Source organism: Panicum virgatum, chromosome 4K, assembly GCF_016808335.1.
Source record: "Panicum virgatum strain AP13 chromosome 4K, P.virgatum_v5, whole genome shotgun sequence".
Taxonomy (NCBI): domain Eukaryota; kingdom Viridiplantae; phylum Streptophyta; class Magnoliopsida; order Poales; family Poaceae; genus Panicum; species Panicum virgatum.
In genome coordinates this window covers 35,106,068-35,172,272 of record NC_053139.1, presented here as the reverse complement: position 1 = coordinate 35,172,272, position 66,205 = coordinate 35,106,068, and the positions used below count along the sequence as shown (strand labels likewise).

The window sequence follows — 66,205 nt, the reverse complement described above, 5'->3', positions numbered from 1 at the left end:
TTCGGACGCAACCTCTACTCGACGTCTTCAACAACGAAGTCCGGATCTTCCTCTGAAGAAAACCACAAATATATATCGGGTGAGTACAAAAGTACTCAACAAGTCCAACCCCATCCACTGTAACACCCTAATTTAAATTCCAGCATTTATCAATAAATTTAATTGGCTTTATTTAATTTTCTAAGGTTTATTGTGTTAGACTTGCATTCAATCTAAATTTTTGTTCCTTAAATGATTAAAATTCATCATAGTTTAATTTTTGTGTTGCATTCATGCTGGTGCATAGCTTTTATTTGGTTGAGTGTGGTTTGAATTCAAATTGTTATTTGAATTCAACCTTTGTTTGACTTAGATTTGAAATGAGAGAGTAAATAGAATTAGAAAAGGAAAAAAACCCAAAGGAAACCCAAACCCACAACCAAACCCAACCCAACAGCAACCCAACCCGGCCCTTTCCTTCTCCCGCATGGGTCCAGCCCGAGCCGGCCCAGCCCGCAGTGCCACTTCCCCGGCCCAAAACCCAGCTTGGCCCAAGCGCCACGGTTTTTCCCATCTCAGCGTGACCCACTCCTCCCTCTCCCCGCGTGGCCGCGGCCCAACGCGCACCGAGCCGCTGCAAACCGGCCCCACCAGCCAGCACCCGCGGCCTGCCTCCGCCCGCTCGCCTCGCGCCGCAGAGTGCTCGTCCCCTTTCGCTGACAGCCATGGCCCGCACGTCAGACCTTCCTTCTTCCTCGCGCCGCGGCCTCTGCTCCCTGGGCCTCCGCCGCTCCGCGCTCTCCCCTGCTGCTGGCCCCGCTCCACCCCACGCCCCAGCCTCGCAGATCCCACGCCAGCCCAGTCCACACCCCTCCTTCTAGAAGCCAGCCCGGGATCAGATAGGGCTCGATCCCGAGTCCTCTGCGCAATCCCCGCGCCGCGATTACCGCGTGACCCGCACGCCGAGACTGACCCGCCCCTTCTTAAGTACCGCGACGTGCCCGCTGGATCCTATCTACGCCGCAGCCACCGCCCTAACCACGAGTTCAGCCGCGCCAGCGCCGGGATTTCGCCTAGCATCCGCCGCAGGTGAACTCCGCCGCTGCCGAAATTTCTCGCCGCCGCTGGTGCTCTGGCCGCCCTGAACCCCTCTACCCCTTTGCAGTGCCCGCGCGGACCTCCTCGACGCTCCCGCAGACCCGGAGACTCTCTGCGGCGGTTCATCCTCGAGCTCCGTCCGCGACCGCCGCCGACCTCGCCGACGACCCCATGCTGCGCATCATCTCCGGCCTGATTTAATCCTCGGTGAGGACCCCCTCTGCCCCATCTCCCTTACAGACCTGCTAGCGTAGCCGTAGTGCACCCCAGCCCGTACAACCCCGCTCGCCGGCGAGCTAGCGCCGCCCCACGCCGTGGCGAGCCCCAACAGAACCTCCCCGAGCCCCGCCGTAAGCCCAGGTGCATTACGCACGCGGCGCACTCCACCCTCGGCCAAACCCCGGCCCAAACCGAGTCCGGCGGCCCCCAGTTCACTTTCTCCGGCCGGGCGCCGCCGCGGAGCCTAACTCCGGCGACTCAGCGCCGCCGCCCCCACGCCCGATGGCCCTCGGCCATCCGATCTAAAATAAACGCCCCCGATTAGAACCCGATGCGAACAGATCTGGACCACCAGATCGAGATCCAGCGGCCAAGAATCGTGCATACCGGTTCGGCCGGAACTTTTGCTAAAGAGCCCCTTAGTTTTCCGAGATTCAACCCGCAGTCCAGACTTTTTCAAATTAATTCCAGTTGGGTCCCTGTTTTTAACACATAGCCCCCTGAGTTCTTTAGAAATAGCGCCCGCAGACCAGCCTTTGAGTTTTTACACGCTAGCCCTTAGATCTAACCGTTATTTACGTTTTAGTCCTGGGTTTTAGCAGAAAACCCCCTGGAACCTTAGTTTTCTTACAGATAAGCCCCTAGAACTTGTTTTTAGCCTAGAAAATGCGTTTTAGCTCCGATTTTAGCGTTCTTTTTATCCACGCGATCGTTGTAACACGTAGAATAGTTCTAGAGTAGTTTTGTGTGCTGTTTTTATGTATTGATGTACTGTTTCTTAGTTTTTGTTAGTATTTGCTTGTATGCTTATTTTTGTGCATTGTTTTGGCCATGTGTTCGTGAGTAGACGTTGATCCATCTGAGGAGCCCCAGTACCAGTACCCGGAGCAGCCGTCTTCGGAGCAGTTTGAGCAGCAGCCAGAGCAGTACGAGGAAGGCAAGTGTAACATGAACGACCTATCACTTTAATTACATTTTCCATACTGCATTTAATACTGTATGCCTATAAGGATTTCCTAGCCACTTTATATCCTTTATATATTACCTTTGGGTTGCATTTTGGTTAGTTGTGCTAGGTTGCTGCGCTATAACATACTCTGGTCCTTTTTAATTAATTTGATTAATGGTTTACTTGAACTTAATTCTGAGAGTCGCCCTCTGTGCTTCGTGCTTGAGTGGCTCACGTCTCGTTAAAATATGGTTTTTGTAGAAACATGGTTTAGGGGGCCAGCACGGTGCTTAGTGCTTGGTTGGCCACTCTCCATAAGGACCGGTTCATTGAGCGACAACCTGGGACAACAGCGCTACCACAAGGCTAGAATGGGATAGACTTGGCGTAATAATTAGATCTTTTTGGTTTGGAGTAACTTACCTGCGGGGCAGGGGCGGTAAGCTTCTATGGCCCTCGTGCTGAGTGGCCTCGTCTGTGCTTCGTGTCTTGACGCCCACTAGACCTGCTCCATAGTCGCTGATCCACCCTCGCGGTTACTCCCTACCAACGAGTTTCTTTGTAAAGGCCTCGTAGTGAGTCGCTAGTCATCTCACCTAAGGAAGTGTGATGAACCTCTAGCGTAGCTCACGACTTGTGGGTAAAGATGTGCAACCTCTGCAGAGTGTAAAACTGGTATACTAGCCGTGCTCACGGTTATGAGCGGCCCAGATCCTCCTTTTGATTAGTGAAGTTATCTCCTTCCGACGAGGGAGGTGCTTCTCGGGGTTACCTTGGTGGTTTGGTTTTGGTATGGTTCTCAGTAGTTTCTGAATTAATTCTGATTAATTACTATGTAACTGGGTTAATGGTAAATCATCAACTCGTAGTAAATAGTTTTAATAAAATTTTGTCAAGATTAAAAGCTAATGCAGTTGAGTCAGCCAACCTTAGAGCCTCATAGTTTGTGTTATACTTGCTGAGTACAAGTTGTGTACTCACCCTTGCCTCTTCTCGATTTTTTTCCTCTTGGCTACGCTACTGCTGCTCAGTTCTTGCCGACACGAGGGAGTTCGTCCAACGCTACCAGGACTACGAGGACTTCTAGGTGTTCGTCTCCCAGTCGACGTCCCTGTGGCGCCCTGTTTCAGCTTCGGAGAGCTTTATCGTATTTTGTACTTCGCTTCCGCTGTATCAGACATTTTTGTCATTAATGTAATAAATAACATTCGTATTCGCTTTATTATGTCTTTTTACGTGATATGTGCTATGATATACTGTTCATTCTGTTGTATATACGTGTGACTTGATCCTGGCACGTATATGATTGCTCGGTTTATGTCCTTTTATAAACCGGGTGTTACATCCACGGAGGGGGTAACACAGATATGCACAGGATAAACCAAGGATAAGGCTGAGGTTTATTTGCAGTAAAGCTAGATTTTACACATGCAAGGGTTTATTTTTGAAAAGAGTTTTTCCCAAAGAAATTCTTTAGTAACCGAGTAATCAGTGGGGTTGATCCTACACAAATGATCCAAATTTTAAATGCTACCGGACTCCTCATCTGCAGTAGCTCATGGCACATCTGCCGGACACCTTCCAAAAACAACTCACACCATGGAACCATCCATCCTAGAAGCTAGTTATGTGACCAAACCGTAACTCGCCCAGTACCATGGGCACGGCTATTCGAATAGGTTTTAACTCTGCAAAGGTGTACAACTTTACCCACAAGTGGGGTACCACAGCACGATCACCTTAGTGTCGGTGCAGATCCCAACAAAGCCATTACCCACCTTAGCTAGACCTGACTAGCCAACACGGACTCCACCAAGGGGCCATTGACCTATCACTGAGGTTTAACCGGGGCATAAGTCACTATGACCTTATCCCTTCTCCTTGATCACCCGTTGCTCTCAGCTCTCCTGATGGCTATCAGACTAACTAGTGGGGTTTATGCTAAGCCGTTGCCACACACAACGGTCGAGTGGTTTGCACGATAGTTGAGTTAGGCAAGATGACACATCAACTCGGTCCTTAATTGCGACAAGATGGATATCTCCCAACCTTCTTGCTCAACCACATCGGTACGAGCCTCCAACATATGACAATCCACACAGGGAATGCCATTCATCCATCCCATCTTAACATTTTATTCTTTATAACCCAATTTCCCTTTTCTCAATACTCACGCATTTTCCCTTTTATAAAGCATGTTGTAACCATTTTTGAGTGTAATAAAATGAGTACCGGGTCCCAAGCGGCGCTTTAGCAGCGATTAACATCCGTAAAGAATAAATCATATATAGACGTTAATCTAGGTGGTCAAGTAATGGTTATAACAAATCAAGGCGTGGCTATCCAACCATGTTTCAGAAGTAAAAATATATGCAATTTTATAAAACAGGCCAATAGGTTGTGTTTATCAAACTGGGTCGAAATATGCAATCAAAGGATGAGATTGAACTTGCCGTTCACAAAGCCTTCCGGGAAGTCCTAATCGAAGTACTGCCCTTCGGGTTCGGGCTCGCGGTGCTGGTCCTCGCACACCTGCTCACGGTACTGCTCGTCGACGGGTTCTGCCTCGGTCACTCCGTGATCTACGGCGCATACAAACAAACACACAATAAAGGAAAAGAAATAAAGGTTTTATCGTTGAGCTCGAATCGGAAGAAATTAAGATATGGAGATAGGAGTAATATTTTTGGGTGTTTTCTATTGGCATGGCCAAAAATATATTAGAAATGGCGTGGCAAAGTTTCGGGGTGATTGGAAGATTTTTGGCGCATGAAATGATCGGTTAACAAGGCGTTTAGGGGCTAATTAATGATCCAGGGGCCTATTTGTAAATACTTTTGGGAGGGGAGGGCTTGATTAGAATTTCTGGGAATACCTAGGTTACTCTGAAAAGGGTCAGGGGTATATTTGAAATTATTTTTGTATGGTGGACGGGCTAATTCTTGAAATGGAATCAGGGAGGGGCTTCTTTGTAAATTCCCTAGGAGAGAAAAGGACTTAGTTGGAATTTCAGAAAATATCCGAAATATTTTGAAAAGGGGCAGGGGCTTATCCATAATTATTTTGTGTAGTGGAAGGGTTCATTTTCTAAATGGAGAGAACATGGGGGTTTATTTGGAAAAGGGATTAAAGAGAGGTGGGGGCTCTTAATGAAATAGAAAGGAAGGGCAGGGGGCTCAGGGCAAGATTGCCCTTCTTCCTCCTCCCGTTGCCTGAAACAGAGGAGAGGGAGGGGCGCCGGTGCCGGCGCCGATTCCGGCGGCTCCAGGGCACGGTGGCGGCCAGGGGTAGGGGCAAAACAGAGAGGGGAGCAAGGAGAATCGATTCCCCCACTCACCATGAGCTGGGGTGGCGCAAAGCAGCCTAGCCATGGCGGCCAGCGGCGGCGGGCGGAGGCGCTTGCGGCGGCGGCGATGCATGGCCGGGGAGGGGGCTAGGGGCGGCGGTGGATGTTGTGGTGGTGTTGGTGGTGGAGCGCGACGTGGGGGGTTATTTATAGGCCGGCGAGGGCGGGAAGGAGGGGGCGCGGTGGAGGCCGGTGAGCTCCGAGGACGGCTAGTAATGGCAGTGGGTGCGGCGGTGGCGCTGAGGTGACGTCGTGCAGAGTGGTCGGTGGCACGTAGCGGAGAGGGGCTGCATGCGGGAGGTCCGGCGGAGGGGGGCGGCCAATGGTGAGGCGCCGCGCGACGGCCGGCTCTGCTCGGCCGTGGCTCGCAGGGGCGGGCGCGAGCGCCGAGGCGGGCAAGGGGGCACGGCGCGCGTAGAGGAGGGGCCGAGGTGGGCAGCGCAAGTGGAGGCCGCAAGTGCGGGGGTGGTGGCCGGGCGCTCGGCGTCGAGCTCTGCTCGGCGTCGTGCTGCGCGTGCGAGGAAAGGAGAGAAGGAGAAGGGAAAATAAAAGAAAAAGAGAAAAGGAGAAAAAGGAAAAAGGGAAAAAATAAAAAGGGGAAAAAGAGAGAGGGAAAAAGAAAAGGAGGGGACGCGTCGGCGGAATTCGCGGCGACAGTCGCGAGCGCGTGCTGCGGCGTTCGGCCGGTCGGCGACTGCACGCGGAACGAGAGAAAAGAAACATAGAGACGGGACTTTAACTGGTACTGATGTCGGGATGGCGGGATTCGCGGCGGCGACCGCGGGGTTGGTTGAGCAGGCAGCACAGCACGCGGGTCGAGGAAAAGAAGGAGAAAGGATGGCGATTAATTTTGGATGTCGGACGGCGAAACATCGGGAAGTGTTTTGGGAGATTAGGAGCTCGGACGGTAAAAGATTTAGGAACGATTTGAGCTCAACGACGAAAAAGTTTAGAAAATTATTTTTAGCGAGTGATTTCTTTGGATGAATTTTTCGGGATGTTACAAACCTGCCCCACTTAAAATGAATCTTGTCCTCGAGATTCGACTGAGTTCTGAACAGATGGGGGATATTCTTTCTTTAACGCATCTTCGCGTTCCCACGTAGCTTCTCCTACTAGGTGTCTGCTCCATTGCACTCTGCAAATTCGTACTTCTGAGTTCCTTGTTCTTTTTGTGACAGTGTCCAGAATTTTGACAGGTACTTCTTGATACCAAAGATCCTTTTGCAGGTCAATTGTTTCCACTGGTACTACTTCTTCTTCAGGTACCCTCAAGCACTTTCTGAGCTGAGACACATGAAATACTGGATGTATATCTAACATTTCTTCAGTCAACTGAATACGGTATGCTACTACTCCAACTCTTTTCACTACTTGGTATGGTCCAATATACCGAGGGGCTAATTTTCCTTGGACTTGAAACCTTCAAGTTCCTCGAATCGGAGAGACCTTAAGGTATACAAAATCTCCAACCTCAAAACATAATTCTCTTCTTCGCTTGTCTGCATAACTCTTCTGCCGTGATTGAGCTGCTTTTAGCTTCTCTTTAATCTCGGCCACACAGTCTTCTGCCTCCTTTATGAGAGCTGGTCCAGTTAAAGTACGTTCTCCTACTTCTGACCACATCAAAGGGGTTCTACACTTTCTTCCATAAAGAGCCTCAAAAGGTGACATGCCTAAGCTTGCTTGACAACTGTTGTTATATGAGAACTCTGCATAGGGTAAACTTTGTTCCCAGTCCTTGCCATAGGTAAGAACGCAAGCTCTTAACATATCTTCCATAATCAGATTTACTCTTTCTGTCTGACCATCGATCTGGGGGTGATAAGCCGAACTAAAATCCATCTTCGTACCCATGGCTTTATGCAAGCTTCTCCAAAACTTAGAGGTAAATTGGGTTCCTCTATCCGAAACAATTTTGCTTGGCACTCCATGTAATTTCACTATGTGGTCTATATAGAGTTGGGCCAATTTTCTCCACCATAATTGGTCCGTACAGGTAAGTAGTGTGCGACCTTGGTAAGTTGATCCACTATCACCCATATAGAGTCATTTCCTTTTTGGGTCCTGGGTAAACCAACCACAAAATCCATGCCAATCTCATCCCATTTCCAAACCAGAATGGGTAATGGTTGCAATAACCCAGCCGGCCTCTAATGCTCGGCTTTGACCCTTTGGCAAATATCACAATGTGCGACAAACTGGGCGATGTCTGCCTTCATTCCATTCCACCAATATTTTTGCCTCAAATCTATATACATCTTGGTAGCTCCGGGGTGGATGGAATATGCTGAGTTATGGGCTTCGTCCATGAAAATATTCCGGAATTTCCATTCCTTAGGCACACAAATCCTGTTCTTATACCATAAGGTTCCTTTGTCATCCACTCTAAAGTCTGGGGCCTTATTTTCTCCGGTGTGCTTACAGATTTTCATCAAGTCTTGGTCCGAACTTTGGGCCTTCCTAATTTCTTCTTCTAAGGTAGGCTGAATACTCAACTTGCGATGAGATCCTTGAGGAATGATGTGCACATTTAATTGTGCAATGGGCATTCTTGGGCTTAAGTTGCTTGTGAGGTTTCCGGCTTAAGGCATCGGCTACCACATTAGCTTCGCCGGGGTGGTAATGGATTTCCAGGTTATAATCCTTAACCAATTCCAGCCACCTTCTCTGCCTTAAATTCAAATCTGGCTGGGTGAAAATGTACTTCAGACTCTTATGGTCAGTGTAGATCTCACACTTATTCCCGATCAGATAATGTCTTCAGATTTTGAGGGCATGCACTACGGCTGCAAACTCCAAATCATGGGTTGGGTAATTCTGCTCATGAGGCTTGAGCTGACGGAAAGCATATGCAACTACTTTCCCATCCTGCATAAGAACACACTCTAATCCTTGTCGGGATGCATTACAATAGATGACAAAGTCCCGATGAATATCCGGTAGGGTTAATACTGGGGCGGTTGTCAATCTTTTCTTCAATTCATGGAAACTTCTTTCACATGACTCTGTCCAAGTGAATTTTTTATCCTTCCTGAGTAGCTCTGTCATGGCTCTAGCTATCTTGGAAAATCCTTCAATAAACTCCGGTAATAACCGGCTAATCCATGAAAACTTCTGATTTCACTAACATTGGTCGGCTACTGCCAGTTGGAAACTGCTTCAACTTTCTCGGGGTCGACTGCTACTCCTTCTGCAGTCAAAATATGACCAAGGAAAGCCACTTTGTCTAGCCAAAATTCACATTTGCTGAATTTAGTATAGAGATTGTGTGCTCTCAACTTTTCCAAAACAACTCGTAGGTGTTGTTCATGCTCTTGGGCACTTTTGGAGTAAATAAGTATGTCGTCAATAAATATTACGACAAACTTATCTAACTCATCCATAAACACCTTGTTCATGAGGTTCATGAAATAAGCAGGTGCATTGGTGAGTCCAAAAGACATCACCGTAAACTCAAACTGCCCATAACGGGTGACAAAGGCTGTCTTCGGGATGTCGCTTTCTCCAATCTTAAGCTGATGATATCCTGATCTTAGATCAATCTTAGAGAAATACTTGGCATCTTTTAGTTGATCAAAGCGATCATCAATCCTGGGGAGAGGATACTTATTCTTAATGGTGACCTCATTTTAGTGCATGATAATCCACACACATCCTCATACTTCCATCCTTTTTCTTGACAAACAAGACTGGGGCTCCCCACGGGGATGAACTAGGTCTGATGAAACCACTTTGTTGCAATTCTCCTAACTATTTCTTCATATCTACTAATTCTGAGGCTGCCATCCTATAGGGTCTCTTGGCAATAGGAGGGGTTCCGGGGATAAAGTCAATAACAAATTCTACGTCTCTGTCAGGTGGCATTCCAGGGAGCTCTTCTGGAAAAATATCTGGGTATTCATCCACTACCGGGACTTCTTCTAGGATCTTAGCTTCCATGCTAAAAACCATCGGGTCTGGTCCACTTCCCCGAGTACGGCAGATCACTTGCATTCCATCTGGGTTTGTCAGGTGTACTACCTTTTCAGCACATTCTATATGACCATCATGCTGGCTTAACCAATCCATTCCAAGGATTACGTCTATCTCCTTAGACTTGAGTACTACTAGGTCTGCTAAGAATTCTACCCCACTTAAAATGATCCTTACCCGAGTATAGCCTAGTCGATAATGTATGCCAGCCCCAGGCGTATGGGTTAATAGGGGTAACTTTAGTAGTATTGCAGGTATATTGTGCTTCTCCACAAAGCTTGATGATATGAATGAATGTGATGCTCCAGAATCAAACAGTACTGTTGCAAGGGCTGTATTGATGAGCTGCTGAGCTACTAAGAGAACCTTATCTCGGTCTTCACAACCAAATGGCTCAAGTTTCCTTTGAATGACACGCAACCAATCATCTGCGTCCAAAGGGTTGGCAGAACCGCCAAAGTGGGTGGCTTGGTCCGCAGAAAATCTATCAGCTTTTCATTCATGCCCTGTCCACGGGGTCTTGGGCGGTTGATGGCATTAGCCAAAACTTTCAACACACGGGTCTAGTTATTTATCATTTGTGCCAGATCAATGAAGGGCGGGGGTGGTGGTTGCTGTGTCCTCACTTGACTTTCCCTTCTACCTTCATTTTGGTTAACTTCCTGGTCTTGCTGAGCAGGGGGTTGTCCTTGCATTTCGGGCTGCTTTCCCACACTCGGGTTTGTCGGGGCTCGGCTTCGGGAGGTCCGGTGGTATGTGTGGGCGGCATCCGTAGATTGAGTGGACCTTTATGAGACTTCGATTTGGATTTAAATGATGTTTAAGTTTTCTACTTTGCATTTTCGAAAAAGCAGAATCCTCCTTCTGCCGACAAGCACACAAACTAACAAACAACAAGCACAAACAATTTCATTACTGCAAGGGGGGTACAATACTGGGGCAAGGCCAAAACACGTACTACACGCCCGGGTTCATACTCTTCAACAGAGGGGGTACAAATCTAAACTTCGGACCACACTGCTTCATCCCCAGACGGTCAACCGACACTTATGCAGACTCATTGGCTTGAGTGGGTTCTCCCCTTGGATGAGAACTCACATCCTCTAGGGGAATGAGCAGTCCTTGCTCGCCGTTCTCTAGGTCTCCATTTTCCAGGGGTTGCTCAGCAGCTTCTCCTTCAACAGCGGCAGTAGGCCCTTCAGGGTTCTCGGGTGGGGCTTGTGGGGTCCCAAAAAGTGGTCCCCATCTCATGATGGGCATCCCAAGTAGGACATGGGTTTCTAAAAATGCCGGGACTGGCGTTCCACTTCTGGTCCATTTGTCAGGATCACCGCGGTGTCCGACCCTAGAGGCGGAGGGGTGAATAGGGTCGCTAATTCGCTTTCTAATCCTAGGGCTCAATCTACTTGCATAAGATAAACCAAACACGTCCTACACATGCTAGTTATGACTAAGGTTTATCTATGCTACTCTCTACTTACCCCCAAAAGACTTGCAACCTATAGCCAATCCTAATCAAACTAACTAGGAAAGTAAAGGCACACAAGATAGAGTAAATACGGAAACGTAATATGGTAAGTAAAGAGGTAAGGGAGAGAATATGCAAACTCCCGTGAAGACACCAAGACACACGATTTAACGTGGTTCGGTTAGGACACCAAGTCCCTCCCTACGTCCACGGCCACTTGTCCAACAAGAACAAGTGTGATGCCGAGTCTCTTCGCTTGATCACCGTCTTGTGTTCGCCACCAAGGCTTCCGGCAAGCAAAGGCTAAGTGACCCCAAGTCACCAAGACAAGGCCACCGCCACCGTCTCTCTCGAAGCGTCACCAACGGCACCGTCTTCACTATCGGAGCTTCTCACCAAGAGTGGTCTCCTTCCCCGCACAAAGTGTCGTTGCCTCTCCACACCAAGTCGGAGGGTCACACGATGAGTACACAAGATGCTTGCCGCAGCAAGGCTTTCACTCAAGCTAGTTCTCTCAAGAACTAAGCCTAATCAAGCACTAAGCACTCTCACAAATGTGCTTAAGCCTATATGATATAAAATGAAGCTCTAAGGTGGTTGGAGAGGATCTTCAACTCTTTTATGCTTCCTTAGTCTCCAGCACTCACAAATGAGGCGTGGGGTGGCATATATATAGCCCAGCCCCTCAAACTAGCCGTTTGGAAAAGGCTGACGAAATTCCTTAACGCCGGTTGATCCGACGCTCAGTTTTTGTCATCACCGGTTCAACCGGTGCATGCTTTTTCCTAGTAACTAGCCGTTACTACTCCAATGGCTACTTGATCAATTGCACCGACGCTCTTGAAAAGCACCGTCGGTTTAGCCGGTGTATGTAAGCTCAGAAACCCCCCAAAAACGGAGTCTCTGGACAACTGCACCGACGCTTGTCTTCAGGCATCGTCGGTTCAACCAACGCCAAACCCTAGCCTCTGCTTCTGGGTCCATTGCACCGACGCCATCATTTTTCCCATCGTCGGTTCATCCGGTGCACTCTGTTGACTGAGTCTTCTCTGAGCTCATTGCACCGGTGTATGTAATTTGCCTCACGTCGGTTTAACCGGTGAGTGCAAATTACCTCTGTCTTGGTCCTTTCGACCTAATTTCTTCGGGGTTTTGTATCTTTTCATCCCTTGGACCTATAAGCCTGATAATGATCATCTTAACACATATATTAGTTCAAGTGTTGTGTGTGTCATCAATCGCCAAAACATTATATTGAAATATGGCATGAGAGGCCATTTTCGCTACAATCTCCCCCTTTTTGGTGATTGATGACAACACAACCAAATTAAGCAAGATGAATTGCAAGAATATGAAATTGATACCAATTTGAAAAGTTAGAAACTACTTAGCTTGCTCGGATGACATTTCAATGCTCATTTTAAAAGCTACCAGCATTTGATTAGTCCATAGGACGAAATACTTCTGGCTTGATAGCAATTGTGAAACAATGGCTTGTAGCCAATGTAAGACAATTGTGTGGTTTGATCCATATGAGCAATGAAAAAAATTTTGTACCTTAGTCCATGGGATCATCAAATTGCACTTCTCCCCCATATTGACTAAGTACCTCCCCCTATCACCATGCATCCTTTTGCATTGCATTTTCCATTCCTCCCCCTTGCTAATGGCATCATTTACTCCAAACTATTTGCTTGCTTTTAGGGTACATTTCTCCCATTTTGTCATCAAACACCTAAAAGCTTCATAACCACTAGCGATAAGGAGCATTAGTAGCAAAAGAAATTGACTAGTGATAGAGTGTTATACCCACTAAATTTGGCATATCTCCCTTTGTTTGAACAAGCTCCCCCTTTTTCAAAGCTTGTGGCACTCCTCATCTTAACCAATTGTAATGCCAATTGTGACTCGTAGGGGTAGTGTTCAAAAGAATATTGACCTCATGGAGATAGCTCTAGGTGACTACAACAAATAGCACTTGTAATGCATATTAGTCACACAAATGTAAGTTATAGAGTTAGCTCCCCCTAAATGTGTGCATTAGTATTTGAATAACTTTAAACAAATGTATGCACTTGTAATTCACATAATGGGGATTTTAACTTTATAACTTGCTAATCATGGCACCATAAGCAAGCAATTGATATCAAAAGCATTTCTACCACAAATATGAGAGATATCAAATTGCAAGATATGCTATGAAGGACATATGCCATGTGAGAGAAACAATTAAGCTCATGTAGGTTGCACAAAGATATGATAAAGCATAGACAACCTACCATATGAAATTTCTAGGAAAGCATATCAAATGAAAGATACCAATAGTAAAGATAAGATCATGCATTCCTAGAGAGGCATTGAGCTACAATGATGCATGAAGGATATCAAATGAAATTGAGATTATCCTTTTACCTTGCTCATTACCTCATATGTAGGGGAGGGGAATTTGGGTCACCAATCTTTAATCCATAACTTGGCTTTAATTCAACTTTGCATGATGCATCCCTACTCATGCATCTCAAACCTTGCCAAGCCTCCAAATTCCCCGTTACCGCTCTCATCTTCTAAGTCTTTGGAACCCAAACCCTTTGGGAGCCATCCATGGTATGAATAATATCCTTGGGCACCCAAATAGGCCGGTTCCATCCATATGTTCTCCACCCTGTGGCATGAGCAACCACCTTGCCATTTTCCTTCTTCTTGAGAATGTAGCGGTCGCTCTTTGGCTTGAATTTGTGGGTGGGCTTGGTGTACACCAATGAGGCCTTCAAGTATGGAGATGTGTTTTTCTTGATCTCCTTAGCCTTCTTGTGGCCCTTCTTGCTCTTGTTCAAGTTCTTGGTCTTGCCGTTTTATTTGCCCTTTGCTTGGCCCTCTTTTTCCTTGCATTGGTAGGACTTGTGGCCTTCTTTGTGACACTTGAAGCAAGTCACGGTTTCTCCCTTCTCAAGCTTCTTCACGCCCGCGGAGGTGTTATCTTGAGAAGGTTGGGCTTGCTCTTGAGTGTACTTTCCTTTGAGCCGCCTCAAGTCCGCCATTAACCTTTCTACCTCTTGTTTGAGCTCATCATTTTCCTTAGCAATGAGATCATCACATGTTTCTACAATCACATCCTCATTGCAAGGGGTTAGATCACAAGAGGTAGACGCATCTACCTTGATAATAGGAATTGCACAAGGAATATTGCAAGGGAAAGATTCATCCGATGATGATCTACTTTTAGATTCAAGACTCTCATATTTCTTTTTAAGCTCTTCATGCTCATTGTCTAACAAATTGAATTTGTTTAGCAAGTTCTCATATCTTGAGACAAATGAAGCATGAAGTTTTTCTTTAGCCTTGAGAGCTTTGATTTCTTTATTTTGTTTAGTGAGATGTTCTTGTTGATTATGAAGAAGTGTCATCATCTCACTAATTTTATCAGTTTTAACATCGGATTCATCATTGGAGGAGGAGTCATCACTTACGTCGTTATTACCTTGTACCATGAGACACATGGGAGGTGGTGATGATCTCCGAGGGCGATGGTTGGTGGAGCTCTTGGAATTTTTCTTGTGACTTGAGCTTTCACCACTTTTCTTGGGCTTGTAGATGGCGGAGAGAGCTTGAGATCTTGATTTGTTCTTTTTCTTCGCCATCTTCCCCATCCCAACCGCACTCCCTCTAATGAGAGTTTTGTACCCAAGCTCATAGAGCTCATGTACATGCTCGGCAATCTTGCGGTGGTGGTATAGCATGGCCCTTGGATATTCTTCATCACTTGAACTTGATTCATCATCACTATCTTCCTCATCCTCTTCTTCTTGTTCACTTGAGCTTGATGAGTCTTGTCGCCTTGGTTGGTGCTTGCATGAGTGCTTGGCGGCGAGACTCTTGAGGCTTGAAGAAGAGGTGGACTCTTGCTCCTTCTTCTTTGTCATCCTCATACTATATTCATGGGCAATGATTTGATTGATGACTTGGTTTGGTGTAAACTTGACCAAGTCTTCTTTTTGCAAGAGTGAGTTGATGATGTCGTAGTCGGGCTTGCGAAGGCTTCGGAGGATCTTCCGGTAAATCTCCCAATCCTCAACTTGATTGAGACCTAAGGCATTAATTTCATTGACAATAATATTTAATCGTGAGTACATGTCATGAGCATTTTCATTTGGAAGTTGTTTAAAGCTACTAAGCTCCTTGCCGAGAATATGATATTTTTGATTGGCAACATCCTTTGTGCCCTCATGATTCTCGACAATTTGTTTCCATAGCTTATGAGCATTTTCATTAGCAAAAACACGATTAAACACACTATCACATAGAGAAGACAATAGAATTGATTTTGCAATGGCATCATATTGTCTCTCGGTCTTAGTCTCATTTTTCTTCCCTAATTCGGTGACACGGCAAACATCAAGCCCACGGGCTTGGAGATGTGCTTGCATAAGCACTTTCCATCGAGGAAAACCCGTGCCATCGAAAAACGGAGCCCTATCGGTACTCATCCCTTCCCCGGACATGATACTCACTCGACGGTGAAGTCGACGGGTCTCCTACGAGCTTTCTCACAAATTTACCAATGGAATTAGCTAATCCTCATAAGAGGTGTGAGACCAAGCTCTGATACCAATTGTAAGGATCACCGGGGTGTTCGACCCTAGAGGGGGAGGGGGTGAATAGGGTCGCTAATTCGCTTTCTAATCCTAGGGCTCAATCTACTTGCATAAGATAAACCTAACACGTCCTACACATGCTAGTTATGACTAAGGTTTATCTATGCTACTCTCTACTTACCCCAAAAGACTTGCAACCTATAGACAATCCTAATCAAACTAACTAGGAAAGTAGAGGCACGCAAGATAGAGTAAATGCGGAAACATAATATGGTAAGTAAAGAGGTAAGGGAGAGAATATGCAAACTTCCATGAAGACACCAAGACACACGATTTAACGTGGTTCGGTTAGGACACCAAGTCCCTCCCTACGTCCACGGCCACTTGTCCAACAAGAACAAGTGTGATGCCGAGTCTCTTCACTTGATCACCGTCTTGTGTTCGCCACCAAGGCTTCTGGCAAGCAAAGGCTAAGTGACCCCAAGTCACCAAGACAAGGCCATCGCCACCATCTCTCTCGAAGCGTCACCAACGGCACCGTCTTCACTATCGGAGCTTCTCACCAAGAGGGGTCTCCTTCCCCGCACAAAGTGTTGTTGCCTCTCCACACCAAGTCGGAGGGTCACACGACGAGTACACAAGATGCTTGCCGCAGCAAGGCTTTCACTCAAGCTAGTTCTCTCAAGAACTAAGCCTAATCAAGCACTAAGCACTCTCACAAGTGTGCTTAAGCCTATATGATATACAATGAAGCTCTAAGGTGGTTGGAGAGGATCTTCAACTCTTTTATGCTTCCTTAGTCTCCAGCACTCACAAATGAGGCGTGGGGTGGTATATATATATAGCCCAACCCCTCAAACTAGCCGTTTGGAAAAGGCTGACGAAATTCCTTAATGCCGGTTGATCCGACGCTCAGTTTTTGTCATCACCGGTTCAACCGGTGAATGCTTTTTCCCACTAACTAGCCGTTACTGCTCCAACGGCTACTTGATCAATTGCACTTACGCTCTTGAAAAGCACCGTCGCTGGACAACTGCACCGACGCTTGTCTTCAGGCATCGTCGGTTCAACCGACGCCAAACCCTAGCCTCAGCTTCTGGGTCCATTGCACCGACGCCATCAATTTTCCCATCGTCGGTTCATCCAGTGCAATCTGCTGACTGAGTCTTCTCTGAGCTCATTGCACCGGTGTATGTAATTTGCCTCACGTCGGTTTAATCGGTGAGTGCAAATTACCTCTGTCTTGGTCCTTTCGACCTGATTTCTTCGGGGTTTTGTATCTTTTCATCCCTTGGACCTATAAGCCTAATAATGATCATCTTAACACATATATTAGTCCAAGTGTTGTGTGTGTCATCAATCGCCAAAATATTATATTGAAATATGGCATGAGAGGCCATTTTCGCAACACCATTCTTGTATACGCAGATCCCGGACCTGCCTGAGGCTCTCTTGAGCAACCGCTTCACTACTGACCGTGGCTGCGGCTCTTGCCTCAGCTTGAGCCACTCGGATTTGATGCATCCTTATCGCGAGCTCTGCTTGCTCGGCCCGATGGGTCTGCCCCCTCAGGATGCTGGCTTGCTCGTCAAAGAGCTGATCCAAGGAGGCTAGGTAAGTAGCTACTTGGTACAGGGGGTCCTCTTCATGGCGGCTCCATTCCAGGCTTCTCATGCGAGCCTCCCAAACTGGGGTTCTAATGGCCGGAGGAAGATCGTCGTTGGTGTGGGGGCGAGATGTTCCTCGAAAATCCGGCACAGATAACGGAGCGCCTTCCTGACGACCAAGGGATAGGTGTCTCGGTACCTAAACCCGGTGGTGGTCACTCGCCATGGCAGGATGTCGGGGTAGCGGTTACTTTTGGCGATGACCAGGATCACCCTGCAGCGAAGGGTACCATGGTGCTCGTACTCCCTGCTATAGTACCTTGGGCGTTCTGAAACACCAAGGCTCTCCAGGGTAATTATCAAAAGGCTGGGGAGGCCAGGTGCAGCTTGGCAAATGCCCTGGGTCCATCCTTCCTCAGCCATCTGAAAATAAAGGTAGGGTGAACAAACTTTGCATAAATACTTGAGTACAAAGGGGGTAGATGGTCTTTATTATTATAATAGGGTGGGGTACATTTTCCATGGATACACGATTATTAGGATAGAGACTCTAGCCTAGATGTGCTACTCTTCTATCATGGGGACTCTTCCTCATGCCAGATCCTCGGGCGACAAGGATTCCCTCCAAGATCGGGAACTCCTCATGCTCAGAGGCACGCATCCTCCTTTGGGTAAGTCCAACAAGGCGGGCTTCCTTTATTTCCTTGGAGTGTCGTACTTCAGAATTCCTTGTCCTTCTCGCCATAATCTCTGCTTCCTCAGCTCTGCGGACCTGCTGCTTCATCTTCGCATGCTGCTCGTCACAATACTTATCCAAGGCGAAGAGATAGGCTGCTATGTTGAGCACAGTGGGGTTATCCTCATGTTGGCCACGTTCTTTCAAACTCCTTACCCGGGCCAGCCAAACCGGGTGGTCCTCCTTGGCAGGTGGATAAAATCTCATTGGCGTGTGGCCTATGTGCTTCTAGATGCCGTTGGGTATCCAGTGTCCATACCCAAATCCATACCCATTATATTTGGGTAGAGTATGGGTTTACCCATCTAAACTTGGGTATGGGTAGGTATATGTGGATATTATCCATTTTATCCATGCCCGTAAGTTTATACGCAGTAAGCGTAGCTGCCATCGCAGCGAGTGCTGTTCTCCGCGGCATTAATGTCGCCGCCGGCTGCCATCGTCATATGACCGACGGAAGGTGGAGCACGCCATGCATCTGCCATCACAGTACCAGTTTTCATGCACCTTTCCTCGTCTGGTGACCGCGGCGCCGCCGCCGATCGAAGTTCATGAACGGTGGCGGCGGCCTTCGCGGACATGGCGGCGCTGGAGTTCACGATTGGAAGGTCCCAGTGCTCAGCGCTCAAGTGTTCATGGATGGTGGCACAGGAGTTCGCGAATGGAGGTCCCCGTGCTCAGCTCAGGTGTTCATGGACGGCGGCGGCGCCGACATTCGTGGACGCGGCGGCGCTAGAGTTCGCGGAATGGAGGTCTCTGTGCTCAGCACTCTGGTTCGTTCTCAACGAACTCAAGACCTTTGCGCGGGGTCTAGAGCCAGACACCCTAACGACCTTGTCGCGGAAGTCGAGTCTCAGCTGCTCGCACTACTGCACAAGCCTTTGCGCTTCCAGCAACGAGTCGACGCGAGCTAGGGGAAGCAGAAGCTAGTTGCATGATCAGCTGCATTTAGATAGCCATACGTGCGAATGCTGCTCTGGATATTGATTATCTATGCCCATTGGGTAATTGCCCATTCATTTGGGGATGGGTAAATTGGGGATGGATAATATGTGGGCATGGGTGCGGGTAACCCGTTGCTTCCCCAACGGCATCGTTATATGTGCTCCTCATAAACTTGGCATAGGTGGCGCAGAGCCTTTCGGGCTACCTTTTGGTAAGTGTCTTGGTGACGAAATCCAACGGTCGTCATGCTCCATGGCTGAATGCTAGGGTAACAGCTGCTCCTCCCGATGCAGATGGTTATCTCACACCGGGGGGTTCCACGATCCTCGTACTCCATGATGTTGTACTCCGGACACTCATAAATGCCAAGACGGTTCATGCAAGCAAACAACAGTCTTGGAAAACCAGGCTCTTCTAGGCAGTGGCTATTGATCCATCCTTCTTCGGCCATCTGGAAAGAACCAGGGGCAAATCAGCTTTTGCTTAAAGGGCAGAGGCAGAAAGAAGGCTTGTAAATTCTATATTTTGGTCAAAAGGGCTTTTCCAATCCTAATCGTCACGTCCTACAGCCAACTACGGCTCTGATACCACCTGAAGCATTCCCTCATAAGAGGTGACTTAAATGTGATACAAATATCAGTCCCAGGAGGCTGATACACATTTATTACATCAGATGGTATATCACCGTACAAACCTCCGAGGAGGCGGACACTCGATACAAACGATAATCAGTAATAAAACAGCTACGGTGATACACCAAAGCACAACCCACATGAGATCCAGCCCGGGCTCAGAATAACGCGCTAGCAGAAGCATCTTGTAGAGGGCCAACACCACAGGCAAAGTTGGGGTTCGGACGCAACCTCTACTCGACGTCTTCAACAACGAAGTCCGGATCTTCCTCTGAAGAAAACCACAAATATATATCGGGTGAGTACAAAAGTACTCAACAAGTCCAACCCCATCCACGGAGGGGGTAACACAGATATGCACAGGATAAACCAAGGATAAGGCTGAGGTTTATTTGCAGTAAAGCTAGATTTTACACATGCAAGGGTTTATTTTTGAAAAGAGTTTTTCCCAAAGCAATTCTTTAGTAACCGAGTAATCAGTGGGGTTGATCCTACACAAAGGATCCAAATTTTAAATGCTACCGGACTCCACATCCGCATTAGCTCACGGCACATCTGCCGGACACCTTCCAAAAACAACTCACACCATGGAACCATCCATCCTAGAAGCTTGTTATGTGACCAAACCGTAACTCGCCCAGTACCGTGGGCACGACTATTCAAATAGGTTTTAACTCTGCAGAGGTGTACAACTTTACCCACAAGTGGTGTACCACAGCACGATCACCTTAGTGTCGGTGCAGATCCCAACAAAGCCATTACCCACCTTAGCTAGACCTGACTAGCCAACACGGACTCCACCAAGGGGGCATTGACCTATCACTGAGGTTTAACCGGGGCATAAGTCACTATGACCTTATCCCTTCTCCTTGATCACCTGTTACTCTCAGCTCTCCTAATGGCTATCAGACTAACTAGTGGGGTTTATGCTAAGCCGTTGCCACACACAACGGTCGAGTGGTTTGCACGATAGTTGAGTTAGGCAAGATGACACATCAACTTGGTACTTAATTGCGACAAGATGGATATCCCCCAACCTTCTTGCTCAACCACATCGGTACGAGCCTTCAACATATGACAATCCACACAGGGAATGCCATTCATCCATCCCATCTTAACATTTTATTCTTTATAAATCAATTTCCCTTTTCTCAATACTCACGCATTTTCCCTTTTATAAAGCATGTTGTAATCATTTTTGAGTGTAATAAAACGAGTACCGGGTCCTAAGCGGCGCTTTAGCAGTGATTAACATCCATAAAGAATAAATCATATATAGATGTTAATCTAGGTGGTCAAGGAATGGTTATAACAAATCAAGGGGTGGCTATCCAACCATGTTTCAACAGTAAAAATATATGCAATTTTATAAAACAGGCCAATAGGTTGTGTTTATAAAACTGGGTCGAAATATGCAATCAAAGGATGAGATTGAACTTGCCGTTCACAAAGCCTTCCGGGAAGTCCTGATCGAAGTACTGCCCTTCGGGTTCGGGCTCGCGGTGCTGGTCCTCGCACACCTGCTCGCGGTACTGCTCGTCGACGGGTTCTACCTCGGTCACTCCGTGATCTACGGCGCATACAAACAAACACACAATAAAGGAAAAAGAAATAAAGGTTTTATCGTTGAGCTCGAATCGGAAGAAATTAAGATATGGAGATAGGAGTAATATTTTTGGGTGGTTTTCTATTGGCATGGACGAAAATATATTAGAAACGGCATGGCAAAGTTTCGGGGTGATTGGAAGATTTTTGGCGCATGAAATGATAGGTTAACAGGACGTTTAGGGGCTAATTAAGGATCTAGGGGCCTATTTGTAAATACTTTTGGGAGGGGAGGGCTTGATTAGAATTTCTGGGAATACCTAGGTTACTCTGAAAAGGGTCAGGGGTATATTTGAAATTATTTTTGTATGGTGGACGGGCTAATTCTTGAAATGGAATCAGGGAGGGGCTTCTTTGTAAATTTCCTGGGAGAGAAAAGGACTTACCTCCAGGACACGGCGGCGGCCGGGGGTAGGGACAAAACGGAGAGGGGAGCAAGGAGAATCGATTCCCCCACTCACCATGAGCTGGGGTGGCGCGAAGCAGCCTGGCCACGGCGGCCAGTGGCGGCGGGCGGAGGCGCTTGCGGCGGCGGCGATGCAGGGCCGGGGAGGGGGCTACGGGCGGCGGTGGAGGTTGTGGTGGTGGTGGTGTGCGACGTGGGGGGTTATTTATAGGCCGGCGAGGGCGGGAAGGAGGGGGGCGTGGTGGAGGCCGGTGAGCTCCGAGGACGGCCAGTAATGGCAGTGGGGGCGGCGGTGGCGCTGAGGCGACATCGTGCAGAGTGGTCGGTGGTGCGTAGTGGGGAGGGGCGGCCTGGGGGAGGTACAGCGCAGGGGGGCGGCCAATGGCGAGGCGCTGTGCGGCGGCCGGCTCTGCTCCGCCGTGGCTCGCAGGGGCGGGCGCGAGCGCCGAGGCGGGCAAGGGGGCACGGCGCGCACAGAGGAGGGGCCGAGGTGGGCAGCGCAAGTGGAGGCCGCAAGTGGGGGGGTGGCGGCCGGGCGCTCGGCGTCGTGCTGCGCGTGCGAGGAAAGGAGAGAAGGAGAAGGAAAAATAAAAGAAAAAGAGAAAAGGAGAAAAAGGAAAAAGGGAAAAAATAAAAAGGGGACAAAAAGAGAGAGGGAAAAAGAAAAGGAGGGGACGCGTCGGCGGAATTCGCGGCGACGGTCGCCAGCGCGTGCTGCGGCGTTCGGCCGATCGGCGACTGCACGCGGAACGAGAGAAAAGAAACAGAGAGACGGGACGCTAACTGGTACTGATGTCGGGATGGCGGGATTCGCGGCGGCGACCACGGGGTTGGTCGAGCAGGCGGCACGGCACGCGGGTCGAGGAAAAGAAGGAGAAAGGATGGCGATTAATTTTGGATGTCAGACGGCGAAACATCGGGAAGTGTTTTGGGAGATTAGGAGCTCGGACGGTAAAAGATTTAGAAAAGATTTGAGCTCAACGACGAAAAAGTTTTGAAAATTATTTTTAGCGAGTGATTTCTTTGGATGAATTTTTCGAGATGTTACATCAGCATACATTTATGGGCATAGGAAATCTTGGAGGTATAAGGATTCGTCATCCATTATATACCTCAGATTATCCAAAGTGGATTTTATAGCCCGTATGCTGATTCTATGGAGGAATATTCCAAGCATTAAGGGGAGACTTATACCACACAAAGAATGCCAGGAATCAGGAGTGAATGTCACATCTTGATATTCTTCCTCAATTATTTCCATGTACAAGAAAAATCTGGACTACTAGTTCAGAACTATATTTGCAATCTCTTGCAAATAATCTACCAAATATATTTACGAACGGTGTTATCTATTTCTCAGTCTTATTGTGTGCCAGAAAGAGTGGAGGTACCATTTTCAAAACCACTCAGCTCCCAATCAGAGGGGGAGAAGTATGGTCACAAGAAAGATAGAGGATTGGCACCTTATGGATATTCACTATCCAAAGCCTATGGATGTTTACCATCCAAAAGACCAGCACCGTGTACACATATTTCAGACGCTGAGTCATTGGAACGCCCTAACTCTATCATTATGGGAAGTGAGATGGAGTTCAAGGGTTAGTATTTTCACAAGCAATATTGGTTATACCAAACCAATCATACAAAGTCTACAAAGTCGACATTTCTCCAACTTAAATTGCCTTACACCTACTGGATCCAGACCAAAAGTCCTAGGCAATAGCGTTTCAATGCTCACTTCGGGTCAAATCAAAGGTGGCAATTAAGGAGAATCACTTTTGCTAAAACAATGATTGAGTAATGTTTTACTCTCATAATGCTTTCTTTATAGAAGCATGGTGGTGATATAGCAAGAGTGTGTAGCATATGGTTTCACATAGAAGCCTAACTAACATACTCTCAGTATGTGTGAAAATTATGTTCCTACAACCAATCACCGGCAGATATTTGAAATTTGAAGGATTCAGATACATAATTCAAATAGCTTTGTGTTACGAATCAAAATCGCAACACACATTGTGTACAAGCCAAGTCAATGCATGACTTGATATAGTTAGTGTTTGTGGTACACTGATTGGTTGAGTCCTTTCCTCAGAAAGTTTACTCCCAACAAAGATGGTTGCATAGGTGTGTTCGTATTGAAAATTCTAAATGGAGTTTGTATCATCTCCGATCACATCATTAATCAGGCAATCATTTATGACAGATTATGAGATGAAGATTTGGACAAAACCAAGTCACGCTTAAGTCTACAACTTAAGCATGCACAATATATAGTCTACCACCAATATCTAATGATATTGGATGATCGTATCCATCAACTCTCATGATTGTTTATTCCCAAAACAGGTATTCTGACCCTTGGATTAAACCCTAGTACCGATAAAGAGATCATGTATTATGCAAGTTGCAACAAGTCTGATATTGCATTTGCAGATACTTGCAAGCCCAAACAGCACTACTCCAGTAACGTCTTATCGACGGGAGTCAGGGATATCAATGGATATCTATATGGTACTAAAGGCTTTTAACTTGTCATTGGATGAGTTAAACATGATCATAGAGGGATATGAAGATACTGCTCAACTAATCCCCATTAATGCATATCATAGACTGATATTTTTGTGGTAGAATTCTCATAGGAGTTGTCATAGACTCTAATGAATATTCCCACGTACCATTCCGAAATCGAACATGTGCATGTAAGATTTCATCGAATGGTTAATTGTGATTTCATCATATCACTAACCTTATCTATCAAGATAAGATCACTTGTATTGCTTGGATGCAAACAGGTTATGTGAAAGTAATATCACACTATTACTCACAAAATGGTTTACCCTCATGTATTGTGATACATTCGAGGAACAAACCTCTTGCAAATTAAATACGTGATTACTTCACAAAGTCTACCACAGTTCACACTTGCAAAGTGTTCATCGAATTGGTATATGATGACTTTGTAATTTGCATGATTCAGGGGGAGTCTCCTCGTGATTATTATAACCTATCAAAGTACCATATTGCACTCTTTTCTTTTTATGAGTTTTTTCCCTCAGGGTTTCTCATATAAAGTTTTTAATGAGACAATATCAATACAAGAATATATATGTCGTATCTCTTATTTTTTCCCCACATGGGTTTTAAAGGAAGATACACATATTTGCTCTCTAAAATCTCATGGGTTTGTGATCGAGCAATGGCCATATATGCCATATCATTTTCTCCTTAATTTTTCCCACTGGACTTTGAAGAAGTTTTGATGGCATATATATATATATTTCCTCATATTTTTCCCACAGGATTTTTTTGGAGGAATTAATAATTTAATCGATCTCAAAGCTCGGACTCGATCAAGGGGGATTGTTAAGAATGAAAAGGATGTGATCTCATCCGTTCGTTCATACACACACAAGGCAATAACTAAACTCTGCTTTGTAACCTATAAATAGACCCTATGATCAATGGAAAAAGCCTGCCGATTCACTCTACATCTTGTGTCTCTGTATTCCATTTACATTCATACATCAAGTTACAACAGGAAGAAAGAAAAACAGAAGCACGGGAGGAAGGGGGAAGGGACTCCGTCCCTATTTCCAGCGCCCCTCCCCTCTTCTTTTTCTCCAAGTCTCTACTAAAGACTAAAATACCCCTACATTAATGTTTCCAAAAAAATACCCCTACATTAATAACTAGGCCTATTACACATTCGGGGGCATTTTCGTCCAACTTTTTCTCGGAGCATCAGATGGACCCGGCGACTTCACGACTTTGCTTCGCCTCGACGCAAGCTTCGTGATCCGTTCTTGCGAACAAGAGGTGAGAGGAGAAGCTCGAGAGCGGCCAGCGGCACGGATGAGCGGATCCGGCGAGGTGAGGCTCCGTGGCGGCGCAGGTGAACGGCTCCGGCGAGGCTCCCCGCAACATCCTCTCCTTCCTCTTCCCCGGGCGTTCCTCTTGGCCTGATGTTGCTGGTTCCCAACTTCCCAGCTCAGGGCCATCGCAAGCAGAGGCACATCACAGGCGATGGCGCGAGCTTGCGGTGCTAGTAGCCTACAGGGAGGCGCGGCCCAGTGGGGCGAGCAGCGGCGGCGTAAGCTTGCAGGACGGTGGCAGGCTGCGCAGGGCTGGTGGCCGCGCGAGCAGCAGCCGGGCAAGCATGCAGGACAGAGGCGACGTGAGCCTTCGGATAAAACAATGATAATGAAACAAAAGCACTCAAATAAATTTATTGTTAAGTAAAAAGCTAGTTAGTACGAAAATAAGCTAGTTACCCTTGCTATTTGCACGGGCTAGCTGGCTAGTTGAACAGTTAATGAATGGATGCTCCAACAGTTCGGATGCTGAAGGTCTGTCTTCTGGATTGGGTTTTACACACTGGCTTATAAAATCATGAGCATCCTTTGAAAGACTATATGGAATTGCTGGCGCTTCCCCCTTACCAATCCTGTATAGAGCTTGTGTCTGCATACCAAATAGCAAGAAGAATAGCAGTAATCATACATCGAGAATAGAGAAAAATACATATGCACGTCCATACATAACTTAAAAACAGCAAATCAGATTTGCAGAAGTTAGGACAAAATGCTCACTCACCCATTCGATGTCAGGATAGGGAATTTGGCGTGTCAACATCTCTAGGACGGTACAACCAAGACTCCATATGTCAGCTGCAGGTCCATATGACTTTTTTGGATTGACAACCTGAAAATTTAGATTTTAGTGCTTCCATCTAGGACGATCTTACAGTGTTGGCCCAAATCGTATATGCTGTGATTCAATAACAATGGTTGTCAGCCCATTAAGTTTGCATGAAACAATGCCTAAGTCTAAATCAATGATTCAATGACTATATTAGATCAGCTACTATACTCTATTAACAACCAACTTGATTAGACTTAACTGGATGTTTGATATAGATCTATTATGGTACCACTGAGGTAGGGGCGTAGCGGGGCTACTCCCTTGTACTTCAGCAACTTTAGGTCTATTACTTCAAGATGATTATTCTATACAAATTATTGTAAAAAAACATGGGATGAACAGGTAAAATGCAAGCATGTTCTAATCTCAGTTCAGAGTTTATGGTGGTTACCTCAGGTGCCATCCAATAAACAGTTCCTTTGCATGATTTAATCGCACTGAATTTGGTGATCTGAATGGAAATTGATAAAACAATATTGTATCAGAGACGAGTGGCAACAGATAAATAAATAGAAAAAATGTCCAAATTTGCAGATTGCAAAGCAGACCTCCTTAGCGAGTCCAAAATCTGCAAGTTTCACAGATCCATTAGCATGCACCAGAATATTTGCGCATTTTATGTCTCTGCAAGATCAGATTTTAAGCTATATAACAGTACAGTATATTGATATAATTCTGCACACCTTTCAAATCAATGTGGAAAATACAGTTATCGGGCATTCTTTTGCAAGGTTTCTTTTGAACTAAAATCTGATCAGATTTTTAGCTATATAACAGTATAGTATATTGATAGGCATTGCTTTGCAAGGAAAAAAGGGAAAAAGGGAAAAGAAAAGGCAGGGGACTAGCCCAGCCCACACCTTTTTCTTCCCATAGCACATTAGGCAAAGGCCCCAGGTAGCCAGATGCTATCGAATATCGACCCCTCTGCCTTACCAGCACCGCGGTTCGCTTCTCTCTCTGTGCCAGCCATCAGCCACTCCCCGTCCCTTCACAGCCCCTCAGATTGCTGCTGCCACTCCCTTTACAGATAGGCCGCAACAGCAGCTCCCTGTCTGATCGGCCGCCGCTGCCACTGACCAGAGGGAGATTTGCGCCATCCACCAGCGCCGGAGCTGCCAGGGATGGGTAGGCTGCTGTTGCTGCTTGGTCTCCCGTTCTTCTTTTCCCTCTTTTTCTCACTGATTTTGCGAAGGCGGCGCACAAACCCAGGACTTTGCGAGAGCCTCATCTAGGCAACGGCTCAAGAACAATGCTCATTTGCGGAATGACACCATCAAAGGTATAAAATCTTAAACTAATTTCATTACCTATGAACTATTTTCCTTTGATGGAGGTAAGTCAACCCATTAAGGATCTGTCTTGTATATGCAGATGCATGTGTATCCAGAAGGCGATACTTCTGATACAGAGATGCAAGGGATCCTTGTGTCACTAGTTCAAGGAAGATGTAAAGTTTCGAACCTTCCTGAAATACAGTCACACAATTGGATGGTCATCAACATAATAGTCTAAAGCATGCATAGAGGGGATAAAAAGGAAAACAATGAATTTCTGTGCATACAATATACTAAATCATATCAACAGAATGATAGAGGGAATTTACTTACTTTGTCTGTATCATAGTACTGTACTATATTCTCATGCTCAAACTGGCTCAGAAGTGCAATTTCCTGAAAAGATTAAAATAAGATAGGAGAGGTCATATTTTGCAACATGTATGTTCTTTTGAGGAATCCGGGCATATTTTGCTTGCGCACAGGCCAACGGATCAAACCTCAGAAAATCATTGTGGAAGCCCACATAAATAACCTTTCAACTTATCATGGACCAGATATCAGGGTGCTATGCAACTACACAAATTGAGCTACATGCAGTTGACTTGCAACTCAAAATGTGACAGGTAACTGCCAGTAACAGATACCTATTATATTATCAAGACAAATATATAGAGAAACAAACCTGCTCAAGCTGAAAGATACACTGCTTTGCGTTGCTCCCTTGATCAAATAAGTTTACTTCTTTGACGGCAAAGAAGGCACCCTCACTGAGAATATGATGCAAAAACAGAAAAGCAAGCCAGAGACTTCAGAGTTCAGACATGTGACAGGAAAACACTAGAGCAGGCTAAAATAAGGGAATCATCCCTATTGTGCATTGGCATAAAAACAAGGCAAATACTCTGGTGGACCTTAAACTTGTTCTGCTGTGCCACTTTGGTTCGAATTCTCAAAATGCATTTTTAGAGCCCTAATCTTGTTAAGTGGTGTACCGCAGGTCCATAGCCTCCTGCTCCCCACATGGGATCTAGCGCAGAAGTGGCATACTAACTAGACTCCACAAGACAGCTACCGGTCAGCGCATTTCATCAAGCAGGTCATGGCCAAGGTCTTGCTCTACGTCAATATGCCGCTCGTTGCAGGTACCATGGCGGCCACACTGCCAGCTAGCTCAGCACTATCGCACGCAGAACCGGAGGCGTCCCGGCTTGGCAAGTTGCGCTGATGGGGTCGGACCATATCCCCTTTCCACGCATGGCAATATCCCCAGCAAGCGATGAAGGGTGGTGCTGCCACATCCAACAGAGCGGATAGTGCTCAGATCCACGGTGGTGCCCTTGGGCGATGGGCAGCCAGAGCTTCCCAAGGCATTGTCCCCATCCACGCACCATTAAGGATTCCTTGGCGGCAGCACTGAGGCACAATGGGCATGGGGAGAGCCAGAGAGGCAGCTGATGTTGAAAAGACAACCGTCGGAGCTTGAGTAATTCACGAGTACAAAATCTGATGTTTTCTTTCTACCATTGCACGTTCACGTCCATAAAGAGATTGCTATGTTGATACCCAAAAAAAACCCACTGCAGCTCACCGGCAGACCCCTACCTTGCCATGACCTTGCTGATGTGTGAGGCCTAGCAGAGCCTCACCCACCCCACTGAGATGGCACAGCTCACCAGCATTCTCCTCCGCACCGCGGCCTTGCTGGCACAGGCTCACATGGCAGCACCGTGGATTGCATGGACAGGTGCGGCCTTGCTGGCGCAGGCTCACATGGCAGCACCGTGGATTGCATGGACGGCGATTGGAGCACGGTCGCATACTTTGGATGTGGGCAGGAGGGAGAAAGCAATCAAAGGGGTGCTGAGGGGGAGAATGCTGCCGCCGCCAGGGATGAGAGCATGAATGGAGCTAGCAATGGAAGTGAAGAGGTGAAACGGAGTGGAGCGGCCAGCATGGTACCTCGAATTTGCGGCGATGGCGGCTCTGTGCATGTTGGGAAGGAGAAAGGCATCACCTACTGCTACAGCCACCTAGTTTGCATGTCTATTAGAGTATATTAGGCAACTCCAGATATGATTGTTTAGGATTGATGTAATCCCGTGATAGTCTTCCTTATCTCTAGGGGAGGTGCCTTGCCCTCCAAGCCTTGTACTCTTATATATACCGCACAAGGGGCTCATTGCAATACATCGACCGCATTATACATTTCCTACCTTTCTAGGAAATGTATAATGCGGTCGATGTATTGCAATGAGCCCCTTGGGCGGTATATATAAGAGTACAAGACTTGGAGGGCAAGGCACCTCCCCTAGAGATAAGGAAGACTATCACGGGATTACATCAATCCTAAACTACCATATCTGGAGTTGCCTAAGTTACGAGATCCTAACACTAGCCGCGCCACCGCTTCCGCTGCACCCGCGCGCCCCCGGGGAGATCAAGATTGATCTCCGCCGGGGGCAGCGCCCTCCTAGGATGCGCCGCGGATCCCTCTGATCCGCGCCGCCGTCGTCGTCAAGCACAGCAGAAGGACCTACCTCTTCTCTGGCCGCCCCATGGCGGTGCCGCTCGACATCCCCGTCGGGTACCACATCGCCATGGGGGCGCCACTGGGCCTGCATGCCTCCACGTCATCCTCCCTCTCGGCTTCGCATCCGGATCCGCCCGCCCCTCCCGCGCATCAGGCCAGGCGCCCCGACTCCTACCAGCGCCGCCGCACCGCTGCCATGAGCGCGAGTGCGTGGCTGCGGAGGACCACCGCGGGGATGCCAGGCCACTGCGCCATCGGGGCCGGCGGGCCACCGCACCGCCGATCGACGTCGCCGCCGGGCCGCAGCGCCTAGGGGCTTCGCCCCTCCCGCCTTCCATTGCCGGCTCTCTCCTCCGCGCAGTCAAGCCTGCGTCCCCTTCGTCCTCAGCGCCGCTTCCGCCGCCGCCTTGTGCGCGAGGATGCGGCTGCGAGGGCGGCCCGGGGGCCGCCGGTCCACCCCGCAGCTGGAGCAGAGGCCGCTCGGGTCTCGCCCCCTCTGTTTTTGCTCCTTCCTTTGTCCTCTGGCCAACAGGCGGATGAGGATAAGGTTTGGGGGGGCATTACTTGATGCACCCGAGATTGTACCAGCAGGTTCGTCTTGATGCTGCTGCTGATTTCCCCTTTTTCCGATCTAAGATCGGTTTGCGTCGCCCTGCCGTTCCTCTTCAATCCATCGTCGACCCTCCCAAAGGACGAGGTTGTTGTTGCGCCCTCTAGGCTGCAGCGACGACGTTCGTGATCAAGCCACCCTACTAGTGTCGCCGCCTTTTCAGGCGGTGGCGCCACTCCCCGTCGATCTTCGTCAAGCAGGCGCTCGATCCGCCTCCGCGCCTTCAGCCGTTCTCGCGCGGACATCGCCGCTGATGTTCCTGAAGCAAGACGTCGTCTCCACCCCTGATCTAAGCGCGACACTTGCTGCAACCTGCGTCATCGCCATTCCTGTCCTGAGCGTGACCTAAGTCGCAAACCGCGCCGTCTACCATCGTCATCCGCCGCACCGTCCTGTTGCTGTCTTCGGCAAGAAGCTGCTGAGTTTGCGTACTCGAGCACCTCGACGACGCTTCGACCCGCGCCCCCTCCACGGCTTCGACCACGTCCACCTCGACCTCGGCTACTACGGCACTAAAGGGCTATCATCTGCATGAGTCTCCAGTCAAAACTTTCGCACCGATGTTCCGACTGCAGGGGGATACGTCTCCATTGTTCTCCAGTCTGACCGTTCGTGTTGCTACCGCTACGACTGCGGAGGGATGTTAGAGTATATTAGGCAACTCCAGATATGGTAGTTTAGGATTGATGTAATCTCGTGATAGCCTTTCTTATCTCTAGGGGAGGTGCCTTACCCTCCAAGCCTTGTACTCTTATATATACCGCCCAAGGGGCTCATTGCAATACATCGACCGCATTATACGCATCCTACCTTTCCTACAATGTCACATCAGTGCTAAGAGCCCATGTGGAGGGGTATGGACCCTTGGTGCACCATTTAACAGGATTAGAGGGGCAGATATGCATTTGAGAGTTCGTGGACATAAGTGGTATAAAAGAACAAGTTTAACTGGCCTCAGTGTATTTAACTCTAGAAAAATAAACAAATATCGTTTCGCTAAGGACTATAGGCCTAGGTGGGGGTTAGCTACCCGCAATAGGTGGCGTGGTGTGTGGAGACCGGTTCCTACCAGAACTCTGCGAATTTCGTTGCTTTTAAGTAACGAAATCAGGGCTATGACCGCATTGAAAAAAAAGTACAGCAAATTCTGTATGTTGATATCAAAGCTAAATATCCAAGTTATTATGATCAAAGAGCACACAAACAAGGGGAGAGAAGCTTAACCTCAGTTCTAAATTGAAATAAATCCAGGTTCTGAAATAACAGAAAAAATCGAGTGGTTATCAAATTATTCTGTTGACCTAGAAGTCAAGAGTGCAGCATTTTGGGACACAAAGATGTCATGCTCCCGTGTAACTAATTTAATTACTACTTAGGATCGTGTTGGTTTAGTTGTCGAAGACTATATCATGTAACTAATTCAATTACTTACTATTAGGCTGTGCTTGGTGCCTGTTTCTTGTAGACATCTAGAGATGGAGCCAATAAGTTCCAATCAGCTACAGAATCAGTTGAAACACATATTAATCGAGGCTTCTAGCTGCACCATACGCTAACCTATGGGCAGGCGTAGCATGTTAAATTGACCATTACAAGCAACTAAACAGCACGGACGAGCACATCCATTTTAGCTTTAGAGCACTTACTCGCTGATGCCCTCGTAGACCGTCCCAAACGAGCCACTACCCAGGAGCGCCCCTCGGTTCCATGACCGGATCTTCCTCCTAATCCTCCCGTTCGGTGAGATGAAGATCCTGGATTCGGTGGTCGTGCTCGCATCGTCCTCCTCTTCCTTTTCCACCGCATACTGGTATCCCAAACCACGGCCAGATCTGCTCACCGGGGCGTGTTGTTCCTCATCCGGCGCGAACGACCGCAGGAGATCCCACGTGGACCCCGCCCAGCAGACAACCGGCAGCGCCCTCGAGGGCGGCGGCTTGAGCACCGGCTGCGGGCGCATGCCCTTGATTCCTCCGTCCCCAGCTGCTCTCTTCACATTTGGCCGGGTGAGCTCCGGCGGATCCAGCCATGCCGGCCGCTCTGGAGCTTCAATTCGGCCGCCGCGTGCCACCAGTAGCTCAGGTACGGTGCCCTCAGGCCAATCGTGTTCCTCGGCACCCTCGTGAAGGAGCGGGGAGCTAGCAGAGGCGCAGAAGCGCAGGGCCTTGTGCGCCTCCCAGTCGGCAATCGAGATGGCGAAGTCGTCGGGTCCGGAGAGACCGAGCCTTTCGCAGAGGCGGCGGACTTCCCCGCCCCAGTCGCCGCTGCCGCCGATGCGGAGGCTGTCGACGGCGTCGAGGGAGCTGACCGCGGACCCGGCGAGCGAGGCCGACTGATCTATTTCTAAGGATATCTTTCTCGGTTGGCATTCCTTCTGCAACGGTGACCTGTGCTTTTGTGGTTCTTCGTCTTCTGAAGTTGAAAATTGTGGCTGAGGATATACCTAAGAAAGTTGAAACTTGCAATTATATCAATAATGCCATCTTTAATATACTACTTTGATCAACAAAAGTAATAAAACATTTAAAATAGAAGAGATATATATCATGATATTAGTTTCATGAAGAATTAGTAAAATTATTTTTACATAATCAATCTTTATAATATTTTACTATTGATGATCGAAGTTAAAAAGTTTAACATAGAATAAACCAAATGCGCTTATATTTATGGATAGAATACGGAATATTAAAGGTTATAAAAGGAAGGATTATGAAAGGCCCTAGCCTGTAGCTGGTGCTAGGCAGAGAGCTACGCCACTTGTTTTGTCATTTTTCTTCATGGAGATATTTTTAGGCTTGATGTATGTATGAAAGCGAGACAAATTAGATATGATTATTGGTGAAAGATGATCATATTACTCTTGGATACATGATAATGTCATTTTTGTTGATATGCTGAAATTTCTTATTTGACATGATATTACTTCAATTGTCCACAGAAATACATCATAGTAGTAGGAAGCACGTCCACCCACTAGCATTTAACGCTTTTGAAACCTTATACTACAAACCTCTATTTGTTCAATTGTTCTTTCATTATTACTCTGATGCACAATGGTTAATCCCTACAATAATTAAAGCTTTATTTGTCAATGACCTTACCCTTTTTCTCCTGCTTAAATCTACACTTTCTACGTGAAGCATCTTGATAATTTGGCTTGTTGTTGGTCTTTTGGATCGATCAAGGTCCACACAGACCAGACCTATCTGAATGCATCTTCTTATTTGCTGGTAAAAATAAAGTTCTTTATAACTAGCTGTCTTTTGCAGCCTATTTCTCCATTTCTTTAGTACCTGCAAAATAACAAAAGTCAGAATTACTACAGAGGGAAAAGAATAACTTCATTTCTTTAAGGGCTTGTTTGATTAATCCGCTCTCGAAGAGGATTGAGAGAGATTTTGAATTGTTGGGAATTTAATCTCTTCCAATCCCCTTCAGACCAAACAAGCTCTAAAGAAAATGAAGCCGTCTTGAAAATTAAAATTAATTAATCTTCATACAAGGTCCATAAATTCCTGGGGAGATACTCCATTCTCGTCTGGATAGTCCCTGTGTCCAGTCACTATCTCTAAGATTATAACACCCAAACTGAATATGTCTGACTTTGTTGTGATTAGACCTCTGTTTATGTATTCTGGCGCCATGTAACCTCTGCATGGCAACAATAGTGCGTCAATTTTGAAGCCTTGCACAACTGCAAAGAAAATTCATTTTGGCGATTACCGAAAGAATAGGCTATCAAGAGCCATTTGACTTACAATGTTCCATCACGATTTATCGTGCAAGTCCAAGTTTTCTCCTCACTGAAGAGTCTTGACAAGCCGAAGTCCGCAATTTTAGGCACCATACTGTCATCAAGCAATATGTTTGCAGGTTTTAGATCCATGTGAATAATGGGGGTACTATGTTGCCATTCCTCGTGCAGATAATGTAAACCATAACAAATGCCCTCGATTATTTTGTAGCGTGTGTCCCAACCAAGTCCGGACGCTTCATCTGCATTTGTAAGAAGGCATTATATTACAAAATAAAAATTGGGCATTCTCTAACCACATAACCTACAGTCCCAAATAAAAAGGAAAGAACAAGACACGAACATATTGAAGTGTTATACCTGAAAGATACCCACGAAGGCTTCCTTTAGGCATGTACTCCAAGCAAAGCAACCTTTCTGACTTCTCAGCACAGATGTATTTCCCACTGTACTGTACATATATATTCTCTGTTTCAGAACACCAGCCTACAAGTAGCACTACATTTGGGTGTTTAAGCCTCATAAGATGAGAGGCTTCATTCTCAAAATGCCTATCCTTAACTCCTGGAGATGACGAGTTGAGTTTTTTCACAGCAATCGTTTTCCCATCTGATAGCACTCCCTGTTTAAATTGTCTTATTAATACCGGCATGAGTTTCTCTATAGTCTGGTGACATATGCTTGACAGGACCGAAATATGTGATTTAATCTTACCTTGTATACCGTGCCAAAACCACCTTCACCAAGTAGCCGCTCATCAGAGAAGTTATTTGTGATGTTTCTCAAATATTCTAGTGGTAGATTGTGTGGTTGTGAACTTCCATCTTGTAACATGCTCTCCAGCTTAGCATATCTGCTAGACTCATCGTCCATTTTCTTTTAAACAAAATTTTGACTGCAGAAGCACTATCACATGATCGGAAACATCTACTTGTCTTTCCCAGCGTGCAGGGTAGCTTAAGTGAGACGTATTGCTGAAACTTCTGTATGAATGATGTCACCAAAGCAAGAAACATGTATAAAAGAAGACGAAATAAATGGTGTCAAAGTCCATGAACTGACCACATAAGACAAATTGTTGGCTCATTCACCCTTCCAGAGGGGGATTTTATTTTTTAATAAAAGTTCTTTATCTAGAAAGAGTTGCACAAAGATTATCCATGGAGGCTAGGAATTGCATATCTTCCATTAAATCACCACCTATCTTTTTGTATGTACAAGTACCCCAACGTGAAGCTGCCCAGCATCAGTTGTACAGTATACTCCAAGTTGACTCCTCGCTGAAAGAATAAATGCATCAACTGGTAATTAAGTGAACTACCCTAAGGGCAAATTTTGAGGTGCAATACCAGTACTCTGCTGCTGCTGCTGCTACTCTTACTAAGATGTTTGCACTGAATTTTGGCACGAATCTGAAATATGAGTTTGTGTCCACCGAGTAATTTAGTGCTTTGATGTCAAAAGAATGATGGGAAACAGTCATATACTATATGTGAGCCAACTATTTTTTGGATCTGAACAAAGTACAGACTCAGAGCATGGGCGGGCACAGACTCCGAGATCGTTTTTTTTTCAAGACACTCCGAAACCATAGCGGAGGATAGTTCGACTAACCTGGAGAAGACCTTGAGGCTTGCAGAGGCGCTGGATCCGGAAAGAATGGATAAACCACCGTGCTGTGCTGACCAATCAATGACGAAATGATAGGCGAGCACTATGCGGGGTTGTGAGTTGACCTGAGTCAACCCTGGGTACAGGAAACCAACCCGCCCACTCAAAAAGAAAAAAGAAAAAGGAAAAAAAAACGAAGGAAGAATGCAAGAAACATACGTGCATGCTGTGGGCCTCCATAGCCATCAGGCATCGGTCCTGCACTTGGAGGCGGTTTTTTTATTTTTATATTTTATATTTTTATTTTTTATAAAACAATATTTTCGTTTTCGAAATTTACAGGAATATACCCCGGCCGCCCCGCTGCCGGGCGGCCGGGACCTGGTCGCCCCGCTGCGGGGCGGCAGAGGTTTTTGTGTAAAAACTTTTACAAAAATATTTGCGCGCAGGTCCCTGGGTGCAGGTCGCCCGGCAGCGGGGCGGCCGGCCCCCCAGGCCGCCCGGCTGCAGGGCGACCAGCTCTCCCACCCTTATATAAGGGTTGGCGGGTCCCCCCCACCCCTCATTTGCATCACTAAAATTTCAGAAACCAAGAAAAAAGAGGGAGGGAGGGAGAGAGACGAAGTCCTGCTGGATTTTCGAGCCGGCGACTGCAGGTAACCAAAATTCTTCTACGCTTTACAAATAGATTATGTTGTAATTATTTTTATTGAAACAGTAAATTAACAATCAATTTAATTATTGTTAGGAGTGATTAGTGGTACATTTAGGTGCAGTTACTTGTAATGATTAGCGTTGATACAGTACATCTAGTGTTAGATTAAGTATTAGAAAGTACTAAAAATTTGTTAGAGAAATATTAGAAAATCTTAAAAATTGGAATATAATATTAAAAAATTTTAGAAAATGTTAGAAAATTGTAGAAAGTATTTTGTTGAAACAGTAGTTTAGCAATCAGTTTAGTTATTATTAGGAGTGATTAGTGGTACATTTAGGTGTAGTTACTGATAATGATTAGCGTTGATATAGTATATTAGCAATCTGATTGCTCACTTGTGATTGCCAGGGCTCAACACCATGGCATCCTCAGGATCCACCTACATTCCATGGAGTAAGGTGACGGAAACAGTCCCCCAAGGAGTACAGGTGCCTATGTGTTTTTGCGGATCCTTGTGCAAACTAATGAAATCAAGGGTTTTGGGAATGACTTTGGCAAGAGGTTCTTCATGTGCGAGAATTACGAGTACGACCCGCCCAAGCATTACGGCAAGGACCGAGCAAAGGTACTACAAAACACTATCAGAGTTTGTCACTTTCAGATCTAGTAATGACTTCTAACATGATTTGAGGAAAGACTCCACCACCTCTATGTGATTTCGTGCAGTGATTAGACACCGAGCAATCTCAGCAGGATAAGGACCACGTGGAGCGTCAAGCAAGGTGGGCTGCACAAAGGTGGCAACGAATGCTGCATGAAGAATAGATGGAGGAGAAGCGCAAGAAAAACCAGGAAGAGATTCAAAAGAGGATTGCAGAAGTGGAACGTCAGAAGGCAGAGGAACGTGAAGCTGATAGGGAGAGGAAGCGAGAGATGGCCCGCCGTGCTAAGGAAGCAGGGTCTGAAGCTATTAGGAAGGGAAAATATCCCCGGTGCACTCAGTAAAGCACCACCATATAATCCCGGCATTTTACATTTCCTAAGGCATGTTAGGTTTACTCACAACACGAGGTTATCGTGTTGCACATGCCATGCTTTTCATTGTTCAAGTACCTAGTAGTACGAACGCCTTAGGCCTCTGCTTTGTAATCGTAGCATTGTTTATAAAACTGTATTGCAAACTGAAAATTTATGATTCGCAACTACCCTTCTATTTTCAGTACACTACATTCAGTGAGCAATCTAATTGAACCAACCTACACATTTAGAACTGCAACCAAGAAATTTTACTACACAAATACCTTCGTAATATTACATGCTACAATCTGGTGCAAATACATATCCATACATAACGAAATGTAATTATCACATACAGGTCGGAATACATATCCATACATCTGGTTCAAATACATATGCACACATAACGAAATATAGACGCGACGGGCTCCAAAATCCGGAGGCAATCCATCAGTGGGATTTCCAGAAGGTCCAACCTCAGCATCAGCATTATCTTCTTGCATTTTAGGGCACTTCTTGTAAGTGTGACCATCTGCTCAACACAGGTTGCATCGTTTTTTCTTCTTTCCTACCTCAGACTCATCCATTCCGTTACGGATACGAAGTGTCTGCCGTCGACCTACCCCTCTCCTAGCATCTGGATTGGGAATGTACATTGGAGAGATATTTGGTGTAGTGAATGATCCCAGACTGCCTATGCCATATATCTCATGGCTCCAAGTGTGCACAGCGGTTTCTTTTCTGTAATATTATGAAACAAAAACCCCAGGATCCAACCCAGATTCTGAACATGCCGCAATGACATGGGAGCATGGTAAGTGAAGAAGCTGTGGCTTCTTGCATCTGCAAAAAATCTTACCTTCCGGCGTTATCAAGCAATCATGAACGACCCTTTGTCTGCAGACACCCTACCCTGTCCTGTCCTGTCCTGTCCTTGCATGAACCTTTTGTTTTGCCTGCCAAGCCTTTGCATAGCTGATTTTGTATTGAAAACGGTCGTCGATGTCCCTAATTATCAATTTTGGCTCATAATCAATTTTGTCCAGAATCACCCCATACATCTTCTTGGCCACGAAAGTGGATGTGATGTTACGGTGAGTTTGCGCAACAGCAGTTAATCTATATGTATGTGGTGTAACAATTAAACACTCCCAGTGTGTCTTGTACTTACCCTTGTAGGCATGTACTCGCCATGTACAATCTCCATTGACACACTTCACCTCATATTCTTTACTTCTAGACTTCACAACTCTGAGTTCCTTCCTCAACGATATAGCCCAAAGCTTCACAGCATCTTTCACAGCTTCAATGCTAGGATATTTTGCCCCCTGCACAACCTCATTCTCTCTGTATTCATACTCATTACTCCTAATATCATGTATCACTGGATTTTCAAAACCCTTGTCTCGCCATTCACCTAGCAACGGGTAGTCCTCATCGTCTGATGAGTCCCCACATTCTTCCATCATTCGAGCTTCTCGGTCTTCATTCTATACAGCTTCCACTATTTCAGGTATCCGCTCCCTCTCATCAGCTAAACCTTGCGGCTCAGGTTGAATGACATGCACGTTCTGATCTTTTTTTTCTCCTACCTAATCAGCTATACCTTGCGGCTCAGGTTCTGTGGCATGCATGTTCCGATCTTCATTTTCTTGTTCCACTGCTTGGTTCATATGAGATGATGTACTTGTTGATCCTTCACCGAAATGGGCTGCCTTCTGGTGAATCTGAATTAGCATTGCAAGGGGGGCCACCCGTAGTCAAGAGCTGCTTGCATGTAAGTCCGCCATTCTTCGGTGTTTGCTATAAGCATCAACTCTCAGAAATCCCCTTCAGTTCCCTAATTCGTCACAGTCTGAATGGTTAGGAAATGAGTCTTTGGATTCACATTGAATATCTCGTGAAGCCATTTGCGTATGGAACCAAAACTCCTCTCTAAGGGTTTATCTATTCCGCACTCTCTTCGTTCAAAAGCTGATAGATCTACTCCATACGCATCATGAGAAATATAGTAGTCACCATAATGAACTTGAAAACGAAGCTTGCTCGACATATCTGGACACACAATCATGATATTAAATTAATTGCTAATCTACTGTTTCAACAAAAATAATTACAACATAATCTATTTGTAAAGCGTAGAAGAATTTTGGTTACCTGCAGTCGCCGGCTCGAAAATCCGGCAGGACTTCGCCTCTCTCCCTCCCTCCCTCCCTCTTTTTTCTTGGTTTCTGGAATTTTAGTGATGCAAATGAGGGGTGGGGGGACCAGCCAACCCTTATATAAGGGTGGGAGAGCCGGTCGCCCTGCAGCCGGGCGGCCCGGGCCGGGCGGCCTGGGGGCCGGCCGCCCCGCTGCCGGACGACCGGCCCCTAGGGACCTGTGCGCAAATATTTTCGCAAAAGTTTTTGCACAAAAGCCCCTGCCGCCCCGCAGCGGGGCGACCAGGTCCCAGTCGCCCGGCAGCGGGGCGGCCAGGGTATATTCCTGTAAATTTCGAAAACAAAAATATATTTTTGTAAAAAACAAAAATAAAAAACCGCGCACTTGGAGGGCTCTAAAAGGGGCCTCAGGTTCCTCAGAGAAAAAAAAGGGCCTCAGGTCCCTGGCCACCATTGTTACTCCCTCCGTTTAAAAAAATACAAACTCTCAATTTTTGATAAGTGGAATAATTTAAAATTTAACTAATTTTTTATAAAATAAAGTTAACATTTATGTTATAAAAAATATCATTAAATTAATTATGTGATATATTTTCATACTGAATCGAATTGGAGAAACAAATGTTTGTATTTTTATATAAATGTGGTTAAACTTGAAATTATTTGACTCCTATAAAAGCGAGAGTTGCATTCTTTTTAGGATGGAGGGAGTAGTTTGTTAAGATTATCTAATAAATGCTAGACAAATTTCCCTTTATACTAAAGCAGAGATAAATCCTAGTCGGCATGATCCGCTAAGAGACTCGAGGTAAATATACTCCCTCTCTTTGCTTAACTTGGTCCAATGCACATATCACAAGGCATATCATTGGAAAAGATATATTTCTTTTTTATAAAAATGTGGTATGCTCGACGGCTGCGGTAGCGCGGGACTGTGGGAGAGGAAGGGCTCGGAGGCGGCGGGGGTGGCTGCGGCGGCTCTGCTCGGCAGCGGCGATGGTGCGGTTGTGCACCGGCCCCAGCAGAGCGGCGGTCGATGCAGGGCAGCGGGGACCAGTTCCATTTAAACAAAAAGTATCAAACTTTTTCTATACTATCCAATCCTCAACTTAGAAACACTGTAAAAATTTCAGCTCATGCATCACAGTAGAACAACCTGAACAATTAAATCTAATTAACCAGGGCATAAAACAAGATCTAAATAAACCTATAAATAGAGATGTCCTCTGACCATGAAACTTTTACACAGATCTACATTTTAGCTTATAAACCACTGACAAAAAATGGCTACTAGAACATGCATAGAACTTGAGATACAAATAAAAGCTAATTAAATTTGCATTTAATGTAGAGCAGAAACTATTAAGAAAATACATATGTGCACGTAACAAAAGTGATAGATCTAGTTTCTAAGAACCCAAAACATTTGGGTTTGATTTTTTTATTTTTGTATGATTTTTAAATGAATTTACAAGCTCACTGATTTGGATTAAAAACAAGAACTAGGGTTCACGAATAGATCCCTGGAAACTTGAAGGAAGAACCAGGGTTTAGCGGTGGGGATGGCACGGCCAGCCGGATTCCGATGTCGGCGGTGGCCGGCGGCGAGGAAGAAGAGGGGGAAGGGCAAGAGGAAGTCGATGGCTACCTCGTGGAGAGTCTAGGTGGGGTTTAGGGATTGCCAAACTCGTCGGCAACGCAGTGGAGGCAGCAGTAGCGATAGCGGTAGTGGCGCTTCGGTGGGGGATTGGGGGCGCAACCAGGTCGGGGAGCTTCACTGTGCGGTGGGGAAGCTAGCTAGGGGGTGAGCTTGAGTGGAGGAGGGCCAGTGGTGGGGGTTCTGCAGTGATCTTGGCTCGGCAGCAACAATGGTGGCAGCGGAAGGCTTCCGGCTCAGGGGAAGGGGTTCTTGGCCCTTTGGGAGCCATGGAGGATGGAGGAGGGATGCTTCTCCACGAAGGAAAAGGGGGAGGGGGCTAGGCAGGCAGGGGTAGAGCCTAGGCGAGCGCTCGGTGTTGCCGTCGCCATGGCGTTCGAGCGCAACAGTCAGCAGCCGCGTGGTGCAAGCGAGGGGATGGGACGAAGCGTGTGGCGGCCAGTCGGGGAGCTCGATTGGGGCTCGCCTTGGTGCGGCTCGATGCCGGCAGGGATTCCCTGCCATGTGGCGACACTCCTCTACCACGCAGGCAGAAACAGGGGATGGAGGGGAGAGAGAGAGAGAGAGGTCAGCAACCTTGACTCGAGTTTTCTCGTGATTTTCAATTGAAACGTGAAAAAGTTTGAACACGAAAGTTGCAGTAACATTCATACTCTACAACTTTTGTTTTAGGCACAAATCCATTTGAAGCTTGTTTAAATGTTAGTTTTAAACTCTTGTAAATTTGAAACATTACCCTATTCGACTTAAAAATTCAATTTTTGTGTAGCAACTATAAAAAACCTTGAATATGAAAGTTAATTAACATTTAAAACTCTACAACTTTAGTTTTAGGCAAAAGTTTATTTGAGCAGTGATTTAAGTTATTTTCAAAGTATATTTTCTACAATTTGAATTTATTCACCATTTCATGTGACTTCACTCAATTTGAATTTAATTATTCTTGCAATTTATAAAACATCACTTGTGATGTGTGTTGATGCATTCTATCCGCCATCTCCTGCTAAGTGCGAACAAATATATACTACCACTTATAAAAGATATATTGTACTTAAAAGACATGCACATACACACACATGCATGCACACATAAATATAATGTATTTAATCTTACTTTTTTTGGTTTTTGATGCATGTTACTAGGTTTATGATATTTGTCTAGCACTCAATTACCTAGGGTGTCACAATTTGTTTAGAAGTTTAGTAACTAAAGTTTATAGTAAGTTGGCTTTATGAGGTGGGATCCGCGGACTGAGCGATAGCTCAGTTGGTAGGCGCTCCCGTTGAGGACGCTGCTCACCCAGACTCGAACAAGGCGTGCTGCATAATAAAATCCTCCTCGCTGGCAAAAGCCAAAGTTTGAGTGATTTTTCGTGGCTGGTTGCTGTAAGATTTTCTCTTAATGAAAAACAGTGGGACCGTCGTAAGTTGGGATCCAAACAAGATCTTTCTCAGTGTATTGAGGTGCGTTTTCCTTTCTTTTCTTTTTGGATACGGTAGCCATCACACCTGCGTTGACTCACGCTGCAGCGAGCCAGCGACGAGACGCACGACACCGCCGCCCGCCCGCCCGCCCGTGACAACCTCCAGCACTTGCTCGCCGCCGGCGTCCAGCGGCAAACTCCGGTCAGTTTCTTCGACTTTCCATTCTGGATCTAGTGCTCTTATTCCTCGATTACTTTCTTCCCGTTCTGTTCTGAACTAGTGGCTAGTGTTCTTCGGTTCTTGTTGCTAGATTTCTTCCTTCACCCTCCGATCAAACGCGTGTTGCTTCGATTTCTCTTTTCCCCCTCCTGATCTTGCGTTCTTCTCCCTTGGATTTTCCCTACTGCGTGTAGAAGGTATCAAATTCAAGTCGTGCTAGACTACTACTGTAGCTTCTTCATCGTCTACCGACATTAGGGCCAATGTTCTTATGGCGTCGCCTAGCTGACAAGGCGCTCCCCTATTTTGGCCCGCCTAGGCGTTTTAGCTCGCTTAGGCGTCGCCTTAGTCCGCCTAGGCGGCTAGGCGGTGGTGACTTGCCAAAACTCGCCTTAACGCCGTAAAAACATTGATCAGGGCTGCACCACCATAGGATATCGACACCATTTCAGGGAGGCCTAAATCAGGTGGAGGCAAAAAAAAAATTGAAACGGAGGCAACTCTTTATGGAAATGCACGTATTGTGCACTTTTAGCAGACTCGGTAGCTACTTCTCTCTTTTTTTGGGAAAACTGGTACCTACTTCTATGCATTATTGTTTATTTATTTATTTAAATATAATGAAACGTATCCGTTTATGTTTTTTAGGGGAAATTACCGCATCCATTTTTTTTGAAAAAAAATGTCGTATCTGCGCGCCTGGTATCAATAGCCGTACCCTTATCCGTGCTCCATAGTATTTTCGCTCCTTTGATCTTTTCTTCCTTTCTGCTTAGAGTATCATAAGGTCAGTCTCAGTGAAAATTTTATGAACATAGTTACTTAGATTGAGAATTAGATAACTGTGCCAAATGAGTTTTATGGTGATGAAATTCTCCTACATCCTATGAAATCACATCTTTCTCTCTTCTTATCATGTCAACAAAATTGATAGTATTTGTTGTCATGAAACTCTCCATAAAAATTCTCATTGAAACTGACCTAAGTCCTAGTCAGCAGGCTGAAAGAGTTTTCACATCATCAGAGTCCTAGGTGGAGAGAGAAGAGAGGAATTTCCTCCCGATAGACTCATCTTGCGCCAAATTAATCGACCCTCCTCCCGTCAAATCGAGTTCTCCTGCGCCCCCAAATCGAGTTCTTTTGTGCCAAATCGTGAAATAAATCCCCAAATCCATTCCTTATCAACCAAAATCCATCCCCATATTGCCACATCCCAAATCCTAGTGCACAAGGACCTCAAAGCCCGAGAACTGGAGGACCCATAGCAGATTTTGGATTATCCGCATTCTTCAAGATAGATAAATAAGCCACCACCAATCTAATCATTTGGTGTTTCCTCACGGACTTTTTTTTTTGGGGAAGATGTTTCTTCGCAGGCTTGAATACATTTTCATCGGATGCCGTATGGTTATCGTACTGTGGTTTTGCTAAATGGCCACAGAGACGTTGATCACGGTTGATCGTGTACATATATGCAAGCATTGAGTAATTGTATTTTTATTACTACTCTTCTCTTAGCAAACCTAATAGTCAAGTCATTATATGAGCTGATTATATTAATAAATATATATATGATATGACATTTCTATTTAGTCAGACAGGCTAAATTATTAGCTTTGCTCTTACATTGGTTTGAGCGGTAGAAGGGACCTTTATTTCAGTAGCAATGTCACGTGTTAGCTGTTGCGTTGCGCGCACGGTAGGCTCCACTTTTGAGGCTGGTGGTGACATGGTTGGACGTGGCGCCGGCTCCAACTTGAGGGGAAATTAAAGCAGGGAGAAGAGCATCCTTGCTCGCAGTAGAGTGGGTAGAAGAGGTGACGGGAGGAGTCTGATTGATTGGATGCCAATTTTTACCAAGCATGTCAATAAAAATTAGCTACCAATTGGCTGATATTTAAAAATTAGCAGTTCAATATTTGTGACCAAAACAATGAAAGTTTCTAGAAACTTCTTAAACTTTACAAAGAGAAAAATATTGGTTGCCAACGTTTTGGCACCAAACCAAATAAATACCTAACTTTCTTACCAACATTTTGGCATGCCATGATTTTGGTAAGCCAATATCTTGGCTAGCCATGATTTTGGCTCGGCACAAAGTTGGCATTCAACCAATCAGGCTCAACATGCCGATATGGATTTCCTAGATGACGTGGAGGTGACAGTGTCAAAATGGACTTCTTCCTTATTGATATATCAATATTGTAAAATGCCACTCTACTTAATTTTCTTTAAAAAGTGCTACAACAATAAATGTTCGTTCTAAGCCATTTCTGCTCTATCCACACTTCTTTTTAATCTCCTCCTTTTGCCCTAATGAAAAGGATTCATTGCTAGCCTTCAAGTCTGGTGGGGACCCTGTTGCCTCCTGCTCCCAGGGTGAACATATAAGATGGACCATCTTGAATATAGTGAATGTGGTGAATTGGAGAGGATATTACAAGACCCAAATGCTCAACCCTGTGGTGTACGGTTACAATATTTGAGAGATATCACAAACTTCTCTAGCATGCAAGAACTTGGTAGAGGTGGTTTTGGTGTGGTATATAAGGTATGATCACAGAATATCATTTTATTATATATTTACTTAATCAGAGTTGATACTAAAACCAGTACCTGATTAATAATAAGAGATTTTTTAACAGGGGTTGCTACCATCCGGGGCAATTGTTGCTGTTAAGAACCTTCTGTCAATGTCACAATTTCAGGAAAAACAATTTAAAAATGAGGTTGACAATCTTATGAGAGTTAGACATCAAAATATAGTACGGTTTGTGGGCTATTGTTATGAAACATGGCATGAGTATATTGAATACAACGGCGGGCATGTTTTTGCTGAGATGCCAAAAAGGTTGCTTTGCTTTGAGTATATGCCTAATGGGAGCCTAGATAAGTATATTTCAGGTATGGCAATTTAACATGGAACATACTAACCTCTAATAATTTTTGTAAGGCATGTAGGACAATAGAATTGGTGTAATGCATGGATTAATTGACTACATTGAGGCCTAGCCCGGTATATATAGGGCAACATGACTTGGAGGGCCAGGAGCCTCTACTACATATATGCTTAGATACAGATATAATCATAATCTACCTAATATATAGATATCCCTAATATACTCTAATATTCCCCTGCAGTCATAGCGGGCAGATGGTGAGACTTGAGAAGAAGCTGAAGGTAGAAACCAATGGACTGGCATCCCTTCACAGACAAAACGTCGGCGTAGTACGAATGATGTAATCGGAGAAAACTGGTGAATCCTCATGCAAATGATAGCCCTTTGTGCCGATGTCGAGGTAGACGAGACGAGGGTGAATAGCCATGGTCATTGATACCTTGCATAGGGTAGCCGTGGTCATCGAAGCAGTCGACGAAGCTGAAGATGAGGTAGCCACTCATGAAGTCGTAGGCGCATCATGGTTGGCGCCAAAGGTGGTGGCACATAAGAGAAAGCGTCGTAGACGAATATAGTGGCAAGTCGATGCAGTCAACGAGGGGGAAGGTTGATACTGATGACGAGGTCATGGATGCCATGGCGTCGCATGCGCCAAGTTTGGCAGACCCGAGAACGCGTCGAGGAAGAAGGCACACACCAATGTTCCTAGTACCGAACAAGCAAGGTAGAGGACACAACCTGACACACCATTGTCTAAGGTAACGTTTAGTTGGAGAGCAGGTAGGATGGAATGGCTCCATTCCAAATTTCAAGGATAGAACGGCTATATTTTCATGTTTGGTTCGAGGGATGGAGCGGTCCCATTTTTCTCATTTGGTTGGAAGAATGAGAATGAAATAGCTCGGGTTCGTTAACACCGTTAATGATTGGATCCACCTATCAACTACACTAACCTACTCTCTTCCATCTCCTCTCCCATCCAATCGCCACCATGATTTTCTTTAGCCTACACGGCCTGTTGGCCGCGCAGCCACCTGTGAGCCACTCGTGCCTACCAATCGTTGCCTCACTGTCCACGCGACAGACCACGAGTCACGAGTCCCCGCCATGGCGCCATCACCGCACCTGCCTGTAGGCTCGCGTGCTGACGAAGACGCTTCTCCCAGCGGCAGCCCATGCCTCCACTCGCCGCATGCGAGGGGGTGAGCTGCGCGCAGGAAGCTTGCTGCTGCCCGCTTGTGCTCACGACTGCCGGCGAGCCACGCGCCGCCATGCTCGCCAATGCCCCAGTCCTACTCTCCCCCCGCAGTCGCCGGCTCACTGCGCACTTGCCATGCTCAGGCAGCAGGCTCGCTGCTTGCTTGTTTGCCGATAGGAGAGACACAAGGCCAAGAGAGAGATGAAAGGATGAGGGAGAGAGTATAGATGGCCATTCGGGTGTTCGGGCACGAAGTGTTCGGGCCAGGCTCGGCACGAACGGGTTATCAGGCTGGGCCGTGCCACCCATCGTGCCGCACCGTTGGCCCAGGACAAGCTCATGGGCCCATTATCATGTCGGGCCGACCTGAAAAGCTCGCTGGTTTCAACGTGTCGGGCCAGCTCGAAGCCCATGAAGAGAATAACACCTTCCTAAGCCCCAAATTTCATAAAGAACACACATAATGGGATAAAACATACAAATGAACACAAAATTTTGAGTACATACATAATTGTAACACAGATAATCAGTTCATCGCAATATCACATAAGCCATAACAGTAGACATTAAGACACATTGACACATCAGAATTCACACATAACATGACATAGAATTAATTTGAGCTATAGTGTTCAAAACACTTGATCTATGTGATCAAGTGTTGGCTGCCTCATTAACCTTCCTAGGTAAAAACTCACACCTCGTGAGAAAATTCTAGGAAGGAAAAAAACATACAGCCTAGCTCAGGAAAATAAGTTTAGTTGTTCAGCATTACAGGCACAAAAAGTTCAACATGACAACATTACATCACATGATCATAAGTTCACAACAAACTCCAGTAGCTTGCACCTTGCAGCCTTGCATAGTCCTTGGCACTTGACTTCACTTGCCATGGGGCAGGACTAGGAAGCATATTCAAAAAAGACATGTCAGGAACTTGTAATTGAAAATTGAAAACAACAAAACATCTTCATGTGATCGTGTCCTTACTCTTTTCCAGTAGCTTGCCCTTCACCCTGATCCATGTTGCCGAATGCTTGCTCCAGTTCAAGGATCTCCTTCTCAACATCATGTTGTGCCCTTGCATCCCCCAACTCCCAGTCCTTGATGCAGGTCAATATCTCCACTGTTGTCGGCAACAATTGCGGTCGCCGCTCCTCGATGACCCTGCCAGTAAGACTAAAACAAGACTTCGAAGAAACAGTTGAAATTGGAATAAACATCACATCTTTAGCTAATATGGACAGAATATGATAGGTTAGTTTGTGCTCATGCCATCATGATAGTATGTTGAAGTCATCATCAAAGCAAGTGACAGTGTCACTGTCCAAGTAAGCAGACAGTTCTGAAACAACAGCTATAGCAGGAGGTGGTGTTGATGCAAGAACAGGTGAAGAACAAGAACCAGAACCGGTAAAGCACCATAGATCTTACCCCCATGCAATTTTTTCTTACCAGTAATTCCTATTGGCTGCACCAAACTTGTTTTCATATTTGTTATATAGTTTATATATCATTCCTTAACGATGCGAAATAAGAAGAGTAGTCAACACCAATAGCTTGAGAAAGAAGTTAAAGAACATTATGAAAACCCCTAAACTTAGCTCTGGGATCCAAAATAAATGCAAAGGAATACAACAATGGGATTTTCTGCCAATACTTCAGAAACATCAGTCTCATAGGACAAGAACATGTATGAGCAATGGATCAGTATCATTGGAATGCAAATGACCAACAATCTCAAAAATATGATGCAACATCAAAGGACTTGTTGGATAGTAAACACCAGATAAAACAACAGTTCATTCATAAAATAACTGAAGGAACTCAAACCGACTATATATGTAACAAACCACGTAGTGCTCTGCCAATGTCTCTATAAGGAGCATTGTAAAGTGGTTCGGGGTCTAGACCATAAGACCAAGGTAACCAGCAAATTTTGGAATGAGATTTGATATGGCACTAGTGTTGAAGAGGCATTATCAAGTGTGACAGAAAAGATCTTATCCTTTAAACCAAATTCAAAAACACAAATTCAATGCGTTCAGCAATATTAATACCAGAATGAGAAACATAAATAAGTCTTAGTTCAATGACTCTTTTTTCTAATTCCCAATCAGTAGAAACATAATGAGCAACAACAGAATGATAGTCTTCCTTAGCACTACCAGGCCAAATATCAGATGTAAGGCAAAGCAAAGAAATAGATTTAAAACTTTCAATTAGACCAGCACGACGCTCCAAGAAGTACTTTTGCAGATCTCTAGTGGTGGCTTGCCTAGAGACTCTACTAAATTGAGGATTGTGAGCACGCTGATTGTACTCCTCAAATGCCTCAGTCTCACCAATGCCAAGAGGTAGATCAAGTTTAGCAATTAAACGACATAATTTAGTACGAGAAGCATCAGGTTTATACCTCCAGTTATGGATAGAGCCATCAGGATTTAATGCAAGTCGGGACTGAACAAAATTAGCATGATTAAGTTTACCCGAGCAAACCTTTTGATGCCGGAGCAAATGCTCAGTACCATGGGATGAACGACCGATTAGAACATGACAACAGTGAATGCACTTAGCAAAGACTCTCACCTTCTTATCGTTGGGGCCTTCTTCAAAGACCTCCTCGAAATCGTTGCACACAGCAGACCTACGCTTCATCGTGAGGGAGCTGGTGCCATTAGAGGAACTCAGCGTCAAAGATGGGGTTGAGCTCAGAGTCGCGGAACTAGACGCACCTACGCCAGCACTAGCATCAACGATGATCAGAGCAATAGAGCTGCCGACACCGTCCATGCTGGCAGCCAAGTCATCCTTGTCATCACCGGGCAGTCCACAGGCCCTGAGGTCGTCGTTGATGGTGTAGTTCTCATCCATCAAGATGACGACCTCCTGCCTTTGCAGCTCCATCCCTCAATGGCACGCGGTCTCGCGCTGCACTAGCTTGCAGCGGCACGTGCACGAGACCTGCAAGAAGAAGAAGAAGAAGAAGTAGGAGATCATGACCTAAAACCTAGCCGCTAGATCTAGACCTAGGGTTAGGGTTTACCTGCGTAGCCGTAGCCCGGAGCCAGAGAAGACAACTTCAACCTTCGACGAGATCCGACAACCCCAGAGGATGATGACCAATGGTGGCGAGAGGCCGAGTCGCAGCGCGAGGTTCGGAGGAGGAGGAGAGGAGGACTGGAGGACCCAAAGGCTAGAGATATAAGAGTCGCGGGCTCGCGGCGGAGGAGAGGATAGAGGGTCGAGGAGAAGTCAGGGTGCAGAAGAGGCGAGAGTGGCGGCGGTGACGGCGAAGAGTGGGGGAAGTCAGGACGCGGTTGCGCTGGCGCCGTCGTGAGACGCGGGGAGGTGAGGTATCGAGGAAGCAAGAGGAGGCAGCCGATCGCGGGTGTCGGTACCCCAGGACTGGGGTACCCCTTCTTGCTGTATCTAGGCAAGAGCCTTGTAGTTATCCTTGACTACGTCCAAACAGCCAGACCCCTGTGGTCCGGAGTCCTGATCTCTCGGCGACGGTTCCGGACCTGCCTCACGGCTGGGAAAGGTCCGGGAACGACGCGTGTCCCGGAAGAGGCGGGCAGCCCAAACAGCCGGGGCTCCGGACCTCCCAAGGGGTTCGGACCCCCGCAGAAGTCCCGGACCCCTCATAGGGTCCCGGACCCCTTGTATGGTAATCGGACCACTCGCTAAGGGAAGAAGTCGACGTCCTGCCTCGGGGTGGTCCGGAGCGACACGTGTCTACAAGCACGACTTTTCAAGGCCGCTTGGTCTCCATACTAAGCCTCACCCACCACTGCATTTGTTGTGGTAGGTGGACACCCGCATTGATGCGGTGGAAGCCAAGGCGATTCTTTGACCAGGAGGCACTATTGATCGCGTGTTACCAAGATAGTGGAGCCGCAGGCGCCGCCCACGCCGCGCCTGCCAAGTCTGCCATAACAGATGGATACGACGGCTCGGCTTCACCCATTATGACGCCTACATAATAGCCTCCACAGGCTACGCCGCAAGCTACGCTCCCCCAACGGACACCTTGGTGACGGGACAAGAGAAGACCACTGTAGCGCTAGCAGAGCGTATCGGAGGAAAGATCCGTAACCACTGTACCCATCTGAATACTCTGCGTAGTATGCTGCGCAGTCGCGTTGGGCCCACCTGTCGGGGCCCCAACGTCCTATGTATCCGCCCCCTTGGTCTATAAAAGGGGGCGCCCGCTAGAAGGAAGACTCAAGCTGGGTGAGAGCTAAGGCCCGACAGAGGATAGATTCATATACAATAGAGATCAAAACTTCTCCCAGTGGACGTAGGGTATTACGCTCCGGCGGCCCGAACCACTTTAGATCGTGTGTTCTTGTGTGCACGCCTCAGAACTAGATCAGCCCAATCGCCTAGTACCTCCCCGAGTACTCCCTCTCTGGGAATAGGCGGGTGCGCTCCGCCACCCGGCTGTGGGTACCCTAGAAATCCCACGACATTTGGCGCCGTCCGTGGGGAGGAACAGGCGCTGGCTGGATCTTCAGGCTTCTGGGGCCGTGTTCATCCTCTGCAACGACGAACAAGAAGATGAAGGAAGGCAGGGCGTCACCCACGCCGCATACTATGGCACTGGGGCGCCAGCACCCTCGTTGCGACGGTGCACGGCAGCTGTGCCTACTGTGCGTCGCCACTGCGACGCCTCAGAGCCGGCACGGTGGTGCGCGGGGGCGACGCCTGTCGTGTGCCGCCCCGCGCCATCCCGGTGTCGGCTCAAGGTTTTCTCTCAAGCAACGGCCATCCTTCCCCTCTGGCGGCATGACGTCGGCTCAAGGCTTCCTCTCAACATGGAGCCCGGAGCCGACAGCTATCCCGGAGGAAGTTGGCCGTGTCGTCCTGCCGTCGCCAGCACCGGAGATCCGCCTCAGCGTAGCTCGGTGCTGCTGCAGACAAGGCCCCGTCGCCAGGCGCGGGGACCCCTGGCGCTAGCACCAAGGACAAGCCGGCGAACGACCGCACCTCTCCGCGCTCCACGTCTGGTCCATCTGCTGCGCAAGGGCGTCTGGTTTCCATCGGCAGACGACGACGGCGGTAGGGGGGCCTCTCCCACTCAAAGCCAAAGAATTTGTCTCATGCTACCTAAGCATATGACAGCTCTTAAGCAAGGAGTGGCCCCCCGAGCTCCCGAGGTGATACTGGATGATGCAATTCAGGCACATCTAGGGCGCCGTCGCCTCCGACGACTATGAAGAATTTAGGAGTGGTCGTACCACTTCCAACCGAAGAAGAACACGCTGTATAGCATGCAGCCATAAGTTACTCCTAAGAAAAGATTAAGAGAGTCCTCCTTTGTAATAACGTGGCGCCTATGTGTGTGTCCAGAGCGGTCAAGGTTTGACCTTGTAAACCCGTCCTCTGGCCCTATCACACAAACAGGCAAAAAGCGGTCCGGAGCGGTGGAGGTCCGACCTCGTAATCCCGACCTCTGATGTATAGCGTGATAACCACACTAATAAAGGAGAGTTATTTTCTTAGTCTTGTCTCGCCACCACTCTAATTACATTCATTCGTTCTGATTGGCTATTTCTTGGTTAACCGTCTCTTCCCCCCAAACAGAGTCTTTTCTTTTGTTGGCGATCCAAGTTAAGTTGCCGGCTTGAAGTCAGGTGAGGACGCCCCTTCTAGCTGGAAGGCAGTCCGGACCCCTAAGGACCTGCTCTGGAGAAGTGGTACTCGTATCCTGGGGTAGAGGAGCTCCGCGTAGCTTAGCCTGGTAATGTACCCTAAGCTTACGTACTTCACTACCTTGTTACAAGTACTCTAGTATCCGAGACTGCTGTCTTTAGAGGTCCCGGGCTCCCTTCTAGTATAAGGCTTGGTTTCTTGCACCTTACTGTGAGGTCCGGTGACATTTTCCTTTGGTTTGTCAGCAATGATCCAAGTCCACTCCGGTGGCCCGCTCCGGCGGAGACCGCTCGCCACGGTCGACTCAAGTCCACTCCGGTGGCCCGCTCCGGCGGAGACCGCTCGCCACGGTCGACTCAAGTCCACTCCGGTGGCCCTCTCCGTCGGAGACCGCTCGCCACGGTCGCCTCAAGTCCACTCCGGTGGCCCGCTCCGGCGAAGACCGCTCGCCACGGTCGCCTCAAGTCCACTCCGGTGGCCCGCTCCGGCGGAGACCGCTCGCCACGGTCGCCTCAAGTCCACTCCGGTGGCCCGCTCCGGCGGAGACCGCTCGCCACGGTCGACTCAAGTCCACTCCGGTGGCCCGCTCCGGCGGAGACCGCTCGCCACGGTCGCCTCAAGTCCACTCCGGTGGCCCGCTCCGGCGGAGACCGCTCGCCACGGTCGCCTCAAGTCCACTCCGGTGGCCCGCTCCGGCGGAGACCGCTCGCCACGGTCGCCTCAAGTCCACTCCGGTGGCCCGCTCCGTCGGAGACCGCTCGCCACGGTCGACTCAAGTCCACTCCGGTGGCCCGCTCCGGCGGAGACCGCTCGCCACGGTCGCCTCAAGTCCACTCCGGTGGCCCGCTCCGGCGGAGACCGCTCGCCACGGTCGCCTCAAGTCCACTCCGGTGGCCCGCTCTGGCGGAGACCGCTCGCCACGGTCGCCTCAAGTCCACTCTGATGGCCCGCTCCGGCGAAGACCGCTCGCCACGGTCGACTCAAGTCCACTCCGGTGGCCCGCTCCGGCGGAGACCGCTCGCCACGGTCGCCAAGAGCCAGGTCCAGGAGGTGGTGTTGCTCCCTAAGCGGTCCGAGGTCTGTGTAGCCGCTTAGCTTGGTTCCGTACCCTAAGCCTACACCTTCATCGCCCTGCGGAGAGCACTCTAGAGCCTGAACCTGGCAACCGGTGTACCGGCCTCAGGGGTCCGGAGCACCCGCTCTTTGTATGAGCACACCAGCGTAATCAGGTTACGTAGAAACACATCACAAAAGTGGCCCCACCCGCGGGTTCGTACCTCTCCCGAGGTGGGCCCGGGAGCCACTGTCGGTACCCCAGGACTGGGGTACCCCTTCTTGCTGTATCTAGGCAAGAGCCTTGTAGTTATCCTTGACTACGTCCAAACAGCCGGACCCCTGTGGTCCGGAGTCCTGATCTCTCGGCGACGGTTCCGGACCTGCCTCACGGCTGGGAAAGGTCCGGGAACGACGCGTGTCCCGTAAGAGGCGGGCAGCCCAAACAGCCGGGGCTCCGAACCTCCCAAGGGGTTCGGACCCCCGCAGAAGTCCCGGACCCCTCATAGGGTCCCGGACCCCTTGTATGGTAACCGGACCACTCGCTAAGGGAAGAAGTCGACGTCCTGCCTCGGGGTGGTCCGGAGCGACACGTGTCTACAAGCACGACTTTTCAAGGCCGCTTGGTCTCCATACTAAGCCTCACCCACCACTGCATTTATTGTGGTAGGTGGACACCCGCATTGATGCGGTGGAAGCCAAGGCGATTCTTTGACCAGGAGGCACTATTGATCGCGTGTTACCAAGAAAGTGGAGCCGCAGGCGCCGCCCACGCCGCGCCTGCCAAGTCTGCCATAACAGATGGATACGACGGCTCGGCTTCACCCATTATGACGCCTACATAATAGCCTCCACAGGCTACGCCGCAAGCTACGCTCCCCCAACGGACACCTTGGTGACGGGACAAGAGAAGACCACTGTAGCGCTAGCAGAGCGTATCGGAGGAAAGATCCGTAACCACTGTACCCATCTGAATACTCTGCGTAGTATGCTGCGCAGTCGCGTTGGGCCCACCTATCGGGGCCCCAACGTCCTATGTATCCGCCCCCTTGGTCTATAAAAGGGGGCGCCCGCTAGAAGGAAGACTCAAGCTGGGTGAGAGCTAAGGCCCGGCAGAGGATAGATTCATACACAACAGAGATCAAAACTTCTTCCAGTGGACGTAGGGTATTACGCTTCGGCGGCCCGAACCACTTTAGATCGTGTGTTCTTGTGTGCACGCCTCAGAACTAGATCAGCCCAATCGCCTAGTACCTCCCCGAGTACTCCCTCTCTGGGAATAGGCGGGTGCGCTCCGCCACCCGGCTGTGGGTACCCTAGAAATCCCACGACAGCGGGGGAGGGGGAAATGAGCCTAGTGTTTGGGGGGTGTGAGCCAGCCGAGGTTTTATATGACCGCCCGGGGTAACGAGCCGGACCGGGCCGGCCGTTGTTTTTCGGGCCGGGCCCCCGACGTGCCGGGATAACGGTTCAAGCCCCGCACAGGGTGTCGGGTCGGGCCGGGTTTGGGCCGGGCTTGCAGGTTGCAGGCCAAATGGAAATCTATGAGAGAGAGAGAGAGCTACGAATGGCTGGGAGATGGCGTCCGTGAGAGCCGCTACGTTCGGTCAAAAAATTGGGATGGAGCAGTACCAAATCTTAAGGGAGGGATGAACCTGTCCTAGTATCCAGCAACCAAACACTCCTAAAAATAGGATGGACTGGCTCCATCCTACCTCATCCCATGAACCAAAAACAGGGTTCACCAAACTGGTGGGAACCGGTCCGGCCTGGTTCCGGTTTGGGCCGGTACCAAACCGGCCCAAATTCAAAATTTAAATTTAAATTCAAAAAATGAAAAATTCCCAAAAAAAATCCTAAAAATACTTCAAGGTGCAACGAATCTAATGGTGTCAAATTTTCTCAAAAATTCGTTCATTTAGTATAGTTTGCGGGGATTTGAAGTTAAACAAAAATGCGTGCATACAAAAGTATACAAATACAATGTAAAAGTAGTACAAAAGAGGGTTGGAGGGCTCATTTAGGCTAAAATATGTTATACAAACATTTATTTAGTATACTTTGCGGGCATTTGAATTTAAACCAAAAAATAAAAAAATTAAATTTGACCGGTTACCCGTCAAACCGACCGGTTACCAGTCAAACCGACCGGTTACCAGTCTAACCGGCCGGTAAACCGGTCAAACCGACCGGTAAGCGTTCGGAACCGGTTGAACATGCAATTTTGAATTTGACCGGTTTCCACCGGTTTCCGGTCAAACCGGTCCAGTAAACCTCTACCGGACCGCGCCGGTTTGACCAGACCGGTCGGTTAACTTAACCCTGACCAAAAACACCCTAAGGGACTAGCAGAAAAGGCCTCCACAGTGGTCGCAGACGCAGAAGAACGACGAGCCAGAAGATGTCAATGCGGCCTGCTTGCCGGAGTAGACGAAGTACTCGAGGAAGAAATGGCACGCTAGTGATGAGGTTGTGCTAGACGAAGCGAGTTGGAGAGGGGAGAGGGGAGATGGAAGGTCTACGGTAGGGTTGGACGATCCGTGGGTAGAGGCTGTGGTGCTCGAAGAAGACGGCGCAACGCTTGATTAGCTTGACGAAGACCATGCACGCAAGGCGTAACGACGCTTAGTCGACGATGAGGTCATGGACGTGGTCGGTGGCAGTGAGGATGCAACAGCGAAGTAGACCACGGGTGGCACTGCTGCTACAGCAGCAGCCCTCCATGCTCGAGAAGGAGGCACGCATGATGAGGACGGACGTCCCCTACTACAAAAAACATTTTTCGAGGCGGGCAAAAAACATTAACTGAAGCGGTTTTTGCAAATGCCTCGGAACTACCATCACGGTTAATCCAGCATTAACCGAGACAGTTGGGATGCCCTCCTCGATTAATCAAATAAAAAAACAAAAAATTAGGAAGCCCGTGGACAGGCCCGCCAAGTCCATCCAGGGCCCGCTGAGCCCATCCACGGGAGACGCCGCCGCCGGGGGAGGCCGGATCCAGCCCCTGCTCGCCAGATCCGGCCCCTACTCGAGCCGGAGGCCCGCGCCGCCGCCGCGCTCGCCATGCCGTTTGCCGGATCCACCGCTGTAGAGCTCCACCCGCCCGTGCCTTGCTCCGCCGGTGGCCGCGCCCGTGCTCCAACCCCGCCGCCGCATGAGGCTCGCTGGCACTGGATCCGCCCGCCCGCGGCCGAGCGAGGCTCGTCCGCGCCTGGATCCGCGCCAGGATGGGGCCGCCGCCGCCGTGGGACAGAGGGGAGGGGAGGAGAGGGGCGCCGCCCGCCGGGCCGCCGCTGACCCGCCGCGTGCCACCCCACCCCTCCACAGCCGTCGGATCTAGGCGAGGAGAGGGAGGAGGGCGGCCCGAGCCCGGGCGTCATCACGCCCCCCCCCCCCGGCTTTCCTCCATGCGGGCCCTCCGCCATGCATGCCCCGCCGCCACCACTGACGCGCGCTGCCGCCGCCGGTTCCACCTTCGGATGGCGTCAGGGTGAAGGGAGGAGGAGGGCGCCGGCGGCGGGCATCGGGGCTCTGGGCATCGGGAGAGAGAGAGAGAGAGAGAGAGAGAGAGAGAGAGAGAGAGAGAGAGAGAGAGAGAGAGAGAGAGAGAGAGAGAGAGAGAGAGAGGGAGGGTTGAGTGCGGCGGAGGGGAGGGGTTGAATGAGTGGAGAGCTAGGGTTTGTTCTTTATATACTCGTTTTCAGTAACTAGGCCCATATGGGCCTCGTCTGGGCTTTGTTTATTAACCGAAGCGGACATCTAAAAAGAGTCCGCCTCCGAAAATGGAACTATTAACCGAGGCGGTTGTTCTAACAGTGACCGCCTCGGTTAATCTATTTTGCGAGGCAGTGTTTTTGACCGCCTCGGTTAATAAAAAATAACTGCCTCGGTTAATCGCAAGCATTAACCGAGGCGGTTTTTTAATGCGCCCACCTCGGAGGCCTATTTTAAGTGCCTCGCAAAATAGAATTCTGTAGTAGTGGTCACGGGAGCTGGATGAATCCCGCATGTTGGCTAATCAGACCAATTGTGCGCGAGGCAAGGCGACAACAGGCGAAGTCGGTGGTGGCGTCCCAATCAATGGAGGCAATAGTGAGCCGGCGAAGATTGATGTACGGATGAAGCGGCGAAGTGGCGGTGCAGACTGGCGTCTCCTAGGGCACCATCCATGTTGCCATGCCGCACAGTCTTGGACGAAGTAGAGGACGGTGAAGTCGACGCCGATGTCGAAGTAGAGGTGTGTGGTCGACGGACAGTAGGTGACGCAATCACGATCTCTGATCGAGCGAAAGAAGAAGGCACATCAGCATCTCGTGTAGTACCTCTGGGTGCGTGTAGCACAACCCCTCATCCTTATCTCTTTGCTGCTCTCACCACGGTTAAAGCTATGTGAGAGACAAAGGACAGGGACTCTGGTGGCCCGGCAGATGGCACTGCAGACAAGCGGGCAGCGCAGCACCACGGGGTGCGAAGCAAGGCGAAGAGGTGAAGGCGCCACACGGAGCCCCTGCGGCCACCACGGTAGCACGGGTGGGTCAAGCGTGCCGTCGGGGGATTGCAGCTGTCACCACATTAACGTGGGTCGGGGTCTTCCTCAACAACTTCCATGGCGGATGACTACGTACCTCCCGATCTGCTGCTGCTGTGGCGGACTAACGGAATGCATAGCGGAGATCGAAGAGGGTGCTATCCCAGGTGGAGATCGACATGGGTGATCTCCCTGGGGTGCTAGAACGCTGTTGAGGGGGCGTTCTTGATGGGCACCGTGGGAGACGACCGGCGGCGCGCAGAAGGAAGGGGCGTGGCTCCAACGAAAGATTTAGCTTAGGATCTGAAAGCCTAAGCTCGTGATACCATGTAGAAAGGATATAAAATGTGTAATGCATGGATTGATTCACTGCATTGAGCCCTAGGTCAGTATATATAGGGGATCATGACTTGGAGGGCAAGGATCAGCCTCTCCTACAGATATGTAGGATACAGATACAATCCTAATTACCTAATATAGAGATATTCCTAATATATTCTAATAAGTAACGTCCATATTTAGACTTGCATACTCATGTACACAAAAAATGTTATTCAAAGCACTAGGTGGGTGGCGCCTATTCACCCTAAGCAGGGGCTGAGGAAGGCCACGTAGGTGGATGTGGACACCCAGAGCCTTGCATCACCTTCTAAAATAGTGATCTAATGTGACAATAAAGTACTTCACATATATATATATATATGTTATATATATGTATGTTATTGAAATTTTATAAGAAACTAATAGTCAAGCTTAATTTTGAGCATCTTATTTCGTTGTTATTGTGTTTTGCTTTTTTTTCTTTTACATTTTTGTGACACCCAGTGGAATTTGGATGTGGTCTAGTAGTGCCCATAAGTGTTGCATGCACATATTTATTATCATCTTACTAGTTGAGCAAAGATGAATCAAACTTAAAAGGTTCCTCCAGCTATAGCATCATCAAGTTAACCCTTTTACGCGAAGCGATAATGAAAATATAAATAGGGTGCTATGTGTATGTGGGCCTGCCCTTTGGAGTGTAAGGAGCGTCTCCTACAGATATATTAGGATACAAATACAATCCTAATTACCTAATAATATAGAGATATTCTTAATATACTCTAATAAGTCACGTACACATTCAGACTTGCATACTCATGTACACAAAATATGTTATTAAAAGCACTAGGTGGGTGGCGCCTAATCACCCTAAGCAGGGGCTGAGGAAGGCCACGTAGATGGATGTGGACACCTAGAGCCTCGCTTCACCTTCTAAAACAGTGATCTATTGTGACAATAAAGTACTTCACATGATCATAATTATATACATGTTATTGAAATTTTATAATAAACTAATAGCCAAGCTTAATTTTGAGCATCTTAATTTCATTGTTATTGTGTTTTGCTTTTTTTATATATTTTTTGTGACACCCAGTCGAATTTGGATGTGGCCTAATAGTGGCCATGAGTGTTGTATGCGTATGTTTGTTACCATCTTGAGCAAGAGTGGATCAAACTTATAAGCTTTTTACCCTCTACCCATAGCACCATGAAGTTAACCTTTGTACACGAAGCGATGACGAGAGTGTAAGTAGAGTGCTATGTGTGTATGGGCCCGCCCCTTGGAAGTACTGAATATTGTGGCTTTAGAGGATGGGGGTGTTACAAATTTTCCCCACGAGAGAGCAGTTTTTGAAATTGGACTTAGCTGTGGCATACTACTTAATTTTGTTGCATCATCATGTTGGTATATGAATGAATGACAATATACAACAGAATATTTGTACTACTGTCACAGGATAATATAGATTGCAGATAACATTTGTTGACTGCTCTTGTTTGGGTTACATACATATCCAGAGGAAACTTGTGGACTTGATTGGCAGAAGCGCTACAAAATAATCAAGGGGATTTGCTGTGGTTTACATTACCTTCATAAGGAATGTCAAATTAATAGTTCTATTATTCACTTGGACTTAAAACCAGAAAACATATTGCTTGATGACAATATGGTGCCAAAAATTGCTGATTTTGGCCTGGCAAAACTCTTTGAAGACCCAAAAACACAAAGTCTTGCTACATCACCTATGGGATCACGGTAAGTTCAATGCCTTTTGGTGATCCATTGCCTTTTCATGATTAGCGGAATGTTTCCCTTGCAGTTCTGTAACACTCTAAGGTACAAACACTCAAGTTATGATGCAGTGGGTACATGGCTCCAGAATACCTATATGAGGGTATAATATCAACTAAGGCAGACATATACAGTTTGGGCGTGATAATCATACAGATGATCACGGGGCTCAGGGTCAAGCATTATGATAGTTTTTTGAGCGAAGATTTTGTTGAACATGTAAGAAATCGTGTTTAAACATTCTATATGGAGGTCCTGACAGGTTCACTTTGCTTTCTACCTCAAGCTTTCTGTTCTAATTTTGTAGGTAGTTAAAAATTGGAGAAGCAGGTGCGAAGAAGCACCATCAGAAACAGATTGCAAACGAATAAAGAGTTGTCTTGAAATAGGTCTTAGCTGCATCAAAACGAACAAAAGAGAAAGGCCTGATATAAGGGAAATTCTTGAAATTTTTGATATATGGGAAAGCGCTAATTTCAATGTCAGCGATGAGGAAAGGCCAACTGCGAACCAGGTATTATCTCGTACTAAACTGAAACTGCTGATTAGCACAAGATTTTGTTATATTAGAATGCACGGTCGGTATGTCTTTGCTATTCATTTGCTTGTCCAGAAATACCCCAACCATACAGTATAAAACATTGTGTTTCATAAAATAGTTAAAAAAATTGAAGCGCTGCACTGTGCAAGCACCATTACCAAGATCTAGTGCTGCTGTCAAGTATCTCGGCCACTGAAAATTCGATATTTTTTGTTTGGACTTAAGATCCTTGTCTAGCTCAGTATTTTTTTTCCCATGTTTGTTTTTTCTTTTTTTTGAGATTACACAGTACAACTCAGACACTCACAACGCACGTACACTCACACCCTTATGAACACACGTACGCAAACTCTACCCCTATGAGCATCTTCGAAGACTGAGCCGGCAAATCCTCGAGATTGACGAAGTCACCACAGGCGTCTCGCTGTCGACGGGAATGTCGCCTACCACTTAATGCACAATGCCATTAAATCCCAAAATATTTGCTCCCATGGGGAGTCGAACTCAGGATCTCAGATGCTACCGAGGCTCTTGTAACCACTAGACTAAGGTCCTTTCGCCTCATATTTGTTTTTCCAAGGCTGCATGCATGCCCATGAATCTTTATAAGTTACTGGCACATGCATGCCCAATTTTGGCACACAAGAAGTTGAATGCATTAACAGCGGAAAAAGTTCCAAGTACAGATATAGACTCGCGGACTTCGAATTATATAAGCCACAAAGTAACAAAATTAAGCAACCAAAGAACAGTAGAACACCACATTAACCCTCTAGGTGCCACTTACCGCAAGCTGTCTTGCTCAATAGCCTTGACAATCACCGTAGTCTAGCCTCCTCTTCAGCTTACATACTCCCTCCGTCTTCGAATGTAGGGCATTTTAGAGTTCAAATTTTGTACTCAAATGTTAGGCATTCTAAGGTGAAAGTGAATTAAACCATCTTAATTGTGCATCGTTTTCAGATTTTTTCCAATAAAAAGATATGCATTCAGTCATGTAGGGGGAGGTACATGTGGAGAAGGTGCATGGGAAAGAGTGCTACTTTAATTAGCACATATTTAATTAGTTACCCAAATAGAGTTCCAATACTTAATATATAATTAGGGGTAGGAGAGTCTTTTCTCCATCTCCATAATCTGTTGGAAAAAATCCTAGAATGGCCTACATTTCAAAACAGAGTAGGAGATATATAGGACCTGCTGAACTTTTGGTGTTTCACCATTTAATACACAATCGTTGCATTTACTCATTAATCAAGCTCCAAGGATTGAAGCTACGCTTCTCCAGTTTATGGAATGACATAAACCACACTTGCCTTGGAAAGACTAGTGAAGTTAATATGTTTTGGATGCACTCGTCTTTGTAATCACAAGAAGGGCATCTCTCTGGGTGAGGAACAACAGTTGTGAACAACCAAGCGAAAGCACTTGCATTATGAGCTTCCATGGTTAAAACTGAGTGCCCCCCCTGAAAAAAAATCTTGTATGTGGATTCGACTGAATATTGTCCAGACACAGAGAATACCTCTTGGCGCTCATGTAGGATGATCGGTTGGAGCACCACCCCTAAAAGACGGTGCTATAAATCCAAGTAGTCAACAACACAACAACTGAGAAGGTGCCTGCAAGTATCGTGGACACCATGTTGGTCCAGTAGGACTTCCTTTGCAATAATCCACTTATGAGCAAGGGAAGTCAGTTGCGGATCGAGCTTTGTCATAGTCTAACCGTGCAACCACCTATCAGTCCAAAACAAGCAACAACCCACTAGTAAGAACATCTTTTTAAGACTGAAACCTGGTCGCTTGCCCTTTTAACATTATTTTCTTATATATAGATAGCTAAATAACTACAATAATGATGATGTGAAGTTGTGATCTAGATTTTCAATGAACCAGAAGTTGCTGGATTTAATTTTTAGCTTTGTGCAGTAGTATAATCTAAACATCACCTTTTTTTTTTAGGTTTTCAACACGGCTCCAGCACCACCAGCAAATCTCCCAATGCCAAACCTAGTACCTGAAAACTCACCCAGCAAGGAGGATGTTGAATTAGCAATGGCTATCAATTCCTTAATTCAATCAGCTATTGCAGAGGGAGTGCCCAATGTTCAACCAAATGCATCCACTCCCAGCACCAATGGCTGGGGTATCCCTCCAAGCAATTTTCACAACGGATGGCGACCTCCGGCAGCTCCTGCACCATCAAAGTTGAGCAGCCGATCCCAAGCCCAGGTTGACACCCCCAAGCAGCAGCACATACAATGGATGGGACATGCCTGGAACAAGCTCTGGCCAAAGCTCATCTATACCCAACGTTAACAAAACCCAAACCAACCCTCCGGTAGTGATTCCGCAGGAAGCACTTCTAGCTCTTCCAACCCCAACCGCCCCACCATTCGCAGAGGAAACCTTCTACATCGGCCCTGTTCAGTATCCATCAGTCGATGCCGCTCCTGTAGATTTAGCCATGCCTGCTACCACCGAAGGTAACACAACGGCAGCATCTGCTAGACCAGGAGAAAATGAGGCTAATGCGAGCGGCAGTGGCAACACTCCCTCCGGCACCTGTGTTATCTGTCTGGATGCCCCTGTGGAAGGCGCCTGCATTCCGTGCGGCCACATGGCTGGTTGCATGTCCTGCTTGAAGGATATCGCGTCCAAGAAGTGGGGGTGCCCTATCTGCCGCGCCACGATCAATCAGGTTGTTCGCCTCTATGCTGTTTGAGGAGTTGAAACGGTGAGCCTGGAAAGTCAGCAATGGATGGTTCTCGCGACATGTTTTGATGGGAGAATCTTTATATAAAAAAAATTATGCAGCTGTGATTGTGCAGTACGTACTGCAGTGTAAATTATGACTTATGTGTAATGTGATCTACTCGGAGCCACAAAAGTAACAAAATGAAGCAACTAAAGAGCACCACATTAACCCTCTAGGTGCCGCTCACCGCAAGCTGTCCTGCCCATAGTCTAGCCTCCTCTTCAGCTTGACATAGGACCTGCTGTACTTTTGGTGTTTCACCATTTAATAATACACAATCGTTGCAATTACTCTAGATTAATCAAAGCTTCAAGGATTCTAAGGAGTTGAAGCTACGCTTCTCCAGTTTAGGGAATGACATAAACCACACCTGCCTTGGAAAGACTAGTGAAGTTAATATGTGTTGGATGCACTCGTCTTTATAATCACAAGAAGAGCATCTCTCTGGGTGAGGAATAACAGTTGTGAACAACCAAGAAAGCATTTGCATTATGAGCTTCCATGGTTAAAACTGAGTGCCCCCCTGAGAAGAAATCTTGTATGTGGATTGGACCGAATATTGTCCAGACCTAGAGAATACCTCTTGGTGCTCGCCGTGGAATTCTGGCAGTACGTTGTCTCGTCTTTTCGTGAAAACGTCCCCCTCAAGCTCAATCGATTGGGGGCTTGAGGGCATGTTTCATGGTTCATGCCGTGGAATTCTGGCAGTACGTGGTCTCATCTTTTCGTGAAAACGTCCCCCTGAATCTCAACCATGTCTATTCAGTGCCTTATCGATTCAAAATGCACTAGCCTTGGTTATACGGAATATCTATATCTATATCTATTATTAAAGCGAGTAAAATTTCCATCTAAATTTTTGGTTAGGTCTGTCTTGTGTCATTAATGACAGGTGGGCCTTAAGGCGAATACATATACAAGTCGGACCAGGCTCCCTCCGTCCACGACTCAATTCTGTAGATCCCTACAAATTAACGCGACAAGCAACTATACGTAGGGCATAAATTGGCTAGTAATGGCCAAATAAAGATAATGATGTTTGTTATGCAAGCAGATAATGATGTGCAAAGATAACCAGCAAATGAGGCAGGCAAAGATAACCAGCAACATGAAGTGCTTGACTGACATTATATCGGAGACCAGGGCAAAAGTCCACAAGTATGATTAATAAGCTTAGTGGGCTCCATCTAAAACATGTCACATGACTGCATATCGACCAGGAGGGCCAGGAGCATATCGACCAGGAGGGCCAGGATAGCATAGTTTCAGAACCTGGCATACTCTACAACTACGGCTGGAGAACAAAACAATAGTCTTGCATAGCCAGTGATCAGACATAAACACCACTTGCAAGGAGCACGAACAGAGACCCAAAGCCCTGCAGAACAATTAAAGCCAACTTAGACATGACTGACTCGATCGCACTAAGGATCTGCAAGACAACCAAATATCTGTAAAGCACTTACCAGAAATACAGAAGCAACAGCTGCTGTTGCGATCTCCTTTGCCAGGCTACGGCTCCGCCTGGATGAAGTTGCTTCATAACTGAAATATACCAAACATTACCAAACAACTCTTACTGTTTATTTTGAAATCTGAAACATGCCTGGCTCAGCATTCACACAGTATCCATAGTTCATGTCCTTGCTTATTTTGAAAAATTAGTTGTCTTAGCAGTAACAAGATTTCATTTATTCCCTCCGATAATATAGGTCTGTTTGGAATTGAGCATAAGAATTAAGGTGATCGGTAGAATGAATATATTATCCATCATCAAAAGAGTTAAGATGGGTAGCAAGTTTATTGTATTAATCAATGTGCATTTTAAGTAAGGGTAGACATGGAAAATGAGGAAAAAAGGTGAATTGGAGTTATCATGGAGTTATATTTGGTGCGTTTAGGAGAAGGTCAGATGGACTTCTATTTGGGATAAGATGGGGAGTATTTGCCTATTTGGCAAGCAACTAGCTGACAAAACAGATGTCCAGTTTAGTCCTGGGATAACATTCAGCAATTCCAATAGCCTGCTACTTGGCTACCGCAATCTGGCACTCCAAATACTTGAGTTGGAGGCAGGAACCTACTGGCAAGTGGTAGTCATGTTTTGTTATATTGTGCAGTAGACAAACCTAAATAAACTACATTGATGGGACATAAAGTATGATAAAATTGAAGTGTTCAACAAGAAAAGTACAAATGTGCTAATTGAGATTTAAGGCGATATTGGATATCAAAGTAGACATTATTTTTTTTTTAGAATTA

The 66,205-nt window shown here is 47.1% G+C and overlaps 2 protein-coding genes and 1 pseudogene across 7 annotated transcripts in view; 1 reads left to right on the top strand and 2 right to left on the bottom strand.

The window, feature by feature from the left end:
* Window positions 1–25,015: 25,015 nt before the first annotated feature.
* LOC120703706 (mitogen-activated protein kinase kinase kinase 1-like) lies at window positions 25,016–36,177 on the bottom strand. Of its 6 annotated transcripts, none has more exons than XM_039987859.1 (17): window positions 36,053–36,107; window positions 35,788–35,850; window positions 35,501–35,718; window positions 35,153–35,421; window positions 34,799–35,060; window positions 34,443–34,680; window positions 34,185–34,335; window positions 33,786–33,977; window positions 32,328–33,124; window positions 28,224–28,308; window positions 27,872–27,934; window positions 27,572–27,729; window positions 26,810–26,885; window positions 26,653–26,712; window positions 26,154–26,261; window positions 25,832–26,021; window positions 25,016–25,740 (listed from the first exon to the last, which is right to left on the bottom strand). In XM_039987859.1, the coding sequence occupies exons 4-17, from the start codon at window positions 35,309–35,311 to the stop codon at window positions 25,259–25,261; spliced, it is 3,021 nt and encodes a 1,006-aa protein (XP_039843793.1). In that variant the 5' UTR covers window positions 35,312–35,421; window positions 35,501–35,718; window positions 35,788–35,850; window positions 36,053–36,107; the 3' UTR covers window positions 25,016–25,258. The 6 variants fall into 6 exon arrangements, with proteins under 6 accessions (XP_039843793.1, XP_039843794.1, XP_039843795.1 ...); XM_039987860.1 differs by having other exon boundaries at window positions 35,639–35,718; XM_039987861.1 differs by lacking the exon at window positions 35,788–35,850 and having other exon boundaries at window positions 35,639–35,718; window positions 36,053–36,117.
* An 8,861-nt stretch (window positions 36,178–45,038) lies between these two features.
* On the top strand, window positions 45,039–64,233 carry LOC120703705 (annotated as a pseudogene).
* An 803-nt stretch (window positions 64,234–65,036) lies between these two features.
* Window positions 65,037–66,205, bottom strand: part of LOC120703704 (transmembrane protein 258-like) — a 3,385-nt gene continuing 2,216 nt past the window's right edge. The window contains exons 3-4 of the mRNA XM_039987858.1: window positions 65,410–65,488; window positions 65,037–65,321 (exon numbers count right to left, since the gene is read on the bottom strand). Coding sequence (XP_039843792.1) covers window positions 65,274–65,321; window positions 65,410–65,488 — 127 coding nt within the window. The 3' untranslated portion in view covers window positions 65,037–65,273. The remainder of the gene's footprint in view (window positions 65,322–65,409; window positions 65,489–66,205) is intronic.

What these genes read in the sequence shown, in the direction of transcription:
- LOC120703706 (XM_039987862.1), bottom strand. Translation starts at nt 35,311, where the DNA reads ATGGACGATGAGTCTAGCAGATATGCTAAGCTGGAGAGCATGTTACAA. An exon ending in ATTTTGGACTCGCTAAGGAG is followed by an intron (nt 26,713 to 26,809) that starts GTCTGCTTTGCA and finishes ATTTCCATTCAG; the next exon opens with ATCACCAAATTCAGTGCGAT. An exon ending in CCTATCCTGACATCGAATGG is followed by an intron (nt 26,022 to 26,153) that starts GTGAGTGAGCAT and finishes TTTGGTATGCAG; the next exon opens with ACACAAGCTCTATACAGGAT.